The sequence below is a fragment of the Rhinopithecus roxellana genome, chromosome 11 (genome assembly GCF_007565055.1).
Source record: "Rhinopithecus roxellana isolate Shanxi Qingling chromosome 11, ASM756505v1, whole genome shotgun sequence".
Lineage (NCBI taxonomy): Eukaryota > Metazoa > Chordata > Mammalia > Primates > Cercopithecidae > Rhinopithecus > Rhinopithecus roxellana.
In genome coordinates, this window is record NC_044559.1 from 72,976,739 (window position 1) to 73,041,332 (window position 64,594).

The window sequence follows — 64,594 nt, forward strand, 5'->3', positions numbered from 1 at the left end:
AAAATCAGTTAAGGGCTAAGTTATAGCATCAGTCTGGGTCCATTCAGGAGACAGAAACTACACAGTACTACAGAAAAAAAGAGCATAGGGTAAAGACTATTATTTATATACTGAAAGTTGGACTCCTTAGTCTTCCAAGAACTTCTCCTGGCCAGGCACGGTGGCTCAAGCCTGTAATCCCAGCACTTTGGGAGGCCGAGACGGGTGGATCACGAGGTCAGGAGATCGAGACCATCCTGGCTAACTCGGTGAAACCCCGTCTCTACTAAAAAAAATACAAAAAAAAAAAAAAAAACTAGCTGGGCGATGTGGCGGGTGCCTGTAGTCCCAGTTACTCGGGAGGCTGAGGCAGGAGAATGGCGTAAACCTGGGAGGCGGAGCTTGCAGTGAGCTGAGATCCGGCCACTGCACTCCAGCCCGGGCTACACAGCGAGACTCCGTCTCAAAAAAAAAAAAAAAAAAAGAACTTCTCCTCTTTCAGCTTCTAGAATGCTGGTAACCAGGCCTGAACTCTCAGGCTGGAGATTGGAGGAAGCTTCTCTGCAGATTCTGACAACCTAAAAGAAAAAAACCTATGATACAGGCAGGACGCAGTTGCTCACACCTACAATCCTAGGGCGCTTTGGGAGGCCAAAGCAGGCAGATCACTTGAGGCCAGGAGTTCAAGACCAGCCTGGGCAACATGGTGAAACCCTACCTCTACTAAAAATACAAAAATTAGGCCAGCTGCGGTGGCTCACACCCGTAATCCCAGCACTTTGGGAGGCCGAGGTGGGCGGATCATGAGGTCAAGAGACGGAGACCATCCTGGCCAACATGGTGAAGCCCCGTCTCTAAAAATACAAAAATTAGCTGGGAGTGGTGGTGTGCACTTGTAGTCCCAGCTGCTTGAGAGGCTGAGGTAGGGGAATCACTTGAACCTGGGAGGCAGAGGTTGCAGTGAGCCAAGATTGCACCAGTGCACTCCAGCCTGGCAACAGTGTGAGACTCCATCTCAAAACAAACAAACAAACAAACAAACAAACTAGCCAGCATGGTGACACAGACCTGTAACCCCAGCTACTGGGGAGACTGAGGCACAAGAATCTCTTGAACCCGGGAGGTGGAGGTTGCAGTGAACTGTGATCACACCACTACACTCCAGCCTGGGGCCTGGGCAACAGAGCGAGATCCTGTCTCAAAACAAAAACAAAACAAACAAACAAAAAAACTATGATACTAGTATTGGGAATTACTCTAAGAAACTATCCAGTCAGAAAGACAGCGCTCTGCTCACACTGAATGTGGCCTACCACATGTGCAGAGCCTCCAGCTGGCTTTTTGGTGCCTCATTGTTATACGTAAACAGATAGCCAAGGATCATTCGTTATCTGCAGAAATAAATCTGCCAAAACGGAAAACAGAACAGAAAAAACTTGGAGGGCAAGAGACTTTGTAGGGAAAAGAAAAATATTCCCCCAACTAATCACTAATATTCTTAAAGGAATAAGAAAATACTGCAGGCTGGGCGTTTTGGCTCATACCCATAATCTCAGCACCTTGGGAGGCTGAGGCTAGATAGAGGATTGCTTGAAGCTAGGAATTCAATACAGCGGGTGCGGGGACCCACGACTGTAATCCCAGCAGTTTGGGAGGCAAAGGCGGCTGGATCACTTCAGGCCAGGAGCTTGAGACCAGCCTGGCCAACACCGTGGAACGCCGTCTCTACTAAAAATACAAAAATGGTAGCGCATGCCTGTAGTCCCAGCTACAGGTTGAGGCAAGAGAATCATTTGAACCTGGGAGATGGAGGTTACAGTGAGCCGAGATCATGCCAGCACACTTCAGCCTGGGCAATATAGTGAGACTCTGTCTCAAAAAAAAAAAAAAAAAAAAAAAAAAAAGAATGGGTTTATCCAAAGCAAGAGAGTAAACCAAGAAAGAGGAACACAAAGGATCCAGGAACAGGGGATCTAACACAGGAGAGAACAATGCTGAAGAGAATTCCTAGGACAAAAATTGTGTATGCAATACATTGAAAGAGTAAGCAGTCCAGATTGGAGCATGTGAGGGGGCTCCAGCAGATATTTCCTCAAGAAAATGAAATTGAAAAAGTATCTGGCCGGGCGCGGTGGCTCAAGCCTGTAATCCCAGCACTTTGGGAGGCCGAGACGGGCAGATCACGAGGTCAGAAGATCGAGACCATCCTGGCTAACACGGTGAAACCCCATCTCTACTAAAAATTACAAAAAACTAGCCGGGCGAGGTGGCGGGCGCCTGTAGTCCCAGCTACTCGGGAGGCTGAGGCAGGAGAATGGCGTAAACCCGGGAGGCGGAGCTGGCAGTGAGCTGAGATCCGGCCACTGCACTCCAGCCTGAACGCCAGAGCGAGACTCCGTCTCAAAAAAAAAAAAGAAAAAGAAAAAGTATCTGATGTGACCAGATATATTGAGGAGAGATGTAGACAACTGGGGCGGAGGTTGAGTTAAATTAATATAATAAGTACATAGAAAAATACAACTATTAGGTCCAAAAAAAACAAACAGTTATGCAAGAGAGAAACATTACTCGGCTTACTTGGGTACATTACTTGGCTTATTTGTGAACAATATTTGCATAGTCACAGCAGTATAAACACTGACTTTTTTTTTTTTTTTTTTTTGGAGACAGAATCTTGCTCTGACTCCCAGGTTGGAGTGCAGTGGCGTGATCTCGGCTCACTGCGACCTCCGCCCCCCGGGTTCAAGCAATTCTCTGCCTCAGCCTCCCTAGTAGCTGGGATTACAGGCACCGCCACCATGCCTAGCTAATTTTTGTATTTTTAGTAGAGATAGGGTTTCACCATCTTGGCCAGGCTGGTCTTCAGTTCTTGACCACTGTGATCCACCTGCCTCAGCCTCCGAAAGTGCTGGGATTACAGCTGTGAGCCACCGCGCCCGGCCAACACTATTTAATTAACCGAATTTTTTACAACACAAGTGTATTGAGAGGACAGAGAAAGTGAAGCATGCAGATACCAAGTGAATGAGTGAGGATGTGGTAGTGGTGGCACTGGTGATGGTGAAAAAGATAAAATTCTCATCTTTGGTGAGAAGTTCATAAATAATGTAATAATGCTTAAATTAATACGTAGTCATATAAGCCTTTAGAGATAAGTCATTTAGTGATACAGAGCTAAATGCCAGAAGGTTCCATTAAGAGGAGTTGAAAATGGTTACCTTTGAGGAGCTGAAAATGGTGGGGAGAGGAGGCTGGGACACTACTGTTTCAAAACAAGCCTTATGGCAGGGATGGGGAAGTTGGGCGGATGCGGACAAGCCTTATAAGGCCATTTAACTCTTTAAATCATGTACAAGTATAACTTAGATATAAAATAAGAACAAAATACAAAGAGACTATATGTTCACTTTTCAAGTGAACAGAGCCCATTGGAAGGCCCCCACCCCCAATCTATTTCTATGACATTGTCTTATGTGATACCTCACCAATCTTCCCCTAGCCTAGGACTCAAACAAGGGTGCTAACAAGAGTAGAAGGGAGACATTGGTTGAGTCTGGATCTGCCCTGTCAGGCTCTTGTTAGAAGCCCAAGTCAGCAGCCCCTTAACACTAGATTACTTCTCTCTAGGCAAGTTAAAGATTTTTCTGGCCGGGCGCGGTGGCTCAAGCCTGTAATCCCAGCACTTTGGGAGGCCGAGACGGGTGGATCACAAGGTCAGGAGATCGAGACCATCCTGGCTAACACGGTGAAACCCCGTCTCTACTAAAAAATATAAAACCGGGCGAGGTGGCGGGCGCTTGTAGTCCCAGCTACTGGGGAGGCTGAGGCAGGAGAATGGCGTAAACCCGGGAGGCGGAGCTTGCAGTGAGCTGAGATCCAGCCACTACACTCCAGCCTGGGCGACAGAGCGAGACTCCGTCTCAAAAAAAAAAAAAAAAAAAAGATTTTTCTGCTGAAATTACAAATATCAAAACCAGGCTGTCCCAGTCGCCGTCGCTCACGCTTGTAATCCCAGCACTTTGGGAGGTCAAGGCGGATGGATTACAAGGTCAGGAGTTCGAGACCAGCCTGGCCAATATGGTGAAACCCCATCTCTACTAAAATAAAAAAACAAAAAAAATTAGCCAGGCCTGGTGGCACATGCCTGTAATCCCAGCTACTCAGGAGGCTGAGGCAGGAGAATTGATTGACTCCAGGAGGCGGAGGTTACAGTGAGCTGAGACCGCACCACTGCACTCCAGCCTGGGTGACAGAGCGAGACTCCATCTCAAAAAAAAAAAAAAAGAAGAAAAAACAGACTGACTCAATCCTAACGTATTTCTTCTTCCTTACATTCCACGGAACATCTTGATTCCAAAACCCATGATTCTAAACACACCTTCTACTCCTTTCTCTAGGTTTTCCTCCGTTCATTGCTAGAATGGCCTTGGGGTCCATCTGCCTTTGGTAGCACTCACATTTGCCAAGTCTTTTAACACTTGGGTAATGAGCTATTTTTGTTACCCTTTCACCTCACTCTCTTGCCTTCACCGAGGATAAAAGGCAGGGGTACTAGTAGCTGTGCTTTTTTTTTTTTCCGTACAGAATATTACCTTTACCTAACAAATTCTACAATATTTTTCCTTTTTCTTCACTGACTATTCTACTGGCTCTGATTCTAAGGCTGGTCCATGACATAAATAAGGAACTGTTTGGGTAACAAAGCTAGAATGACCTTGGTAAACTGGGTGTGCTCATCCACTCACTGCATAGTACTCAAGGGAGAAGAATGTCTCATTTCAGATTGGTTCAAAACAAAACATTTCACTTTGTCCTTGTCTCTGACCTAGACAACCTGCTTATCTGTGATAAAGAAGGCATGCTTATGCTGTTTTCCACTAAATAAAGCTAGAAGGGATATTTAATATCTTGGAAGACTGAACTGGGATTCATAAAGCTCTCAATAAGTTCCAAAGTTAGAATTAACAAATAAATGAAATTTACCAGGGAGATACACACACACACACACACACACACATATATATATATATTTGTTTTTTTTTTTTTTTTTTGAGATGGAGTCTCACTCTGTCGCCCAGGCTGGAGTGTAGTGGCGCGATCTCAGCTCACTGCAATGTCCGCCTCCTGGGTTCACGCCATTCTCCTGCCTCAGCCTCCTGAGTAGCTGGGACTATAGGCGCATGCCACCCTGCCCAGTTAATTTTTTGTATTTTTAGTAGAGACGGGGTTTCACTTTGTTAGCTAGGATGGTCTTGATCTCCTGACCTCATGATCCACCCGCCTCGACCTCCCAACGTGCTGGGATTACAGGCATGAACCACCGCACCTGGCCAACCAGAGATATATTTAAAGTCCCACACTTATGTTCAAAATATTAATTTCACAAACATAGGATGAAGAAGACTTAGCTTAACAGTTCAAGTGGAAAAGGCTCTAAGTCTTGGTTGACTACAAACTTAACAAACTGTTTTTTAATTTTTTTATTATTATTATTAGTTTTTTAGGCTTAACAAGTTGAGAGTAGGAAGTAGCTAGGGCCGGGCGCGGTGGCTCAAGCCTGTAATCCCAGCACTTTGGGAGGCCGAGACGGGCGGATCACGAGGTCAGGAGATCGAGACCATCCTGGCTAACACGGTGAAACCCTGTCTCTACTAAAAATACAAAAACTAGCCGGGCGAGGTGGCGGGCGCCTGTAGTCCCAGCTACTCGGGAGGCTGAGGCAGAGAATGGCGTAAACCCGGGAGGCGGAGCTTGCAGTGAGCTAAGATCCGGCCACTGTACTCCAGCCCGGGCGACAGAGCGAGACTCGGCCTCAAAAAAAAAAAAAAAAAAAAAGGAAGTAGCTAGGGAGTGACTACCAAAATGTAAATACTAATACTTCTCTTTTCACTTCTGACAACACAGGCAAGATTGTTTGAGTGCCTCTATCAGTTCACAAGTAAATATTTACTAAGGATCTGCTGTATGTCTAGTATGAGGAAAGGGCTGTGGCAGTAGAATGAAAGGAAAAACCCAAGGATCTTTGAACAGGTTGGACAGACAACATATACATAAAAATGATAGCAGTAATGATCACTTACATTTTAATAGTGCTTTAATTTATTATGTCTTTCATTTATACCACCTCTTTGTACTTCATAGCTGCCCTATGAGGTGGTAAGTCAAATACAGTTATCATTTTATTTATTTATTTATTTTATTTTTTAATTTTTGAGACAGAATCTCACTCCGTCACACAGGCTGGAGTGCAGTGGCATGATCTTGGCTCACTGCAACCTCTGCCTCCTGGATTCAAGTGATTCTCCTGCCTCAGCCTCCCAAGTAGCTGGGACGACAGGTGCGTGCCACCCCGCCTGGCTAATTTCTGTATTTTTAGTAGAGACGGGGGTTTCATTGTGTTGGCCAGGCTGGTTGTGAACTCCTGGCCTCAAATGATCCGCCTGCCTCGGCCTCCCAAAGTGCTGGGATTACAGGCATAAGCCACCAAGCTCGACCAGTTATCATTTTAAAGATGAGAAAACTGAGGCTGGGAGAAGTTAAAGCAGTTATTCTCAAACGTTTAGCTCTCAACCCCTTTATACCCTTAAAATTATTTAGGTACCTCACACTACGCACAAAAATGAAATCAAAAGGGATCAAAGACCTAAATGTAAGAGCTGTAATTATAAAACTCTTAAAAGAAAACTAAGTGTAAATATTTGTGACCTGAAACAGACAATGGCATCTTTAATGTGACACCAAAAGCACAAGCAACAAAGTGAAAAACAGATAACTGGACTGCATCGAAATTAAGAAGTTTAATGCTTCAAAAGATACTAGCAGCCAGGTGTGGTGGCTCACACATGTAATCCCAGCACTTCAGAAGGCTGAGGTGGGAGGATCGCTTGAGCCCAGGAGTTCGAGACCAGCCTGGGCAACATAGTGAGATCTCATATCTACAAAAAAAATTTTAAAAATTAGCCAGGCATGGTGGCACACACCTGTGGTCCCAGCTACTTGGGAGGCTGAGGAGGGAGGATTGCTGGGGCCTGGAAAGTCGAGGCTTCAGTGAGTTGCGTTCAGGCCACTCCATTCAAGCCTGAGCAACAGAACGTGATGTTGCCTCCAAAAAAAAAAAAAAAAAAGATAAAATAATAACAATAAAAACCTATTACTATTACATTATAACAATTTTTTAAGGAAAATAACTATTTTCCAAAGCAAACAAATATTTAGTGAGATGAGAGTTATTTTACATTTTTACTAATCTCATTAATGTCTGACATAATAGAAGACAGCTGGATTCTCATATCTATTGCCATATGTTGTTTGAAGAAAATCTAATCTCATTCAAACACGTAGTTGGAAAAGGGAGGAGGATTTTTTTTTTTTTTTTTTTTGAGATGGGGTCTTACTCTGTCACCCAGGCTGGAGTGCAGTGGGCAAATCTCAGCTTACTGCAAGCTCTGCCTCCCGGGCTCAAGTGATCCTCCCACTTCTGCCTCCCAAGTAGCTGGGAATACATGCACTTGCCACCACGCTCAATTAATTTTTGTATTTTGGTAAAGACGAAGTTTCACCATGTTGTCCAGGCTGGTCTTGAATTCCTGGACTCAAGTGATCCGTCCACTTTGACCTCCCAAAGTGCTGGGATTATAGGCATGAGCCACCACAGGGAGGAGGATTTCAATAGATAATTGTGGATATTCTTCTTTGATACTACACTAAAACTCAATAAGTGTAGTGTCACATGCGTCCATGTGAAGAGACCACCAAACAGGCTTTGTGTGAGCAACAAGGCTGTGTATTTCACCTGGGTGCAGGTGGGCTGAGTCCAAAAAGAGAGTCAGCAAAGGGTGGTGGGATTATCATTAGTTCTTATAGGTTTGGGATAGGCATACAAAGTACATTCTCAAGGGTAGGGGAGAATATATATCAGAGTGCGGCAGGAAAAAATCACAATGGTGGAATGTCATCAGTTAAGGCTATTTTCACTTCTTTTGGGGATCTTCAATTGCTTCAGGCCATCTGGATGTATACATGCAGGTCACAGGGGATATGATGGCTTAGCTTGGGCTCAGAGGCCTGACACTCCTATCTTCTTATATTAATAAGAAAAACAAAACAAAATAGTGGTGAAGTGTTGAGGTGGCAAAAATTTTTGGGGGTGGTATGGAGAGATAATGGGTGATGTTTCTCAGGGTTGCTTCGAGCGGGATTAGGGGCGGTGTGGGAACCTAGAGTGGGGGAGATTAAACTGAAGAAAGATTGGGGGTAAGGGGTGATACTGTGGGCCTGTTAGAAGTATTTGTCATATAGAATGATTGGTGATGGACTGGATGCAGTTTTGTATGAATTGAGAAACTAATTCATACAAGGAAGGAAGGAAGACACAAAGTCCGACTGAATAAGAGGAGAAAAATAGGTATTAAAGGACTAAGAATTGGGAGGACCCGGGACATCCAATTAGGGAGTGCCCAAGGGGGATCAGCATGATTATTTGCTTGGTTGGTGAATTTTTGGGGTCTATCCTTGAGTTTTTTTAGTTGTCATATACCAGGCCAGATTGGTTTAGGTAAAAACAACACTTTTCATTTAAAAATATAGAGTCCTCTTTTTTTTTTTTTTTTTTTTTGAGACGGAGTCTTGCTGTGTCACCCAGGCTGGAGTGCAGTGGCGTGATCTCGGCTCACTGCAAGCTCCGCCTCTTGGGTTCACGCCATTCTCCTGCCTCAGCTTCCCCAGTAGCTGGGACTACAGGCACCCGCCACTATGCCCGGCTAATTTTTTGTATTTTTAATAGAGACGGGGTTTCACCATGTTAGCCAGGATGGTCTCAATCTCCTGACATTGTGATCTGCCCACCTCAGCCTCCCAGAGTGCTGGGATTACAGGCGTGAGCCGCCACACCTGACCCAGAGTCCTCTTTTTTTAGCAGTGAATAAGTTGAGGCCTCTGTGATTCTGGAGGAAAGAGAAATGCAAAGCCAGCAATTGTTTGTTAAAGAAGGATTAGAAATGGAGAAATGGCTAGGAGAGAGTGAGATTGATAGTGTGGTGGAGATAGCTGGGGAGAGGTAGAGGGTGGCATAAGAACAGGAACCAGAATAAGAGTGAGTATAAAAGTAAAGAATAGGACTTCATCAGGGTGAAAGTATTGGAGGGTACCTTGCCACTGAAGATCTATCCACTTCAAGAGAGACTTAAGGGTGGCAATTTGAGGTAAAACCAGGAGCCACTAAATACCAAGAACCTGAGAAACTGCTTGGGTGATTTGACTAATAAAGGCTGGTCCGTTATCAGGCTGTATAGAGGTGGGAAGGCCAAACCGAGGAATTATGTCTGACAGAAGGGAAGAAATGACCCCCGTGGCCGTCTCAGACCCTGTGGGAAAGACATCTACCCATCCAGTGAAATTGTCTACCCAGACGGAGAGGTATTTTAGTTTCCTGACGGGGCATGTGAGTAAAGTCACAGGGGCAAATCCCTGAGCTTGATGTATAGGGAAGGGAGGGGGCCTGAACAATCCCTGAGGGGTAGTAGAATAGTAGATGGAACACTGAGAAGTGATTTTCTTGAGGACAGATTTTCATGATGGAAAGGAAATAAGAGGTTCTAAGAGATGGGCTGGCAGCTTGTAACCTACATGGAAGAGGTTATGAAATGACGACAGAATAGAATGGGCCTGTGAGGCTAGAAGGAGATATTTTCCTTTGTCCAAGAACCATTTGCCTTTTGTGGGAAGAGATTGATAGGTGGAAGTTTCAGAGAGGGAGTAGGTGGGAGTGATAGATGAGAAGGAGAAAAACTCTCCCTGAGGGACAGAAGTTGGAACACTAGCTGCTTCTTTAGTTACCTTATCAGTATAAGCATTGCCCTGAGCAATGGGATCTGATGCCTTTTGATGGCCCTTGCAGTGAATGACTCCAGCTTCCTTTGGAAGTAAAGCGGCCTTGAGAAGAGTTTTTATTAAAGAGGTGTTAATGATGGAGGACCCTTGTGTGGTGAGGAAACCTCTTTCAGCCCGTATAACAGCATGGTGGTGCAGGATATAGAAGGCATATTTAGAGTCACTATAAATATTGACGTATAGTCCCTTTGCAAGAGTGAGGGCCCGAGTTAAGGCAATGAGTTTGGCTTCCTGAGAGGTAGTGGAGTGGGGCAGAGCGGTGGCCTCAAGGATAGATGTGGAAGATACTATAGCATAGCCTGCCTTTGCTGGTGAGTGGCAATTAGGCCTGGTGGAACTGCCATCAATAAACCAAGTGTGATCAGGGTGAGGAACAGGAAAGAAGGAAATATGGGGAAATGGAGTGAATGCCAGATGGATCAGAGAGATATAGTCATGGGGGTCACGTGTGGTATCAGGAATAATATGGGAGGACGGATTGAAGTCCGGACCAGGAACAATGGTAATTGTGGGAGACTCAAAAAAGAGTGAGTTTAGGCGGGCTCAGTAGCTCACGCCTGTAATCTCAGCACTTTGGGAGGCCAAGGTTGGCGGATCACTTCAGGTCAGGAGTTCAAGACCAGCCTGGCCAACATGGTGAAACCCCATCTCTACTAAAAATACAAAAAATTAGCCGGGCGTGGGGCACACACCTGTAATCCCAGCTACTCCAGAGGCTGAGGCGGGAGAATTGCTGGAACCTGGGAAGCGGAGGTTACAGCGAGCTGAGATTGCGCCACTGCACACTAGCCTGGGGGACAGAGTGAGACTCCATCTCAAAAAAGAGTGAGTATAGCTGAAGGAGCTGGGGAGTAGAAAGTATATGTGTCAGGTATGAAGAAGAAAATAGATTTTGGAAGTTATGAGAACTATAGTGAGTTGAGCATAATGTGATTTTGAGGGCCTCTAAAAGTATCAACGCAGTGGCAGCCACCACATGCAGACATGAGGACTAGGATAAAACAGTAAGGTCAAGGTGTTTGGACAGAAAGGCTACAGGGCATGCTCCTGGCTCTTGTGTAAGAATTCTGACGACACAGCCCTGCACTTTGGCTGTGTGTAATGAAAAAGTTGGGATGAGTTAGGGAGAGCTAGTGTGGGAGCAGTTTTTAGGGCTGTTTTTTAAAGAATGGAAAGTGGAGTGGGGAAAGGATTTAGGATTTATGGGGTCGGCTAGGTTTATCTAGAACAGAATAATGGGTTGTGGAGGGAGATATTGAGGATAGGAGAGTATATGGGTTTGGCACTATGGGGTGGATAGGCAAGACAATTTGGTTGATAAGGCACAGATCCTGAACTAACCTGTAAGACTTGTCTGGTTTTGGGACAGGTAAAATGCGGGAATTGTAAGGAGCGTTTATAGGCTTTAGAAGGCCATGCTATAGCAGGCGAGTGATAACAGGCTTTAATCCTTTTAAAGCGTGCTGTGGGATGGGGTATTGGCATTGAGTGGGGGTAAGGGTGATTAGGTTTTAATGGGATGGTAAGGGGTGCATGATCAGTTGCCAAGGAGGGAGTAGAGGTATCCCATACTTGTGGATTAAGGTGGGGAGATACAAGGGGAGAATGCGAAGGAGGCTTTGAACTGGGGAAAACAGCGGCAATGAGGTGTGGCTATAGCCCAGGAATAGTCAGGGAAGCAGATAATTTGGTTAAAATGTCTTGACCTAATAAGTGAGCTGGGCAGGTGGGGATAACTAAAATCAGTGCATAAAAGAATATTGTCCAAATTGTCACCAGAGTTGGGGAGTTTTAACAGGTTTAGAAGCCTGGCCATCAATACCCACAACAGTTATGGAAGCAAGGGAAACAGGCCCTTGAAAAGAAGGTAATGTGGAGTGGGTAGCCTCCATATTGATTAAGAAGGGGACGGACTTACCCTCCACTGTATGAGTTACCCAAGGTAATGTGGAGTGGGTAGCCTCCATATTGATTAAGAAGGGGACGGACTTACCCTCCACTGTATGAGTTACCCAAAGAGTCTGTGATGGTCCAGGAGGCTTTTGAGGCAATCTGGCAGCATCAGTCTTCAGCCACTAAGCCGAGAAGATCTGGGAAGGAGTCAGTCAGAGAGTCTTGGGCCAGAGTTCCAGTGGCTCTAGGAGTGGCTGCTGGGTGAGTTGGACAGTCCGATTTCCAGTGGGGTCCTGCACAAATGGGACATGACTTAGGAGGAATTTCGGGCTGTGGGCATTCCTTGGCCCAGTGACCAGATTTCCGACACTTGAAGAAAGATCCTTGGGGAGGTGGTCCTGGAGGAACACCTGGCCACTGCGATTCAGGCGTTTTGAAGTTCTTGTGTGCTGGAGATGTGGCTGGGGTTTCTCTCACAGTGTAGGCAAGTAATTGCAACTCAGAAATATGTTGCCTTTACTCTATTATTGTACACCTTGAAGGCGAGGTTAATTAAGTCCTGTTGTGGGGTTTGAAGGCCGCAATCTATTTTTTGGAGCTTTTTCTAATGTTGGGAGTGGGCTTGGTAATAAAATGCATATTGAGAATAAGACGACCTTCTGGCCCCTCTGAGTCTAGGGCAGCAAAACGTCTAAGGGTTGTTGCCAAACGGGCCATGAACTGGGCTGAGTTTTTATATTTGATGAAAAAGAGCCTAAATGCTAACTGAATTGGGAGAGGTCAGATGAAGAAAAAGGAGCATTAACCTTCACTATGCCTTCAGCTCCAGCTGCCTCTTTTTTTTTTTTTTTTTTTTTTTTTGCCTTGAAGTGTTTTGAATAGAATTGGTCTAGCAATCTTTCAGGATTTTGGTGATGGGCCCTCCCTGTCTGGACACTGTCAACCCACAGCTGGAGGGGCATTTAAGGCACGTCATTTGTGATTAGAATTACACAAAGTTTGATTAATATTACAGCTGCAAAATTAACATACATAATTTTCACTCATAATTTAAAATATTTTGTTTTGATGAAATTCTTTGCTTTCACAATAGCAGATCAATAGTACACAGTATATTTAATTCTGTAAATTATTTTTGAGAAAATACAGAAGTAAGAAATAGTGATTTACTCAATTTGTTTATGGTCTATCACAAAGTAGGCTAAAGTTCAGTATTAAATAAATAGACATCCTAAGAAAAGTTTGCACAAGTTTTCCTAAGGAAATACATTCATAAGACTGTTTACCTTCTGTTTGACAGCAGTGACAGGAACGTGGGGATTCCCACTCAAGACGAATCCCTAGCACTAGGCTCCTGGCACCCACAGCCCAGACACGCTGCATCACCTGGTGGGGTGCAGCCTGGGCTTCTGTGAGTGAGGTTTCCTCACCTGGAACTCTGGTTCCATGTTTGTGCTTAGCCTATACGGTTCTCGTAAACACAGAAAACCTGCCTGCCCACCTCCAGTGCTGAAGACAGACCGGTCAAGGAGGTGTTGGTTGAGAGTGTTGTGTTCACCATGTGGAGATCAGGTGGTGATTACCACATCTTCTTTGCTGACTTTGGTAACTGGGTGTCTAGGGAGGAGCGACTGGGAGTGGCCGAGCAGTTGCCTGGACTCAGCTTCTGATTCTGCAGCCAGGAGTCAGATGCAGGCCCAAGGGTCAAGGGGAGTTGTTCAGCACCTGGAATCGCCCAGCACTGCGCTGTGGGCCACACGACACTCCTGCTCTGTTTTCCCAGGCACGGACAGGCACTTGGAAGGCAGCTTTGCCCTTCTGGCCACCTGGAGACCTCTCGGTGGTGCAGATGGGACAAACTGAGGGCCTGTCAGAACACCCACTCGTGACGGGAATGCCAGGCCCCAGCCTGCTCTGATGAAGGTCAGGATGGTCAGCCACCTCTTTCAGAGGAAATTGCTGCGCAGGTGGGAGAGGGTTAGTCACGGAATGAAACTGTAAGCCGCACTGAGTGTGAGGAGGAGAGGTGATAAAAGGATTATAGAGTGGGGGAGAGGAGAGGGAGGAAGAATTGGGACCTGGCTCCGCCTGGTGAGGAGCAGCCTGGGGAGAAGGGGAGAGGTCAGATGAGTCCATAGAAAAGAAGGATTCAAAGGACTCAGAACCTGGGGTGGAGACTGAAGGAACAGACAGGAGAGAAAGAAGAAAGATGTGGGACGAGTCGCATTGGGAGCAGAGACTAGGGAGGGACCGACATGTAAAAGAATGCCTAGATGTCAGGCACCTCAGACCATTTGCCCATTTTATGACAAGAAATATCTAGATCTTGTAGGATGGAGAAGTCAAAAGTGCCTGGCTTTTTGGAATCATTTTCGAGTTTGTATTGGGGCCAAGCAGTGTTGCAGAAGAAAATAAGACACTTAGATTTTAGGTCAGGTGTGAGATGAAGAGGTTTTAAGTTTTTGAGAACACAGGCTAAGGGAGAAGGAGGAATGGAGGGTGGAAGGTTGCCCATAGTGAAGGAGGCAAGCCCAGAGAAAAGAGAGGGTAGAGACACGGAGAAGGCAGATGGGGCGGCAGGGGGCGTTGAACAGCCCTGGGCTGCAATGTGGGTGAGCAGCCAAAGCAGGCATCCCCGCAATTGACTTGCCACCAAGGGAATGTGGGTGAATGACCGAGGCAGGCATCCCCACGGTGATCAGACACCAATGGAGTATGGTGAATAATCAGGCAGGCATCCCCACAGTGATTAAACACCAAGGGAGGACTGTCTTCCCAAGTCCATGACTGGCACTGGAGTTTTGAGTCCACGGATAAAATAAGTCTCCTTGTCTCTACCAGAGAGGAAAAAGAACTGGAATTGGAAGAACAGGGAGATTGAAGGGTAGCGAGAGAGGAAGATTGAAGGGTAGCGAGAGAGGCTGGAGAAGAGTGAGTGAAAAGACTACTTATCCGATTTGAAATTGGTGAGATGTTCCTTGGGCTGGTTGGTCTGAGGACCTGAGGTTGTAGGTGGATCTCCTCATGAGTGAGGGCAAGGACAGGGGACTGGTCTCCCGAAGGAGTCCTCCTGTCCTGGGTCTTTGGCACCAAATGTCAGATGCATCCTTGTGTAGAAACCACCAAACAGGATTTGTGTGAGCAACAAGGCTGTGTATTTCACCTGGGTGCAGGCAGTCTGAGTCAGAAAACGTGTGGGGAAAAGAAAGAGATCAGACGGTTACTGTGTCTATGTAGAAAGAAGTAGACATAAGAGACTCCATTTTGCTCTGTACTAAGAAAAATTATTCTGCCTTGAGATGCTGTTAATCTGTAACCCTACCCCCAACCCTGTGCTTGCAGAGACACGTGCTGTGTTTACTCAAGGCTTAATGGATTTAGGGCTATGCAGGATGTGCTTTGTTAAACAAGTGCTTGAAGACAGTATGCTTGTTAAAAGTCATCACCACTCTCTAATCTCAAGTACCCAACCGTATATTTCACGTGGGTGCAGGCGGGCTGAGTCCGAAAACGGAGTCAGCAAAGGGTGGAGGGATTATCATTAGTTCTTATAGGTTTGGGATAGGTGCACAAAGTACATTCTCAAAGGGCAGAGGAGAATATTGCAAAATACCTTCTCAAGGGCAGGGGAGAATATATCACATTGGTTAGGGTGGGGCAGGAACAAATCACAATGGTGGAATGTCATCAGTTTTGGCTAGTTTCACTTCTTTTGTGGATTTTCAGTTGCTTCAGGCCATCTAGATGTATACATTCAGGTCACAGGGGATGTGATGGCTTAGCTTGGGCTCAGAGGCCTGACAAGTAGTATCCTAAAGGTTAATTGCACTGGGAATTTGAAACCATATCAATGACTTTTTTGTATTCCATTACATTATAGTTCATTGGTCTAACTTGCATTTCTTTTTTTTTTTTATTTGTTTTTGAAACATGGTCTTACTTCATCACCCAGGCTGGAGGGCAGTGGTGCAATCATAGCTTCCTATAACCTTGAACTCCTAAGCTCCAGCCATCCTCCCACTTTAGCCTCCCAAGTAGATAAGACTTCACGCGCATGCCACCATGCCTGGCTAATTTTTTTACTCTTATTATTTTTGGAGATAGGATCTTGCTATGTTGGCCAGGCTGGTCTCAAACACCTGGCCTCAAGTGATCCTCCAGCCTCTGCCTCCCAGAATGCTGGGATTCGAGGCATGAGCCACCACACCTGGCTTCATTTGCATTTTCAATACATCTTTTATCCATGCATGATTTTGTAACATTATGTTTCGGTCATTTGAAAAGTATCGGTTCACTGAGTTATGCAAATCTTCTAAAATGTTGACATATTTTATTCTATAATATTTAAAAATTCACATTTGTTAACATCACCACTGATATCATCAGATGAGTCTTTAATTATTGGGAAGCTGTCAAGCTTAGTACCACATGCAAGATTTCCAAAATTCTGAGTTTTGCTTGAAAGCTATCTTTCCCCTCCCCTCCCCTCCCCTCCCCTGCCCTCTCCTCTCCTCTCCTCTCCTCTCCTCTCCTCTCCTCTCCCTTTCTTTTTTGATAAGGTCTTGCTCTGTTGTCTGGGCTGGAGTGCAGTGGCACAATCATGGCTCACTGCAGCCTTGGCCTCCCAGGCTCAAGTGCTCCTTCCACTTCAGCTGGTGCATGCCATCATGCCTAATTTTTTTTTTTTTTTTCTTTTTGGAGAGACTGCCCAGGCTGGTCTCAAACTCCTGAGCTCAAGTGCTCCTCCCACCTCAGCCTCCCTAAGTGCTGGGATTATAGGAATGAGCCACTGCCAAAACCTCAAATTTATTATCGGAACAAATATTGCAAGGTAACAATTTTACTTTACTAATGTTCTTGAAACTGCAAAATACCAAAGTCTGAACAACCAGTTTGTCAGTCATTCTTTCAAACAAAAATGATATTACATGAATAAAGGGGTTAATTCAGCTCACAACTACAATGATCACACTGATGTTTTTCCTCAAGACAACCACTGTTCTTTGACATGTAGCAGACGTACTTTATAAGTACTTCCTGCTTCCCATTTCATGCCACGGAATTTTTAAAAGATGTTCTTAAGGATCAAAATTTAATAAATTAATAATTTTTATTTTATCAAGAACATCTTGGCTGGGTGTGGTGGCTCACACCCGTAATCCCAGCACTTCGGAAGGCTGAGGTAGGTGGATCACCTGAGGTCAGGAGTTCGAGACCAGCCTGGCCAACATGGTGAAACTACTAAAAATACAAAAATTGGCCGGGCGCGGTGGCTCACGCCTGTAATCCCAGCACTTCGGGAGGCCGAGGCGGGCAGATCACGAGGTCAGGAGATCGAGACCATCCTGGCTAGCACAGTGAAACCCCGTCTCTACTAAAAATACAAAAAAATTAGCCAGGCGTGGTGGCAGGCACCTGTAATCCTAATTACTTGGGAAGCTGAGGCAGGAGAATCATTTGAACCCAGGAGGCAGAGGTTGCAGTGAGCCAAGATAATTGCATTCCAGCCTGGGCGACTGAATTCCCCTCCAAGTGCAGGGCAGTGAGGAATGTAATGCCCACTGGTATAGTTTGGTGCTACTACCGTGATTGCTATCAAGGTGCAAAGAATTTCCCACCATCAGAAGAAATGTCAATGTGATGGTGAAAAAAGACAAATAAAGGCTTAATATCACGATGGACATCATTTTAGCCTTATGGATACCCTGAAAATTATTTGGGGTACCCTCAGGGGTCCATGGACTACACATTGAAAACCTCTGCATAACTAGAAACCATCATTCTTAGCAAACTATCACAAGAAGAGAAAACCAAACACCGCATGTTCTCACTCATAGGTGGGAACTGAACAATGAGATCACTTGGACTCGGGAAGGGGAACATCACACACTGGGGCTTATCATGGGGAGGGGGGACGGGGGAAGGATTGCATTGGGGAGTTATACATGATATAAATGATGAATTGATGGGTGCTGACGAGTTGATGGGTGCAGCACACCAACATGGCACAAGTATACATATGTAACAAACCTGCACGTTATGCACATGTACCCTAGAACTTAAAGTATAATAAAAATAAATAAATAAATAAATAAATAAATAAGTATCTATCTTAATTTTAAAATACTGTATTGCTAAAAAATGCTAAGGATAATCTGAGCTTTCAAAGAGTTGTAATCTTTTTTTTTTTTTTTTGCTGGTGCAAGGTTTTATTTCAATGTTGATGACTGCTGACCAGGGTGGGACTTGCTAAAGGTTAAGGTAGCTAAGGCAATGTCTTAAAATAAGACAACAAATAAGTTTGCTGTATTGATTAACTCTTTCTTTTAAGGGAGGAGACCACCCCTCATATTGTCTTGTGCCCAATTTCTGCCTCCAAATAAAGAAGAAGTAAAAACTAAAAGGCAGAAATGAAATCCACGGGCAGACAGCCCGGCACTGTGCCCTGGGCCTGGTAGTTAAAGATCGACCCCTGACATAACTGGTTATGTTATCTGTAGATTCCAGACATTGTATGGAAAAGCACTGTGAAAATCCCTGTCCTGGGCCGGGCGCGGTGGCTCACGCCTGTAATCCCAGCACTTTGGGAGGCCGAGAAGGGCGGATCACAAGGTCAGGAGATCGAGACCATCCTGGCGAACACAGTGAAACCCCGTCTCTACTAAAAATACAAAAAAAAACTAGCCGGGCGAGGTGGCGGGCGCCTGTAGTCCCAGCTACTTGGGAGGCTGAGGCAGGAGAATGGCATGAACCCAGGAGGTGGAGCTTGCAGTGAGCGGAGATTGTGCCACTGCACTCCAGCCTGGGCGACAGAGCAAGACTCCGCCTCAAAAAAAAAAAAAAAAATCTGATTACCGGTGCATGCAGCCCCCAGTCACACATCCCCTGCTTGCTCAATCGATCACGACCCTCTCATGCAGACCCCCTTAGAGTTGTGAGCCCTTAAAAGGGACAGGAATTGCTCACTTGGGGAGCTCGGCTCTTGAGACAGGAGTCTTGCCGATGTTCCTGGTCGAATAAACCCCTTCCTTCTTTAAAAAAAAAAAAAAAAGAAAACCTCTGCATAAATGCCTTTCCCCAAAGCCACACATCTATTAAGTAGTAGAACCAGTACTTGAAACTGGGTCATATTGACTCCTAGCCTAATGGTTTCTCTGTTGCACCATAGTACGCAAAATGAATGATACAGATATGAAGTATAATAAGAACTCACATTAAGGGCCAGGCATGGTGGCTCACGCCTAAAATTCCAGCACTTTGGGAGGCCAAGGTGGGCAGATCATGAGGTCAGGAGATCAAGACTATCCTGGTCAACATGGTGAAACCCTATCTCTACTAAAAAAAAAAAAAAAAAAAATTAGCCGGGTGCGGTGAGCACACATGTAGTCCCAGCTACTAAGGAGGCTGAGGCAGGAGAATTGCTTGAACCCAGGAGGCAGAGGTTGCAGTTAGCCAAGATCATGCCACTGCACTCCAGCCTGGCAACAAAGCGAGACTCTGTCTCAAAAAACAAAACAAAACAAAAAAACTCACATTAAAACCAAATAATCAAATTTCTACCAGAGGCCTACTTAGAAATGCAATTAGTGTTTATCAGCCAGGTATGATCACTTTAAGCTCACCTAGTCCAGATCATAAAGACAGCTTAAACAGATTTGGTCAAAACCATGAAGAAATGGGAACTAGCTTGACAATCAAAAGAGATGAGATTGACATCCATTCCATAGACTGAAAATAACATAACTCTTATTACCTTATGTTTGGTTGAAGAGCTTAGATGTGCTTTATATCATAGTCTTAAAACTAGGTGGGGCTAGGAGCGGGTGGCTCACGCCTGTAATCCCAGCACTTTGGGAGGCCAAGGCAGGTGGATCACGAGGTCAGGAGATCAAGACCATCCTGGCTAACATGGTGAAACCCCATCTCTACTAAAAAAAATACAAAAAAACTAGCTGGGTGAGGTGGCGGGCGCCTGTAGTTCCAGCTACTCAGGAGGCTGAGGCAGGAGAATGGCGAAAACCCGGGAGGCGGAGCTTGCAGTGAGCTGAGATCCAACCACTGCACTCCAGCCTGGGCGACAGAGCGAGACTCCGTCTCAGAAAAAAAAAAAAAAAAAAATTAAGGTATTCAGCCGGGTGCAGTGGCTCATGCCTGTAATCCCAGCACTTTGGGAGGCCGAGGCGAGCGAATCACCTGAGGTCAGGAGTTCGAGACCAGCCTGGCCAAAATGATGAAACCCCATCTCTACTGAAAATACAAAAATTAGTAGGGCATGGTGCTGCATACCTGTAATCCCAGCTACTCCAGGGGCTGAGGCAGGAAAATCCCTTGAACCTGGGAGGTGGAGGTTGCAGTGAGCCGAGATTATGAGATCATGCCACTGCACTCCAGCCTGGATGACAGAGTGAGACTCTGTCTCTTAAAAAAAAAAAAACAAAAAAGTTAAGGAAGGAATTCTAGTTTGAGTATAGCAGGATGAGCCGCAGACAAAACCCCACAGACACCAAGTTAAAGAAGGAAGGGCTGGGCCGGGCGCGGTGGCTCAAGCCTGTAATCCCAGCACTTTGGGAGGCCGAGATGGGCGGATCACGAGGTCAGGAGATCGAGACCATCCTGGCTAACACGGTGAAACCCCGTCTCTACTAAAAAATACAAAAAACTAGCCGGGCGAGGTGGCGGGCGCCTGTAGTCCCAGCTACTCGGGAGGCTGAGGCAGGAGAATGGCGTAAACCCGGGAGGCGGAGCTTGCAGTGAGCTGAGATCCGGCCACTGCACTCCAGCCCGGGCGACAGAGCGAGACTCCGTCTCAAAAAAAAAAAAAAAAAAAAAAAGAAGGAAGGGCTGGCCGGACACGGTGGCTCACGCCCGTAATCCCAGCACTTTGGGAGACCGAGGCGGGCGGATCACGAGGTCAAGAGATTGAGACCATCCTGGCTAACACAGTGAAACCCCGTCTCTACTAAAAACACAAAAAATTTAGCTGGGCGTGGTGGCGGGCGCCTGTAGTCCCGGCTACTCCAGAAGCTGAAGCAGGAGAATGGCGTGAATCCCAGAGGCGGAGCTTGCAGTGAGCCAAGATCGCACCACTGCACTCCAGCCTGGGCGACAGAGCAAGACTCCGTCTCAAAAAAAATATAAGAAGGAAGGGCTTTATTCGGCCAGGAGCATCGGCAAGACTCACGTCTCAAAAAACCGAGCTCCCCAAGTGAGCAATTCCTGTCTGTCTTAAGGGTTTACAACTCTAAGGGGGTCGGCATCCTAGGACTCTAAGGTGGTCTGCGTGAGAGGGCCGTGATCGATTGAGCAAGCAAGGGGTACGTGACTGGGGCTGCATGCACTGGTAATTAGAACAGAAGAGAACAGGACAGGGATTTTCAGAGTACTTTTCCATACAATGTCTGTAATTTATAGATAACATAACCAATTAGGTCGGGGTTGATCTTTTAACTACGAGGCCCAGGGTGTGGCGCTGGGCTGTCTGCCTGTGGATTTCATTTCTGTCTTTTAGTTTTCACTTCTTCTTTCTTTGGAGGCAGAAATTGGGCATAAGACAATATGAGGGGTGGTCTCCTCCTCCCTTATGAGGAGTTTGGATAATTGTACAGAGCTGTGTAAACATTACTTCAATGAAGATATAGAACAGCTCTGGCTAGGCTGGTTTCAAACTCCTGACCTCAGGTGATCTGCCTGCCTTGGCCTCCCAAAGTGCTGGGATTACAGGCATGAGCCACCCATCCTTCTCATGCCTTTTTGCAGTCACATATGTAATTTAAAAAACTGGGACAATTATATATATATACTTTTTTTTTTGAGATGGAGTCTCACATTGTCACTGGGGCTGGAGTGCAGCGGCACGATCTCTGCTCACTGCAACCTCTGCCTCCCAGGTTCAAGTGATTCTCCTGCCTCAGCTTCCGGAGTAGCTGGGATTACAGGCACCCGCCTCCACACTGAGCTAATTTTATGTTTTTGGTACAGACAGGGTTTCACTATGTTGGCTAGGCTGGTCTCAAACTCCTGACCTTGTGATCCACCCACCTCAGCCTCCCAAAGTGCTGGGATTATAGACGTGAGCCACCATGCCCAGCATATATACTATTTTTTAACCTGCGTGTTTCTAAGATGCATTGGAGGAAAAAAGATGCATTGAATATCTCTTTATATAGTTTTACAACATAATTTTAATGGCTCTATTCTATCAAATGAATGCTTTATAATTTATTTAATCGATGTCCTATTGTTATGTATATATATAAACAATGTCTGGCTTCCTCTTCCTGGAATTGTTTTCTTATTTCTATGATAGTACTGTAGTTTGCTTTTTTTAAAAATTTTTCATGTCTTTCTGATACTTCTTTGTCTGTTTTGCTAGCTCTGTGTCCTGTTTTTTTTTTCTCACTACAACCTCTGCCTCCTATGTTCAAGCCATTCTCCTACCTTAGCCTCTCCAGAAGCTGGGATTACGGGCGCCCGCCACCACGCCTGGCTAATTTTTAATAGAGACAGAGTTTCACCATGTTGACTAGGCTGGTCTTGAACTCCTGACCTCAGGTGATCAACCCACCTCGGCCTCCAAAGTGCTGGGATTACAGGCATGAGCCACCACACCTGGCCTCTGTGTCCTCTTTCTACCTTCCCAAGATTCTGTACTTGAATCTTCTTTGTTTTTTCTTTTGAGACAGGGTTTTGCTCTTGCTCTGTTGCCCATGCTGGAGTGCAGTGGTGCTATCTCGGCTCACTGCAGCCTAGACCTCCCCAGGCTCAGGTGATCCTCCCACCTCAGCCTCCCACGTAGCTGGGATTACAGGCACATGTCACCACACCCGGCTAATTTTTGCATTTTTTTGTAGAGTCAGTATGCCCAGGCTGGTCTCGAACTCCTGGGCTCAAGCAATCCTCTTACCTTGGTCTCCCAAAATGCTGGGATTACAGGCATGAGCCACTGTGCCCTGCCCGAATCTTCTTATTCTATAATTTCTCTTTAGGTCATCAATTTCTCTCCAGCTCCACTATAAACCCTTTGGATCTCATCTCTACTTTTCTTCTCGACACCAGATCCAAATTCCCAAATGTCTACTGGGTATTATATCCACAGGAATATACTTCTTGCAATTCAGACTCCACATGTCAACAACTGAACTCCTATTCCCTTTGCAAAATCTCTCGGCTTCTCTCTTTCTCATTTTTGCTACCTATTTCAGGTAGGGGAAGTGCTGTCCTCCCAACCACTCAGGCTAGAAACCTCAAAGTCCTCTTCTGATTGCTGCCCTCACTCATCTCACACATCCAGTCAATAAAGTGCTATTGATTCTCCTCCCAAATGCCTCTCAGCTTGTGCCCTTTCCATTCCCACCGTGACTATCCCAGCTTGTGAGGTCCCATGACTCCTCACCGGAGTGGTGACAATAGCCTCCCAACTTCTCCCAGTTCCCAGCCCCCGCTACTCTGCCCTGTTGCCATGAGAGTTAACTTTGCGAAACAGAGAGATTATTTTCCTCTTCTGCTTGAAAATATCTGATGACTGCTTATCACTTACAGAAGCAAGTCTAAACTTTCCACTGTCCCCTCCCACTCTCCCACCACACACCACCTTCCTGCGCCGGTTGCGTCAGCCTCGAAAGTTCCTGAACGCTTTGTTGTTCCTGTGCTTTTACTCACGTTCTCCCCAGTGACTGCCCAATCTTTAGTGTGTTTTGCTGACTCCTGGCGCTCTGCCTCTTCCATGAGAGGCGTTTTTGCACGATTGCAGACAGGAATAAAAATGAGCTCTGCCTACTGGGCCATCCTGGTTAGCAAGGTCTACACCACCTCAAAGGCAGCTATGGACTAAGAGCCCACAAGGAATCTCGGGTTATGAGGGAGGGGCTGGCCATGAAGACGGCTAAAGTGCCTCATTTGTCTTCCCAGCAGGAAAGCGATGGGACCTCGGCGGGCAGGAAACGCGATCTCCACCCGTCTGGAAAACTCTCTGAGTTCTGGAGCACTGTTCGCGGCCGGACTGAGTGGCATGTCCGCATTTTCCCCATTCCAGGGTAGGGCAGACTGAGGTAGGCGAGCAGAGCCCCAAGGCCGACTCCCCGGGGAAAAAAAAAAAAGGAAAAAAGGCTCCCGCCGACCTGTGATTCACAGGAGCAAGAGCCTGGAAGGACCGCGCCTCCTGATTGGAGCAGACAGAATCAGACAAGCTTGGGGGCCGCTGATTGGCTCCGGCGTGGTCAGGCGCTGGTGGGCTGTTGTAAATGTAAATAGCTCTTGAAGGCCCGGGTCTGTGACCGGCAGTAACCCCGGCGAGAGTGGGTGGAGAGGGAGGCCCTTCCTCTCCATTCCTGTCAGCTGCCAGCCAGGCCCAGGCAAGCCGGCCCTTTAGCGTAGGGGACTGGGCAGGACGAGGCAATGGGTGTCTTCGGAGATCTTAAGCTTGGGCTGAGAGTTAAACAGTCACCTGCAGGGCTGAGCCAGAGCTGGCACCTTCCACACCGAGCCCCTTCCTATCTGCGCTCAGCTTTGACTGTTTAAAAGTTTAATGTGATGTTCTGGGCGAGGACCGAGGCGTTGGAGGTCGCTAGGAGGGTAGGTTTATGGAGTCGCGTTAACGGCTGTAGTGGGTGTACCTTAGTGACCACAGGGAGGTGGCAGCCTGTCCTCGCCTCCTCCTGGTCACCGTATTCTATTTGCGGATAAAGGTAAGAATGGAGGCTTAGGAGTAGTCTTTCTACTAGCGATACAACTTCTCCCACCCTCTACTCCAGGGAAAAGAGAAGTCTGTGGGGAACTGGCTTTCTAAAAAGTAGGGAAGAGGAAAGGGACAAATGGGTACACGTTAAGAAGAGGGTGACTCATACATTGCTGGAGAAAATGTAAAATGGTGCAACCACTGGGGAAACAGTTTGATGGTGCCACAAAAAGTTAAATATAAAATTAGCATGTGACCCAGCAACCCCACTCCTAGATATAAACCCTAATAAATTATAAACGGGTACTCTTATTTGCACCCAAATGTTCATGGCAGTGCTATTCACAATAACCAAAAGGTGGAAGCAACTCCAGTGTTCATCAATTGATAAATCCGTAAACCAACTGTGATATATTCATACAATGGACTATGAATAGGTAATAAACAGGAATGAAGTACTGATATAGGCTCCATTGGGGATAAACGTTGCAAGATTATGCCAAGAGAAGGAAGCCAGACACAGAAGGTCACATATTGTATGATTCCATATATATGAAATATCCTGAATTGGCAAATCCATAGAGACAGAAAGCAGACTGATGGTCACCAGGGGCCAAGTGTGGGTGGGAAGATGGGGAATCACTGTTGAATGGGTTCGAGTTTTCTTTTGGGGTGAAAATGTTTTAGAACCAAAGGTAGTGTTTGCACAATATTGTGAATGCCCTAAGTGCCACAGAGCTGGTCAATTTAAAATGGTTAGTTCGGCCTGGCACGGTGGCTCACACCTGTAATCCCAGCACTTTGGGAGGCTGGGGCAGGTGGATCACCTGAGGTCAGGAGTTTGAGACCAGCCTGGCCAACATGGTGAAACCCCGTCTCTACTTTAAAAAAAAAAAAAAAAAAAAAAAAAAAAAAAAAGCTGGGCATGGTGGCAGGTGCCTGTAATCCCAGCTACTCAGGAGGCTGAGGCAGGAGAATCGTTTGAACCTGGGAGGCGAAGGTTGCAGTGATCCGAGATCATCCCATTGCACTCCAGCCTGGGCGACAAGAGCAAAACTGTCTCAAAATAAATAAATAAAATGAAATGAAATAAAATAAAATAAAATAGTTTAGCTGGGCGCGGTGGCTCACGCCTGTAATCCCAGCACTTTGGGAGGCCAAGTGAGGAGGATCACTTGAGCCCAGGAGTTTGAGACCACCCTGGGCAATATAGTGAGACCGCCATCTCAATAAATAAAGTGGTTAGTTTTATGTTATGTGAATTGTCTCTCAATTAAAATGTATCTCTTTGTCTCTCTCTCAAACAAACTGACAGACTAAAAGGTGAGTCCTTCCTGCTGTCTATAATTCTCTAAGAAAGAAATAAGAAACAGCAATTCTGAGTCCTCTGCTGCCTTTCACTTCCACTTTCCTTTCTGTTTTTTGAAGTCTGGCGTGGTCCTGGTTACTGAGTGCTCCCCATGGAAAATGGCCAGGAGAGAGAGGGCCCCTTTGGCCCCTCTGAGAAGGTCCTCGCCTGGGCCCAGAACCACTGTGAGTCAACCGGGCATACACACACTGAGCCTTTGTGAGCGCTCTGTGGCCAGGGTGTAGCTGGCTGGGCGGGGCTGGGTGGGGGAAGGGCAGGTCTGGGTCCTGAAAGTGGGAAGGCTTCTTGCCTCCAGCAACCCCAGTATGGAATCTCAGCTCCTTGGAGTCTGCAATTAGGGCCTGTGGCATTTGTTCCAAAGTCAGTGTACAAGAATCGGCGCTTTGCCTGCTGCACAGAAAGTTAACTATAGGTCACAAAATATGACTCCTACTTCCTGTGACATTTCACACAGTTTGTAGCAGTGACAGAATTTAGAGTAAGACCTGAGCTCATTCTGTTGTTTCCAGTGCTGTTTAGGGGCAGGGAGACATTTCTGAAAGAGGAAGATGCTTTTGAGGAGCTCAAAACCTTATAGGAGGGTGAAGTGTGGTTTGGGAAAAGTAGACAGGAAATGTTGGGTACATATCTATGATTTGAGAGGAAAGCTTAAAACCCAAGTGTGACTGAATGTTAAGATGGGTCAGGAGGTGGAGTGAGTTGGGTTCTTCTGGAACAGTGGATGCATCTGCTGTTTGTGCAAAAGTTAAGCTCCCTGCCACTGCCACCTAGGGAGGAGGGCCACATCACCAGGCTTTGCCTCTGAGTATAACTGAATATTGCCAGGCATACAGTTGGACATATGACAGATTACGACATATTTAGTTTGTCATCTACTCCACACTCAGTAGAGCCAGTAGTTAAGACCATAGGTCCTGAACCAGATTATAGCACCATTACACATTTTATCACAGCTTTTTCTCCAAGTGAACTCAGTTACTTCATCAGTAAAAGCCAGGTAATAATAACACCTGTTTCTGATGCAGTGCGATAACACACAGCCAGGAATTCAGTGCAGTGCCCAGCTCTAGTAAATATTGTTATTGTTATTATGATTGTATCCACAAGTCTGATGGACTCAGAACTTTAATTTCCCACTCAAAAGGAAGTTAAGTCTGTGTTTATGCCATTACCTAAACCCCTTTAACTAAATGTAGAACATGGTATCTGGATTTTTCCAAGTAACTTGGTACAGCCGAATTGTCATATTATACTCTAGTTTATAGCAGCTTGCCTTTTTTCATGTGGCTAGTCTTTGTCTCCTTGAAGTTTGAGACTAGAGACCACATCACTGCATAATTAAGAGAACATAGACTGGGGGTGGTGTCTCACGCCTGTAATCCCAGCACTTTGGGAGGCCCAGGCGGGCAGATCACTTGAGGTCAGGAGCTCGAGACCACCCTGGCCAACATGGTGAAACCCCCATCTCTACTAAAAATACAAAAATTAGCCAAGCAGGTGCCTGTAATCTCAGCTACTTGGGAGGCTGAGGCAGGAGACTCGCTTGAACCCTGGAGGCAGAGGTTGCAGTGAGCAGAGAATGTGCCACTGCACTCCAGCCTGGGCAACAGAGTGAGACTCCATCTCAAAAAAAAAAAAAAAAAAAAAAAGAGAAAGAGAGAATATGGAGCACTTCTTTTAATCAAAAAATTTATTTTAATCAGTGCTTCCTTAATATATTTGGGTCAGCTACAACTAGTGGTAAAACATTAAAATAGAGGGCTTTGTTCTCATATAATTTTTATCAAGATATAATTTATATACCATAAAATTACTCTTTTAGTGTATGATTCAGACATTTTTAGTATATTCACAGAAACATGCAACCCTTACCAAAATCTAACTTTAGAACATTTTCGTTACTCCCCACAGAACCCGTGTGCATTGGCAACCCTCCCCCAGTCTCTAACATCAGCTTGTCAATTTCTTTAAAAAAAAAATAAAAGGAGCTGGAATTTGATAAGGATTGCCTTGAATCTGTAGATGAATTTGGGGAGTATGAACATCTTAACAATATTGTCTTTGAATCCATGAACATGGGATTTCTTTTTATTTATTTAGCAGGTCTTCTTTAATTTCTTTCAACAGCATTTTGTAGTTTTCAAAGTACCACACTTAAGTACTTTTTTTGTTAAATGTATTCCTATTTGTTTTATTCTTTTTGGTGTTGTTATAAGTGGAATTCTTTAATTTCATTTTCAAATTATTCATTGCTAGTTTAGAAATACACTTGATTTTTGCATATTGATATTAATATATCCTGCAACCTTGCTGAGCTCATTTATTAGCTTTAATATGTGTATACATGTGTATTCTTTAGGATTTTCTGTATACAAAGTCATGTCATCTGCAAATAGAGATAGTTCTTCCTTTCCAATCTAGACACCTCTTCCTTTTCTATCCTGGTAGACGTCTTTAGAAACTATCGTGGTTCTTCTAGGGAAACGTGAAACATCTGGTGGCCATTTGGGCATTGGGAATTTCATTTCTATGCTCTTCTCCATTATTATCTTAATCTATTTTTTTGTCCTTTTGCCCCATGGTTAATCTTGATTCCTAAACAGAACCTTAACGTCCTTATACCTTTCCACGTGAAACATATCAAAATCAGGGTTCAGAAAGCAGCAAAGAGAACAGTGAGGATAAATTGTATAAATTGAGGCTGGGTGCAGTGGCTCACGCCTATAATGCCAGCACTTTGGGAGGCTGAGGTGGGTGGATCACAGTTCCAGACCAGCCTGGCCAACATGGCGAAACTCTGTCTCTACTAAAAATACAAAAATTAGCTGGGTATGGTGGTGGGCACCTGTAATCCCAGCTACTTGGGAGGCTGAGGCACAAGACTCGCTTGAACACGGGAGGCAAAGTTTGCAGTGAGGTGAGATCGCACCACTGCACTCCAGGCTGGGTGACAGAGGGCGACTCCAAAATAAATAAATAAATAAATATATTGGATCCCAGTTAATAGGAAACAAAATAGAGACTTGGAAGAAACTGTGCAGTTACAGAATGGCTGAAAAAATATTCTGGCTTGAACACGTTAAGAAAAATAAAGAGGGAAAAGGACTCATGGTAGAAAACCAGATATTGATGAAAATGTCACCATTAAGGTCTAGCAAGGCCTCCATGTACATAGACTTTTGAGTTTGCATACTCTGAATTACTCAGAGACTCGTGCTTCTTGTCCAAGGTGAAGGCAACCTTAGATTAGAAAGCAAGGTGAGCTGGAGAACTGGCTCTGAGGAGCTCTTAAAAACCCAGGTATTGCTCAAGGTGGCTCCTGATGGAATATGGAGATTCTTCAAACCGTTAAGAGTCTGTCTTTCTTTTTTCCATAAGAGGATTATCAGATAAAATATAGTAAAAGCTAGGCTGGGTGTGGTGGCTCACGCCTGTAATTCCAGCACTTTGGATGGCTTGAGCCCAGGAGTTTGAGACCACCCTGACCAACATAGTGAGACCTGCCTCTTCAAAAATAAAACTTAAAAAAAAAATTAGCCAGGCGTGGTGATACACACCTGTAGTCTCAGTTACTGGGGAGGCTGAGACAGAAGGATCACTTGTGCCCAGGAGTTTGAGGCTACAGTGAGCTACGATTACACCACTGTACTCCAACCTGGGCAACAGTGCAAGACCCTGTCTCAAGAAAAATAATTTTAAAAGTATTAAAAGCTAGCCGGGCGCGGTGGCTCACGCCTGTAATCCCAGCACTTTGGGAGGCTGAGGCGGGCGGATCACCTGAGGTTAGGAGTTCGAGACCAGCCTGACAAACATGGTGAAACCCTGTCTTTAATAAAAATACAAAAATTAGCCATGCATGGTGGCCAGCACCTGTAGTCCCAGCTACATGGGAGGCTGAGGCAGGAGAATTGCTTGAACCTGGGAGGCGGAGGTTGCAGTGAGCCGAGATCACACCACTACACTCCAACCTGGGAGACAGAGCGAGACTCCGTCTCAAAAAATAAATAAATAAATGAATAAATTAATAAAAGTATTAAAAGCTAAAAGGAAAAACCAAAAACCAAAACCGTTTCCACTTTGTGCACCTGTGAGCCTGAAGTCCTCTGCTTCAGGAACATACAAGCCTTCCCTTGGACTGGTTTTCCTTTCTTCCTGCTGCTGTGCATATCAGCATTCTCAAGAAGCCATTTTATTCCCTAGAGGTGACTACATTTCAGAAACAGGAAAGAGCTGTACTGCCCAGCCGGGGTTGCAAGGTAAAGAACTGCTTTCAGCTGGGCGCAGTGGTGCACAACTGTAATCCCAGCACTTTGGGAGGCCAAGGCAGGTGGATCACCTGAGGTCAGGAGTTCGAGACCAGCCTGACCAAAATGGTGAAACCCTGTCTCTACTAAAAATACAAAATTAACTGGGCATGGTGACATGTGCCTGTAATCCCAGCTACTTGGAAGGCTGAGTCAGGAGAATGCTCGAATCTAAGAGGTAGAGTCTGCAGTGAGCCCAGATCATGTCATTGCACTCCAGCCTGGGCAACAAGAGCCAAAAACTGCTTTCCCAGGGAGTGCTTCTCTTGCTGGTCTCTTCCTCTCCCAGTATCTTTATCTTAGGTCTATGTGACTGACCACGTGACATACCTGAGAACCCTGGCACTTCCCCAGGGCCAAGTTGCCAGCTGGTGTTAATGTGTTTGATTTAATGGCAGCAGACTCCCGGCTTCCTGCTTCCCAGAGTTTAACCTAAAGTTACCTTTAGGACAGCAGGCCAGGTTACTGGAGTATGAGTCAACCATTGTAACTTCTACTTCTTTTATACTCTTAAAGGTACAGACATAGATATGAGCCAGAGATAAATCCCAAGACTTTGAATCACAGCCAAAAAAAACTCCCAGACCCAGTGCAATCAGATTCACTTCACTTTTATTATGAACAAACACAATCTCAGATTAGTACAATTAGCTTCAGAGTTGATATTAATAGAAATTATTCCAAAATTATTCTTGTCACAAGTAACTATCCCACATAAAAAGGGAAAAATCCCACCCAATCAAAGAAAAGGTATCCTCTGTATGTTTCCATGGCAATGAGTTGTTTATGCATTCTCAATTTTTTTCTGGCTAGTTATCCACCACTTCTCCCATAGAGCCATTCAATCTCTTGGAGAACCATATAGACTAACGACAGCATCTGGGACACATGGACATACCAAGTTCATGGTGGACATTGCTATTATACAAACCACTCAGGTCTTGAGAATTCCTGTGCCGAAGGATCCCAAAATGCTTTATAAAAAGCATTAGTCATGCCTCAAAACTGCCCTTTGAGGTAGGTCAGTATTATTATCCCCATTTTAGCAGAAGGAAAACTGAGGCACATTATAGTTCAGTGACTTGCCCAGGGTCACATAGCAAGTCAGTGGCACAGTGGTAGGAAAGGCCCTGGCCTTAACCACCAGCAAACAGGGCCACCTTGCTTTTTTAACCTTTCATGATGACCCATTTGAACTACGCTTACAGAGAATACACTTAAGATACTAGCAAACCAAGGAGAAAATTTTCCATTTTAAATGCTACAACCATCTTTTAACCTAAAACAAAAACAAAAAATAAAATAAAATTATATCAAATACATTCAAATTACTTCCACCCTCCGTCAAATGTGGGCACTTAAGAAAAGCAGCCCTAACAAAAGTTTCCAGAATAAAGCCCAGAAGGGAATCCTGCAAATCGCAATACTGATAATCCTCCACTCAGGCCCCTTTTTCTACCAGTCACTTCAGTAGGCTCTCAGGTGCAAAGGGATTCCGCAGAGGGAGTAAGGGCAGGCTCATATGCAACACTGTGATTAGAAAAGATGTAAGGCACCCGGGTTAAGTTGTCAGCACACCCCCAAAGCAAGGACTGTTAGAAATCCAGACTCTTGATCAGATCTGAGTTTATCATTAATGTGTCACTTGACTGAGCTTTAGAATCTTGAAAATAGTGTTCCTTACTCAGCAGACACACCCCCACCCACACCCACACCCACACCCACATATACATTGGGGCCCTCAGCCTGAGGTGCCATCTAGCCTTATGTAGGGTCATGGTACAGATCAGATCCATGGCACACGATTACAATAGGAAGAAGTGAAAGTTGTTTTTATTGTTCATATATTATCAAGCAGGCATCTGATGACCTGTGGAATTAGAAATACCAGCAGACATTTCCAAGGGGTAGGCGCACAGGTCAGCAGAACTAAACTACAGTGATCTTCCCTTAGATTCTTTTCTACTGAAGTGAATAGCTCAAAAGACAGGGATGCCTTTAGTCCAGGCTAACCCCTGTAGCCTCTATGTAATTAACACAGGAAGAAAGGCCCTCATCCCTTCCAGCACTGGGGTTCAACAGTGGACTGAGTGTTTGGTAGTGCACATTTCCAATCTGAATAGAGCAAAGCCAGGCTTCTGCTTTGATGACTGAGTTACAGGGACAGGAGTGGTCCAAAGTTCTCAAAACACTGATGTTCTGTTTTTGTTTTTCCAGACTTCTATACTATTGTCTGCCCTAGGCTGTAGGGAATGCTGGTTAGTTTGCTGAACAGACACTCTGTTCAGCAGGGCTTGTGGTATCTCAAATCCCAGGTCTCAGCCAAAGCTTTGCAGTTCACCCTGACTCCAGGGAACAGGACCTCCTTTCGAGGTGAGGCACTTGGGTTCTTGCCCTTGCTTCTTCCCAGTGAGAACTGTTTCCTCCTACTTTTACAAGCATTGCACTGCCAGCTGAGAGCACTGACTCAGGTGGGGCACCCTTACCGAGCAAGCAGGGGGCATTCAGCATACTCTCTGGTTCTGACCCAGACAGAGGGGACTGAAAATAAACGCTCTTTTGCTCTGTGGCTGGCCCACTGGCTCAACATGAGCATTTGGCTTGGCTGTGCCTTGTGATAGAGGGAGAGAGAGAGGCTCTCTGGGCCAGAGATGTTTCTGGGAGGGTTTGCCAGCCTTGCCTTGAGCCATCAGTGTGGCAGGGGAGCACAGGGGTGTAGGTGGAGACACTCCAAAGGCCATGTGAAAGTGGCAGCTAGCTCTATTTTCAAAAAAGAAGCAGTGGTTCAGTGACCCTGAGCATTCTGTCTACAGGAGGGAGCTGCCTGGACAGCAAGTCATCACTGCCTCTGAATACACACAAAGGAGGCTGCCTGTCCAGGGAAAGAAGAAAACGTTCAGGGAAGAGAAAGATCTGGTAAAAGAAAAGAAAACGGACAGAAGGGTAGACCCAGGAATCAAGAATCAGGGTAGTGAAGAGATTCCTAACCCTGCCCCCCAGGCAGTTCTATAGGCTAGATGTTAACAGAGCCAAAAAAAATAAAAATAAAAAAAAGAGTGAAGGGGCACAACACTGTGGGAGAAGTCTTCTAGTTTTTACTCATTTCAAGGAGAAACTGGAACTAATTAATGAATGGATCTAATATCTAGCTTATTTTATTAAGACTCCCAATAACTCACTCAGTAACCTTCTCAAGCCCCAGGCAACGTGTTCTCAGATCCCTTCCTATGTGAAGTTCGCTCTTAGAAGCTGCCTATAGATCCTGTCCCTCAACCTCTCCATCTCATGTCCAGTAGTGGAGAGGAAATTGGCAACCCAACTAATTCCTCCTCTCCTTCAGAGGTTTTTCAAACATCCCTCTTTGGGAGGGAAATACTTTAATAGTTTAATGTTCTAACCAATGTATATTTGTGTATATATATTACGTTTGACCCAACTCTACCTCCTAAAATCCTTCCCTTTTTTGGATGTTTGGAAATGCCACAGCCATCTTATTACTATGAGGGGAGCAACCAATATCCTGAAGATGGCAGAGCAGAAAGAGGAAAGAACTGTGATGAGCAGCTCATGGAATCCTCAAAATTCTATGAGCTGCTGTTTTTACCAATTCTGGAAACACCCAACTTCAAGACTTCTTGACACATGAACTAAGAAATCTTGTTATTAAAAAAAAAAAAAGAAAAGAAAACCCTTTCCCAGCAGGGACCACTTTTACTACAAACTTAAAACGTCTCTTCTTTATCCTCAGCCTAAACTATATGTTGTGACATTGAATTAGCATTGCCAAACACCACAGCCACTTCTTACCCCGAGCCAGGAGAGAAAGGAAGCATGCTGTGTGGCGGGGCTTGAAGTCCTCACTAAGTAGGCAGCTGCATGTGTGATTATGGCAAGAGGTTCCTCTTGCTTCGCTTCCCTCATCCTTACATTCATACATGCTGACTCTCTCCCCTGACAATTTACCTGCTTTAGAAGCTTTGTGTCAAGTGAAGTTGCTTTTCCATTCCATCTAGCAAAAGCCTGGGCTGAAGACAATTAACAGAGGACTGCCCAGAAGATTCTGTTTTATCTCTAGCTCAAGCCACCTACTTCAAAGCTCACAATAGCTCAAGGAAAGAGAGTTATCTGGAGAAAAGACCATTCGTTTTAGGCTACAGAAAGGTTGTCTAGGCTTTGGAAGCTGGACATTGAACAAAGACTGACCAGCTGCTTGCCTGGGAGGCAGTAAGAGAAAGGAGGGCGATAGCAACAAAGTGAAAAGGAGGACAATGGGCCTAGAAGAGAGAGAGGCTAAAAGAAGAAATAATATCAGCTTAGCATCATAAAGGCAGAGTTGTTGACTTTCAATACTTTTGTGTTTTAAAATACTGGACTGGAATGGGTTAACATCATCATCTTTAGCATCCTGGTAGCATTATTCAGTAGTTAATAAACAGACATTAAAACCTCTGCCTGGCTGGCTTTTGAAAAAGAAACAGAGGGACCCCAAACTCAGCCACTCTTGTAGCTTCCGTCTCCGGTTCTTTTAATCCTGGCCAAGACGGCGGCCTTGGAGACTTTCTTCCGGTCATAGGCCAGACCAAGGGCGGCCATGCAATCAATGAAGAATGTGGTGAAGTTGATGTGCCAGCGGTACTCACTGGCAGAGTAGTCATAGGGAAAGGAGTGGTGGTAGTTGTGGAAGCCCTCACCTGAAACAAAAGCAGGAAGAGAAGTCATGGAGTGACGGTGCACTGAGGTCTTCTTGATTTGTGCATACCAGTTAGCTAGCAGGGTACCTCATACCTGGGAGAAACTCACTATTGTTGAATGAATGGATGAATTCAGTCTCTTTTAATATGAACCAAATAGATCCCCTCAGAAGCATCTTTACTTTTAGTATTTTACTTTTTTTGTAGAGATGGGGTCTTGCCATGTTGCAAGCAACCCTCCCACCTTGACCACCCAAAGTACTGGGATTATAGTCATGAGTCACTGCACCTGGCCAGTCAAAGGCATCTTAAGGAGTGATTGTAGACCCTGGTCACCCATGGCTGTCTGGGAGCCTTGTGGGAAGAGAACTGAGTTTCTCAGAGGATAAAATGACTAGAGAGAAGCTCCTACTTTTGGGAATGGTATCAGATTGGAAAATTCCAAATTCATTCTTGGCCCTGCCCTCAAGGCTCTGTGTATAGTATGTGCACGTGCTTGCAGAATGAAGCACTCTGGCTATGACTCTTAAAAAAATGAGTAAAGCCAGGCGCGGTGGCTCACGCCTGTAATCCCAGCACTTTGGGAGGCCGAGGCGGGTGGATCACGAGGTCAGGATATCGAGACCATCCTGGCTAACACGGTGTAACCCCGTCTCTACTAAAAAATACAAAAAACTAGCCGGGTGAGGTGGCGGGCGCCTGTAGTCCCAGCTACTCGGGAGGCTGAGGCAGGAGAATGGCGTGAACCTGGGAGGCGGAGCTTGCAGTGAGCTGAGATCCGGCCACTGCACTCCAGCCTGGGCTACAGAGCGAGACTCCGTCTCAAAAAAAAAAAAAAAAAAATACAAAAAATTAGCCGGATGTGGTGGCGGGCATCTTTAGTTCCAGCTACTCTGGAGGCTGAGGCAGGAGAGTGGTGTGAACCCGGGAGGCGGAGCTTGCAGTGAGCCGAGATTGCGCCACTGCACTCCAGCCTGCGCGACTGAGTGAGGCTCTGTCTCAAAAAAAAAAAAAAAAGAGTAAAAAAGCACACCTTTCCCCACCACACTGGAACTACCTCTAGGGGTGGGAGGTTCCTACAGAGTGGTCCCTACAGCCAAAGATCAGAAGAAAGGCCAGCCCACAGGCTGGAATGTCCTCAGTCACTGCAGTTGCCAGGGGTGCTCCAACTTTTTTGAGCTTTGACCCTGGTGTGGGGGAGGTGCTGATAAAACAGAAGCTCTCTGAGGGAAGAAAAATGGAAATGCTTAGATACCCTCTAACCTCTGAGATTTTGAGGACTCTTGGGATGAGCATTTCACTTTGCTGGAGGGAGGAAAACAAACAAATTCTGGATTCAGGGGAATTTATCTAACGTGTAAAGCTTGGAAACTCAACAGATAGAGAGTTTGCCAACTCTTGGCAGGACTCTTCTTTCTGAACCACAGCCAAAAATAATACTGACCCTAATCAGGCATGGGTAAAGGATAGCTACTAAGAGCTAATATTTGGCTCTTTGTAGATAAAAATACCCTCAGACAGACCAGTCATGACATTAATCAGAAGCAAGGCAATAAGTCCTGCAAAGTAAATGACGTCATCTAGGGCATTTCAAGGTATGTCCTCCCTCTGTGACACCTGATGATCTGCAGTGTGAACTGGGGAGGACGGGGGTAGAATGCCAGGAATAAAGGTACTGAGGATTATTAATGTCCATTAATGGTTTTGCAGCTGGGCTCTGTGTAAGCACTAGCCAGGCCTTTAGTTATCAGAATGGAATCAGATGCACACAGACAAGGGAGAAAAAAAAAAAAGAGGAAGAGCGTCAACGGGTAGAAAGAAGACAGGACTCTGCAACTGGGGCAGCAAGAGACAGCCCAAGAAAGACTCAAGGGAGAAGGTTAATTTGGCAGAGAAGATGAGCATGTGACAGTCGGGGAGGTAATTCAAGAAACAAAAAGATTAGGGTGGCAGGAAACAGAGCTGGAGGAGAACAAAGGGTGAGGTGATAAGGGAGGCAAGCAGCAGGCAAGGAGGGGTGAATGGTAACAAACACAGGTCAGATATTGGCAGCCACTTTGAACTGATGGCCACCCAGAGGCTGGAGGCGGGGAAGATCATTATAGATCCATTTGTAATAGGGAACACATCTCAAGCCAGAAACTCCATTCCTGTGATAATCTCAGATTTATACAGTGTATGTGATTTATTTTAATCATGGTTAAAGTAAGAATAGGCACAATGGCAAGAAAGTGTCTGAAAGGAGATACGTGAAAGTTAAAAAGAGAGAGAAAAAAAAGCTTTTATTTTTATCATATATTTTTGAGATGGAGTCTCACTCTGTCACCGAGGCTGGAGTGCAGTGGCACACAATCTCGGCTCACTGCAACCTCCGCCTCCTGGGTTCAAGCAATTCTTCTGCCTCAGCCTCCTGAGTAGCTGGGACTACAGGCACGTGCCACCATGCCTGGCTAACTTTTTTATACTTTCCTTTTTTTCTTTCTTTCTTTTTTTTTTAGTAGAGACAGAGGTTCACCATATTGGCCTGGCTGATCTCTAACTCCTGACCTCAAATGATCCACCCACTTAGGCTGGGATTACAGGTGTGAGCCACCACGCCTAGACAAATAAATCCTTTTAATAAATATAGTAGGCCGGCTGGGCGCGGTGGCTCAAGCCTGTAATCCCAGCACTTTGGGAGGCCGAGATGGAGGGATCACGAGGTCAGGAGATGGAGACCATTCTGGCTAACACGGTGAAACCCGTTTCTACTAAAAAATACAAAAAACTAGCTGGGTGAGGTGGCGGGCGCCTGTAGTCCCAGCTACTCAGGAGGCTGAGGCAGGAGAATGGCGTGAACTCGGGAGGCGGAGCTTGCAGTGAGCCGAGATCGCGCCACTGTACTCTAGCCTGGGTGACAGAGCCACTGTACTCCAGCCTGGGTGACACAGCGAGACTCCATCTCAAAAAAAAAAAAAAAAAAAAAAGTAGGCCAGGCACAATGGCTCATGCCTATTACAATTCCAGCACTTTGGGAGGCCAAGGCAGACAGATCACCTCAGCTCAGGAGTTTGAGACTAGCCTGTACAACATGACAAAACCCTGTCTCTACAAAAAATAGAAAAATTAGCCAAGCATGGTGGCATGCACCTGTAGTACCAGTTACTTGGGAGGCTGAGCCCAGAGGATCGCTTGAGCCCAGGAGGTCATAGCTGCAGTGAGCTGTGATCACACCACTGCACTGAAACCTGGGCAACAGAGTGAGATTCTGTCTCAACAACAACCATTTAAAAGATAATAAAGATGGTTTTGAGAATATAAAGGAAGATTTTAAAGAGAAAAAGAAAACGAGTGTTAGGCAATGACCTGCACAAATGTGTGGAGTAGTGTGGTTGTCTAGATATTACTGAATGCCCAATAGCACCAATTACTGGAGAGAAGAGGTCACCAGATCTATTTAAGGAAAACTCATCCAGGGCCTTGGTCAAAGTCTATATTCAGTTAGAAAGAGGGACAGAGAAAAAAATGTAGATACGCTGGGAGGCTGAGGCAGGAGGATCACTTGAGCCCAGAGTTCAAGACCAGCCTGGGCACCATGGTGAGACCCCGTCTCATTAGAAAATAAAGGAAAAGATCAATGTTAGAGAATTGAGCAGGAACTTGTGATCACACTGCTTTACTGGGAGATTCATGAAGGCATGTTAGGGGAAGGGATGTTCCTAGCCCAGAATAGAAGAGAGAAAAACAGAGGATGAGAGGAGACAAGATGGTAGGTGGTAGTAAAGGCCCACCAGCAGTTATTTTGATGCTGTTCATAATGGCATCACCAAACAGTAAGGCATGGCACACACTTAAAGCAAGGCATATCTGAGTAGAGTGGATAAGATAAAAAATATTTTGTGTGGCGTACTTGAAGTTCATAAAACACCACGCTTACTGGCCACTCAGATGACCCCATTGTTCTATTTATGCACTCCTTGCCTCAAGCAAGACTGCAGTCTGGCCCAGAGTTGATAAAAGAAAGGAAAACTCCAAGGTGCTCATCGTGCATGGCATTTGGTTTCTGTTTTTTTGTTTGTTTGGTTGGGTTTTTAGTAGAAACAGGGTTTCACCATGTTGGCCGGACTGATCTCAAACTCCTGACCTCAGGTGACCTGCCCGCCTCGGCCTCCCAAAGTGCCGGGATTAGAGGCGTGAGCCACCGCGCCTGGAGCATACACGGCATTTGGAAATTGTTTTAGAACCTGGAATCAAGATCAGTGTTTTTTTGTGTTTTCCTTCTTATCCTTTCATTTTTACATAAAACATGTTGCCTGACTCTCAAAAGGGTTTTCCAGTATACTGCCCCCCAGTTTTATAGTGGACAAACGGAGATACAAAGTAGCCATCAAAAACAGGTTTATCTAGTTTTTCTGGCCCCTAGCCTAATCCCCTAATCAGCAGACCACTGGATGTAGTCTTGCTTGGACAGCTGACTTACCCACAGCTCCAAGTGAAACCAGGATATTCTCCCGGGGGCTGATGTTCTTGTCATAAGGACGATATCCGAAGAGGTGGGCAGCACTGTTCACCAGCCAGGTGACATTAAGCACTATAGCATATCGCAAGAAAGTGGCAACAAACAAACTGTGTTGAAAAGTTTCACCCCAGAAACACCAGGGCACAAGCGTGGGCAGGATGAAGCACATCAGCAGCAAGCCAGGTTTGTAGTATCTACAGTGACAGACCAGACACCAGGTCAATGGAGGGGCACTCCACACCTACATGGATCTTCTACACAAATTGGGATGGGCTGTCTCTTTCTTCCGTGTTGAATTTGCTTGTCTGACTCTAAGTTCATTGTTTTACTTTTGTTTGTTTGTTTGTTTTGTTTGTTTTTGACAGGGTCTCACACTGTTGCCAAGGCTGGAGTGCAGTGGCATGACCATAGTTCACCGCAGTCTTAACTCCTGGGCTCAAGAGATCCTCCCACCTCAGCCTCCTGAGTAGCTGGGACCACAGGCATGAACCATCATGCCCATTTAGTTTTTAAATTTTTTGTAGAGATGAGGGCTCACTATGTTTCCCAGGCTGGTCTCTAATGCCTGAACTTTCAAGCAGTCCTCCTGCCTCAGCCTCCCAAAGTGCTGGGATTACAGGCATGAGCCACCACGCCCAGCCATCGCTGATTTTTACTCGAGCATAATACCACGTTGGTAAAATAGGTGAGGTCCAAATTACAAACTAATGAACAGATGTCTCTCCATCCTTGGCTGGTTTTCCCATCTGCCTTTGGGCTCCTTTCTCTTTTTCATCGGCACTCTTTTTCAGTCTGTTTAGTGTCATGCCTCCATTTTCTGCTAGCTACCCCCTAGTTCTTTGGTCTTCTTTTCCCTCAGAGGCCCATTGAATGTCCTTGATCACCTGCAGCTATCTGTCCCTCTGGAAGCCCTTTCTCAATCTTCATTCTCAATGTAGACCAGGTCACTGACATTCCAAGGGCACTGATCCCCTACATTCCTTCAGCAGTCAAGTCTTTGACTTTTACATCACTGACATTCCCTGCACCCAACTCTTTTTTCCATTTCTGCCACTGCTTCGCTAGCAGGGGTCCTCATTTCCTAACTTATGTCCCTACCTCTCACTTTGGCTCAATGGTTTCTTACACTTGTTCTAAAAGCAGTCTTCCTAAAGCACATCTCTAACTATGCCACATTACAGTTCAAAAGATGTAATGCCTTCCTATTGCTTATTGAATTAAATCCTAAGTCTGCTTTTAGAACTCGACAAGGATGGCATTAGTCTCTCCAGTCTTACTTCTTCCCACACCCTATACTTCAAGCAAAAGGACTCTATTGCTAGAACATGCTTCATGCTTTAGCTCATTCTGTTTCTTCTGTTTGCACTGTCTCTCCCCACACATAGTTGTAAAAATTTCTATCCGTTGGTGGATTCCAACACGACTTATTTCGTAAACACTTCCTTGGCGTTGCCCGTTGAGCACTCTCCCTCCCCTTTATACCTCTCATAGTACAGAAAATATTCTGCCTTATACCATGGTTATCTGGATACTTGGCTTATCTCTCCACCCCCTGATAGGCTACAAACTTTTTGAAGGTAAGAACTAAGCTACCGGCTTGGGCAATATACTGAGGGAGACCTTGTCTTTACAAAAAATTAGCTGGGCATGGTGGTGTGTGCCTGTAGTCCCAGATACTCAGGAGGCTGAGGTGGAAGGATTGCTTGAGCCTAGGAAGTCAAGGGTGCAGGGAGCCAAGATTGTGCCACTGCACTCCAGCCTGGGCAAGAAAGACTGTTGAAAAACAAACAAAAACAAACCAACCAACCAACCTAGGCAAGTAGGCTATAAACATCTTTGAATCTATGACTGTCCTAGGACAATACACATCTGTTGAATGTAATGGGTTTAATTAAGATAGCTCAGAGAGAAAGAAATGGAGCAATAGTCTATGGCTATGGGCCTGTGGGATGTTAAAAACTGGGATTTTAAATTATGATTGTGAATACGCAAACGCAGTAAATTTCTCAGCTTATATTTTATAAGTCTTAGGAGAAAAAATGGGGTCCCTAATGACCAGATGTCAGGGCCATATCCCCACCTCCATCAGGGCTTCACTCACCTCCTCTGGAACATCACCAGTTTCTCGGCTTCTAGGTCAGACAAGTCTAGCGTAGCGCCCTTCTCTTTGACAGCTGGGTGTTTGCGCACAAGCAGCCAACCCACGTGAGAGAAGAAAAAGCCACGTCGGGAATTATGAGGATCTGCATGTGTTTCCGAAAACTTGTGGTGGGCACGGTGGTCACGAGCCCATTCATAGACATCATTCTGGGGAGAGAGAGAAGAGGAATGTAAGGCTTGAGGATAGACACCCTCTTAGGAGACTCCCAATGGAAAGGTATCAAGAGCCCAAGGCGCTCGGCCCAGCCTCACAAAATATCCAGGAATCTGGGCTCCAAAGGAGTCATGGAGTTGCCTCCCCTCTTCTCCCAACTTGTCACTGAAGCTTATGTAGAAAAAGCAACTTGAAGTCCCAGGACCATAGCAATGGGACTGCTGTTTCTGGAAAGTTATATGGTGGGTGGAATGGAGGTAAATCATACAGAGCTCAGAGAGTTTCAAGAAGTGAGAACATTGCAATTCTTTTTTTTTTTTTTTTTTTTTTTTTTTTTTGAGACGGAGTCTTGCTCTGTCGCCCAGGCTGGAGTGCAGTGGCGTGATCTCAGCTCACTGCAAGCTCCGCCTCCCGGGTTCACGCCATTCTCCTGCCTCAGCCTCTCGAGTAGCTGGGACTACAGGCGCCCGCCACCTCACCCGGCTAATTTTTTGTATTTTTAGTAGAGAGGGGGTTTCACCATGTTAGCCAGGATGGTCTCGATCTCCTGACCTCGTGATCCGCCCGCCTCGGCCTCCCAAAGTGTGGGATTACAGGCGTGAGCCACCGTGCCCTGCCTGCTCTAAACTTTTTGCCTCAACAAACCTCAATGTTTTACTTAGCCACCATGGCAGCCCAAGAAAGGGCCACAATGTTGGGTTGGTCTATCTAATCTCCCTGTAAATTGGTTTCCTCATCTGTAAAATGGGGATAATAGTATCTACTTCCTAAGATTGTTGTGAGGACTTTATATCAAATGCTTATAATAGTGCCAGGCCCATAAAGTGTTTGCTCTCATTATCTGAAAATAAGAGTTTATGAGTCTGGGAACATCAGCTTCAATCCCACTGTGGTGGAGTCCTAAGTTATTCACTTTTTAAATTTTTTTTCTTTTTTTTTAAGTTGGGGTCTTGTCACCCAGGCTGGAGTGCAGTGGTGGTATCTGGCTCACTGCAGCTTCAAACTCCTGGGCTCCAATGAGCCTCCCAGCTCTGCCTCCCTAAGATATTTACCTTAAACAGTGAATTTATTGTCCAGTGTCTGCCCAGGAATCTAAGGTCAGTCTCTGGCTTATGTGCCAAAGCCCCTTATGATGAAGAGCCACAACAGCCAGAATGTGTGACAACAGAGGGACCTTAGGATCAAAAATATTCCTACACATCAAGAATATTTTCCATTTATTTTCCTTTTCCAAGGCTCAGAAGTCTCTTCATTCTTCATGGACTTAAGGACTGAACTGGCGCTTGAGGTGACCACAGGAAAGAGGAAAGTGAAATGGCTGTCCAGGTGTGGCTCCTCTCTGGCGCTGATCACTCCTTTCTGTCCCCGGACCATTGATAGGGTGGAGGACAAACAGCTGAGCAGAGACAGCTTCTTACCTGGAATGCCATTGTGTTGGCAATGATCAGAAAGAGCCGCAGGGGCAGCCGAGCTTTGTAAGATCGGTGGCTCCACAGACGATGAGCTCCTGCTGTTATGCCCAGGGCACTGATAACATAGTAGAATAACCCTGCCAGGAGAAGACAGCGGGGGGAGTCACCCATCAGTGTGAGTTCCATCTGGGAAAGGATGCCAGAAACTGTCTTCTTCAGGGTTTGAGTGAGAATCGGCTTTACCATGAACTCTAGGGATAACCACATCCCTTAGATTTTACCACTTGAAAAATATCATCACCCCACAGCCTCTCAACCCAGGAAAAAAAGATAAGCTAAGGAATCCCAGAAACTAAGGAGTCAGAAAGGCAGGAGAGAGAATAGTGCTCTTACCACTCATTCTTCATCTTAAAGGCAATCTCTCAGGGGCTAGCTATCTCCTTTCACCTCTATCTAGGCCTTCTCTAAGGTATTAAGGGCCACAAACTACTCCTGTAGAGCCCAGGACCCATAAGCAAGGGTGTTATTAAAATAACAGCAGAGGGCCAGGTGCAGTGTGAACCATGTTGTCATCCCAACATTTTGGGAGGCCAAAGCAGGAAGATCCCCTTGAGCCCAGGAGTTCGAGACCAGCCTGGGTAACATAGGGAGACATTGTCTCTACAGATAATCTACTCAAGAGGCTGAGGTGGGAGGATCTCTTGGGCCCAGGAGGTCGAGGCTGCGGTGAGCCACCATCCCGTCACTGCACTCAAGCCCTGATCAACAGAGAAAGACCTTATCTCAAAAAATAAAATAACAGCCAGTACAATCTGGGCACTGACCAATTTGAGAAGCACTTAGTTGTAGGGGACTTTTAGGGGATTCAGACCGTGGCCATTTATCAACTGGCACAAAAAAGCATTTAAATATTCTAGCAGGCAGTGTGGACATATCAGGGAAAAATTAGCCCTAATCCAATTTGTGCATAAATCCAATTTGCACAGTATCTTAAGATTTACCAGAGATTTCACGTTCCGGTTATACCATCCACCTCCCCCAAGATACATGCACAGTTCCTCTGTCTCGCCTTTGCTACATCCCTGTCAGCCCATACTCTCACCGGGCAATGCTCATTCTAAACAATGGTAGGATATTCTTCAAGCTGTCAGTGGAGCACCCCACCATTGTCTTCCCTCACCTTCCTGGAGACCTGCATGCTCAAGAGGTGCCAGATATAATCTCTAACTGGGAAGGCAGGAGAGAGAATAGTGCTCTTACCACTCATTCTTCATCTTAAAGGCATTCTCCCAGGGTCTAGCTATTTCCTTTCACCTCTATCTAGGCCTTCACTAAGGTTTTAAGGGCCACAAACTACTCCTGCAGAGCTCAGGACCCATATGCAAGGGTGCTATTAAAATAACAGCAGAGGGCCAGGTGCAGTGTGAACCATTTTGTCATCCCAGCATTTTGGGAGGCCAAGGCAGGAAGTGGGCTGCTGGCTGTACCCATCTCTTTCTCTGTTCCATAGCTCTAGCAGGCAGAAGCTGTGGCCTTGGTAGAAACTGTTAACAATGTTTCATTCCTAGGAATGAATGTTAACAATGTTTCATTCCTAGGGAAACAGCTAGAAACAATAGAGCCTCAGTGGCCACAGAACTTAGTTGCAGTTGGAGACACCACACATTGTAACAAATTGTCCCATGTTCTTTTGCAGCCATTGATAGCTGTTTCCTAAACAACCTCATTTTCCCCCCAACCCTACCTCCTTTCTTCTCTCTTATTCCTCCTATAAGGTCTCCAGGAGAGCCATAGAGCCAGAGTCAGCCCTAAGAAGAGCTCTCTCCACATTCCCTCAGAGTGGGGATTGAGGCCCCAGGTGATCTGCCCTCAAGCCAAGTGGCGATTGACATCTCCCCAGATACAGTATCTAACCTGCACCTTACTGGGAAAACCATCAGTTGAGCCAGAGCCCTTTCTAATGAGCAAGGGAGCTTCTGGGCTTGTTACTTGCTGCAAAAGACCCTGGGGCAAGTTGACTCAGAACATATATAAGATCCTATATTAACAGGCAAATTGGGGAAAGAACTCAGGCACTCTGGTGCCTTTTCTAGAAACACCTCTAAGTCTATCAAACAGAAGGGCTTAAATCAGTTGGAGATTTATTCCCTCTCTCCTCCCCAGGGGAAGAAAATGTCCAAATTGATGGTTAAGCAACATCTCATTGCTCTGGCCTTAAGAAAGAGACTTGAATGGTTTTGCCTCTGGCTCAGTGTTGCCAGAGGCATTCTCCTTAGTCCTACCCTAAGGGCTCCTTTGGGAGACTCCAAAATGAAAGAGATTTAAGGCTCTCAAAATTGCTCGGTCATAAGAAATGCTGGAATCACGACCAGTTGCTAATTTAACATTGTCCATAGGGATTAAAACAAGAAAGGTGAAGCTCCTAAATTCTGAAGGTGGGAAGAGAAGATGTCCAGGTTGAGACTTCTGACCCTCCTCCGCTTATCCTCCTTGTTTCTTAAGACAGAGTTCTGATATCCCCTTATCAAGATGGTCATTCTTTCAGCTAAGCCATCCACCAAAGAGCCCAGTACAATAAGTTTACCATCCAGTCTCTGTGAGCCACATTTTTCTGCCCAAAGGCACAGCACACACCCATGGGCAGGTCACCAAAAAAATGTAGCAGGCACAGCCTTGACTTTGGGATGGAATTCTGCTCCCTGCACTAGCAACTGAGGGTAACCAAGCAGAGGCAATTGGGTCAAACTGGGCTTCAGAAAACCTACAGGGAGTGCTGAGGCTAGAAGGAGCTTGCAGGTGAGAAAACTACTGGTGAAGACTATCCTCTTGGGGAGAAAGGGTGGAGAGAGGCATCCACTGACTCTTTGGGGAATGCTATCCCTGCTCTTCATCCCTCATGTTGCAACTGAAGTTCTGCTGGATCCTCAGAGGGGCCAGACAACAGATGTTGCCCTCCCCTCACAAATACAAGAGCCCTTCCTGGTATGCAGATGAACTGATCTGCACCTGGCCTGTTCTGTCCGTGTCACAGCTGTGACACATATGTAACCCAAGGAATGCTACCTTCCCAATCCTAAAAAAGTACTGTTGCCCACAGGTGGTACCTAGAAAAACTGAGATTCTGACAAAGGGGCTCTTCTCAGTTGCATTTCACTGTAGCATCTGGAGGATTTCTGGAAACAAAGCTCAATGAACCAGATCTCACTATCTTCGGAAGACCTAAGAGGGGTCCTGAGGGAAACAGCTAAAACTTGGCCTCCCAGCTCTTCTACATAATTACCCTTCAAGAGAAAGAGCGAGCTGTCAGAAAGTATCCCACACCTGAGGCTGCTCTGAAAAACCTCAAGTTGTTTTCTGGAGGAGAAGTCCTGGCTCACCACCCCTTAGAGAGTAGCAATGCAGGGGCTCTACCTCTGCAGAGCTCCCTGCTCTCCATTCCCAACTTAGGCTCATAGTGGCAGAGATGAAAAAACCTGCAAAGCGCATGTGCATATCCAGGGGGCAGAACCATGCCATCAGGCCATACCAATGGGTCCCTGAAAGAGCTGAGCTAAGGGCAGGTCGGGGACAAACTAGGAACTGTCTCCCTCATTACAGCAGCCTCAAGACCAGGCTCTCTTTTCTCAAGGCTCTTTTCTGGCCTGGCCTCGATGTCCCTGGCAAGGAGGAATGGGTAGGACTGGCGTTGGAAGGTGCAGAATTCTTGGCACTTCATGGCATCAAGAGGGGGGCCTGAAGCAGGCTGGAGGGATGGAACATGAAACATATCTTCAACCTGATTTCATTCTACGAGCATTTTGTGGACTGGTATATGCAGCACCCTGGAATGTAGAGTAACAGAGCAACACACATCTCTGTGACTCGGGTTACACGGGAGCTTCATCTTCCTCTGTAACGAAGATGCCTGGTCTGGCCAAGGGGTCAGGTCAAAATAGTTTCGTGGATAACCTCTTTGTTCCTGCTTTTCCAATAAACTCTCTCCCTGAGTAGTTTCCCGTTGCGCTAGCCCATGACTGCTCAACACAGACCCTAGAAAGCCAATGGTTTAGTACCATGTTCCCATGCCTCCCAGGTAGAGGGCTTTGATTCTTTTGTGGTTGGCAGGGGTGGGACAGGCAGCCAAGCAAATGACTCAAACAGAAAAGCTCTTTCAGGGAAAGCTGACTTTCCAGCACAGGTCTACACTTCAAAGCCCACAAGCACAAGGTCCCAGAGCTCTCAACCCCCAGCATTGACATTCCTGCATCTCAGTACCCCCAGGCTCTTCCCAGCCCACTAGGCCTGAAGCAACCAAAGAAAATGCCTGAGAAAAACCCCAGCTGGGAGGCTGGGAGGGGCTGGTGTCCTGTGTAAGATCCCACCTTATTAAAAGAGCAGTGAGTACCTGGAGGACTAGGTCAGGAGGACAGGGAGGCTGCTTACCCCAAAGACAGGTGTACAACTTGCAAGTAGGAATCAAAATGATCCCATACAGGGCTCCCAAGTGTAGTAGAGACATAAGGATGATGTTTCTCCAGACATATTCAACCTTGGGGCTTGGGCCTTCCTTATCCTTGTAGGAGGGGTCATATATATCATCTTTGATATCAGGGCGAATGTCTTCTTCCAAGTAGAGGGGCGTCGTCTCTAACTTATCTCTTCCATTCTGCAGGACCCTGGAGGGAGGCGCTGTGATGGTGGTGGTGGTGGTATAGGAGCTAGAGATCTGGAAGGGGGAGGAAGAGGAGAGTCAGGAGAAGAGACACGTGGAGGCAGCTGGGGCCGCTCCGCTCTCTAATCACGCTGGGGGAAGGGTGGACAGCAAAGACCCTTCCCCAGCGCCGGAGTTCACTGAGGGTAGGGTGTATCCGAGATGCAACGGTGAGAAGTTCCCAGAAACTGTACAGACACATTAGGGGCGGGGGACGAGGGGGGCGAAACCTACGGGGAGGCGGCAGTAGGAAGGAGAAGCAAAGCACTTACATCCCCACGAACACAAAGGAAAACCCGCATAATTCATAAAAGCACCAGCACGACCGGATTTTTCTTTAAAGCTTAAGAAACAAAAGTTGGAGACTCAAGTCACCAAATTACAATCCACATTCCCAACTCACTGAAGGCAGCACAACTCGAAAAACATGGCCAAGTCCTCCGCGGAGCTCTCCCCTCTCTTCTGCCACCAACCCGTCCCCTGGAAGCCCAGCCCGCGCCGGCGACTCTGCAGTACGGGGCCAGGCTGGGAAACTCACATCCTCCTGCAGCAAATGGGCCGGCATCTTGGCTCTCGGATGCCGGGATCACTTTCCAGGGGCTGAGGCCGCGGAGCGGAGTTCGGGGGCGCCGGAGGACTGCGGTTTCGAAGGCCGCCGGTGCGCGCTGAGCCGCGGCGCCGTGCACGCTAGCTGGGTGTCTAGGCCCTAGCCGCGGTGCGTGGAGGTCCCTGAGCCGGGAATTTAAAGGCTAGAGCTGGCAATGGGTGACCGTGTCCGGTATTTCCTCAGCTCCCTTTTATCCGCTGCCAAGCAGGGGCAAAGTGCGCGGAGTTGACTGGCGCGGGCGGCCCCGCACGGAGGTGAGGGCGGGAGAGGGAGGAGACAGAGGCCAAGGCTCGCAACGACCGCAGCAGGGCGCCGGGATGCTGCCAACACCGACACCACACCACCCGGCCCCTGCCCCTGCCCCTGCCCCTGGGGAAATGCTAATGAGGCTTCTGTAAACTCCGGCTCGTCATTGGCCGAAGGGAATTTGGTGCCACCTCGTCCTGCAGTTGCCATTGGCTCGGCGCAATCTGCTGTTCCCTCTGCCGCCAGCTCCTCGCTCCCCCTCCCCTCCCTTTCTCCTTCTCAGCTTCTCTTCTACCCGCCGCTGGGCCTCTGCCCGGCACCCCGCGTTAGGAGCTTTCTCTCTGGAAGGGACTGGGGACCCGGTTTGGGGCTGGGGCGCGGAGTCTAGCCCAGGACCGGCCCGCGGGCACACGGCGAACGGCTGGGTGGGCACTGGGGAAGTTTCTCAGGAAACAGTGGGGAAGCCTCGGGGGACGCCCACTACTCACAACTCCGTCCCGTCTTCCCGTCCCCCCAGGCGCGTGGCAGGGAGACGAGGCCGCCACCCCGGGATCGGGAGCTCCGGGGACGCGGGAAGCCCCGCCTCCCTCCCGGGCGAGCGTTGGGGGCTCAGTCCGCCTGCGAACAATGGCTCTGCCCCGCCCACCAGCCACGCGCTGCTCACCCGGGACCGCACCGGACTCTGGCCGCACGCAGTCTGGCTGGTGTGTGTGCCTACGCGCACGAATCCTGTTCAGGCCCCGGGCAAACAGTCCCATCCCCATGCCCGCGCCTCCAGGATGCGTGCGGGAGGTTTTGGAGATTCTTCAGACTGGCAGGTTGTAATTTTGGAGTCTTTGTGGAAACGGTCAGGAAACACTGACGTGCTTTCACCCAGCAGCAGGCGAAAGGACTTCGATGTGGAATAAGAATAGCTGGCAGGTATTGAGTTAATACTGCCAGCCAATTCACAAGAATCGTTTTCTGTAATCCTCACTGTGACCCTGGGAGGTGGGTACCCCATTATTCCATTTTAAAAGTGTGGAAAGATATATGGAGAGATGGAATAACTTGCCCATGATCACAGCAACCAGTAAGTGATGGAGCTGGCAATTGAGCCCAGAAACGCCATATGAGAGCCCAAGCTCTTAATCCCTGTTCAGGACCATACTGCCCTCGGTCCCTGAGATGCTCTGACCCTACTGATCTGTCCCTGTGCCCCCATCTTTTCCGGGTCTGTAGGAGTCTTACCATGAGAGCTCAGAAACAGGCAGGCTATGCATTCACCCCGTCTCCTTCCATGCCCATGTCTCCCCCAAATTCTGCCCTAGGATCATTCCTCTGGGAAGAGGAGAAAATACGGAGTGCTGCGCTAATGATTCGCTTCCCAGTAAGAGAAACACCTGGGATTTCCTGGAAGGAGGACTAATCAGCTCCCTTGTTGGCCACTGGTCTCAGGGTCAGGCCAACTCTCTGGCCGGTGACCAGGAGCCTGCATACCAGTCCTGGCTCCCTGTCCAGTGTGAGAGTTCTGAACACGATTGGATGATTTCAGATGTGGACAGCTCATCCAGTCATGCCTCAGAAGTACTTGGCATGTGGCAGAGAAATCTGTACGTGGTCTGCCCCCCTTCAGGTTCTCTTTGCAATGTCTAATTTGCTGAATTATTTTGTTTTTTTGAGAGGGAGTCTCGCTCTGTCCCCCAGGCTGGAGTGCAGTGGTGTGATCTCGCCTCACTGCAACCTCTGCCTCCCGGTTCAAGCAATTCTCCTGCCTCAGCCTCCCAAGTAGCTGGGATTACAGGCATGTGCCACCACACTCAGCTAATTTTTTGTATTTTTAGTACAGACGGAGTTTCACCCTATTGGTCAGGCTGGTCTTGCATTCCTGACCTCATGATCCGCCCTCCTTAGCCTCCCAAAGTGCTGGGATTACAGGCATGAGCCACCGTGCCCAGCTTTAAATGCATATTATTTTATTAAATGGAAGAAGCAAATCTGAAAAATCCACATTCTGTATGATTCCAACTGTATTCTGGAAAAAGCAAAAGTATGGAGACAGTAAAGAGATTAGTGGTTGCAAGGGGTTTGTGGGGAGGAAGAGAGGAATAGGTGGATTTTTAGGGCAGTGAAACTATGCTGTTTGATATTATAGGGGTAGATACCTGTCATTACACATTTGTCCAAAACTACAGAATGTCCAACACCTATAGAGAGTTGTACCCTGGCCGGGCGCGGTGGCTCAAGCCTGTAATCCCAGCACTTTGGGAGGCCGAGACGGGCGGATCACGAGGTCAGGAGATCGAGACCATCCTGGCTAACATGGTGAAACCCCGTCTCTACTAAAAAATACAAAAAACTAGCCGGGCGTGGTGGCCGGCGCCTGTAGTCCCAGGTACTCGGGAGGCTGAGGCAGGAGAATGGCGTGAACCTGGGAGGCGGAGCTTGCAGTGAGCTGAGATCCGGCCACTGCACTCCAGCCTGGGTGACAGCAAGACTCCATCTCAAAAAAAAAAAAAAGAGAGTTGTACCCTAATGTAAATAATGGACTTTGGGTGATAATGATGTGCCAATGTAGGTTCATCATTGTAACAAATTTGCCACTTTGGTAGGTGATGCTGATAAAAGGGGAGGCTATGCATGTGTTGGGGAGAGTGTATGGGCTCTCTCTGTACCTTTCACTTTTTGCTCAATTTTGTTGTGAATGTAAAATTGCTCTGAAAATTTTGTGTTCTAAAAAAGAAGAAGATGGCCGGACGCGGTGGCTCACGCCTGTAATTCCAGCACTTTGGGATGCCGAGGCGGGAGGATCACCTGAGGTCAGGAGTTCGAGACCAGCCTGACCAACATGGAGAAATCCCGTCTCTACTAAAAATACAAAATTAGCCGGGCATGGTGGCAGGCGCCCGTAATCCCAGCTACTCGGGAGGCTGAGGCAGGAGAATCGCTTGAATCAGAGAGGCAGAAGTTGCGGTGAGCCGAGATCGCGCCACTGCACTCCAGCCTGGGCAACAAGAGTGAAACTCCATCTTGAAAAAAAAGAAAAAAAGAAGAAGACTACAAATACATGCTGCAACATGAATGGTTCCGAAAAGCATGCTCACCAAAGAAGGCAGACACAGAAAATAGATGCTGAATGATTCCCTTATATGAAATCCAGTAACAGGAAAGTCTAGTCCATAGTGATAGAACAAAATATGGTTGCTTGGGATAGGGAAATTGATTTGGAAAGGGGCCTGAGTTAAGTTTCTCATGAAGGAAATGTTTTGTGTCTTGATTTGGGTGGTAGTTGCCTGAGAATGTACAATTTGTCAAGATTCATCAAACTGAGCGCTTGTGATCTGCACATTTTTTTGTGTAGTAATTACATGTCAACTGAAAAAAGCTAGCAAGGTTGGAAACCAGAGTATGAGCCCAGAAAAGGGTGTCCTAAATTTACCTCATTCATTCATTCATTTATTCAAAATGCAATAGATATTTATTGAGCCCTTGTTATGGACAAGGCACTGTTGTTGGAGCTAGGAACACTGGTGGCCAAGTTCCATGTGGGACAGACAATCAATAAAATAAATAGATAAATGCCAGGGGCAGAAAAAATGATAAGGGAATTTAGAGTAAGTTCTACAAAATACATGAACTTTCAAGATTCTGGGCATCATTTTTGCTCAAGGGGAACCCAAGCAAAGCTCTTTTTTTTTTTTTTTTTTTGAGACAGAGTTTCACTCTGGCTCCCAGGCTGGCGTGCAGTGGTGCAATCTCAGCTCACTGCAACCTCTTCCAGCTCAAGCAGTTCTCCCACCTCAGCCCTCCGAGTAGCCGAGACTAGCCACCATGCCCTGCTAATTTTTTTTTTTTTTTTTTTTTTTTTTTTTTTTTTTTTTTTTTTTAGAAACGGGGTTTTGCCATGTTGCTCACGCTGGTCTCAAACTCCTGGGCTTAAGTGACCTGCCTACCTCGGCCTCCCACAGTGCTGGAATTACAAGTGTGAGCTGCTGTGTCTGGCCTGGTTTTGTTTCTTAACTCACTGTCCACTTGCCCTTTACACCTAGTGTTCCAGGCTTTGTGTCTAATAATTTTCCTAGCTGAATTCACACTTGGCTGTGACTTTCCTGGCTCCCATTTAGGGTACAAATACAGTAATCAGGACATGCCATCATGGATGTTTCCAGACCTGGCCATCTGGAAGACAGAGAATCACAGATTCTCCATCAGATGAGGCTGTTTCCAAGAGCATAGATAGCTCCAGGAAAGAGCCCCAGGGCAGCGCTGGCCAGCAGAGCCCAAGTCTCTTAATCTAGGCTGTCATCCTTGCCTGACCGCTACCAGGACAGGAATCTTTCTGAGTAATTCTGCGCCCTCACTCTTGCTGGATTTTTGCTTCCCATCAGAGTCCTGGAAGCTGAACCATCCCTACACCTGAGCTGTTGCATTTACCTGACCTTTTTCTTATAGGAACACCTGGTGTGAAGGAGGATAATTCAGAGGATTTTCTCCTCCTCTCACTGCTAAGAGGGCAAAGATGTCGATTGTCCTGTCAAAATTTCCCTCCACCCACGAAGAAAGGACATGACCCTGAGCAGGTCACTGTCCAGAGAGATGAGACAGTGCTATGCCTCTTGCACGGTGGAGGTGCTTGTCAGAGTGGCATTGGCTCCTCCTATGCAGGCCTCTGTGGAATCACCTCACCACTTGGAGCACGGCTTCAGCTTTCCCAGTCGAAGTAGCCCAATAACAATGCTGTAGAATTCCTTGGGAAATCATGACCTCCCTGGAAGGGGAGTCCTCTGGGGGGCGGCAAGGGGAGGGTGGCCCACTCCCAGAGCTTTCCAGAGTTTTCGGGGCAGGAGCAGACGTGTGGGGAATTGTTATTTCTCCCTTTCTCACCTCTGGTGACTATGAGTCACTCTTGGCTACAAAGTCGATTGCCACGTCTGTGAAGACAGTCCTCCTTGTTGACCCTGATGTGGCCTGGGCAAAGGTTTTTTTGTTTTGTTTTGTTTTTGAGATGAAGTCTCACTGTCACCTAGGCTGGAGTGCAGTGATGTGATCTCAGCTCACTGCAACCTCCACCTTCTGGGTTCAAGTGATTCTTCTGCCTCAGCATCCCAAGTAGCTGGGATTACAGGCACATGCCACCATGCCCAGCTAATTTTTTGCATTTTTGGTAGATATAGGGTTTCACCATGTTGGTCAGGCTGGTCTCAAACTCCTGGCCTCAAGTGATTAACACACCTTGGCCTCCCAAAGTGGTGGGACTACAGGGGTGAACCACCTTGCCCCGGTCTTGGGCAAGGGTTTTGAAATCTATGGGCACACTCTGCATGGTGGTCTTTCTGAGAGTTTATTGGTGTTTCTCTGCTCTATGCACTCACATTGAAGACTCCAGCATCCTGGGCATCCTTTTTTCTTTCCTTTTTTTTTTTTTTTTTTTGAGACGGAGTCTTGCTTTGTCACCCAGACTGGAGTGCAGTGGCGCAATCTCACCTCACTGCAAGCTCCACATCCCAGGTTCAAACAATTCTCGTGCCTCAACCTCCCAAGTAGCTGGGATTACAGGCGCCCACCACCACGACTGGCTAATTTTTGTATTTTCAGTAGAGACAGGGCTTCACCATGTTGGCTAGGTTGGTCTCGAACTCCTGACCTGAAATGGTTCATCTGCCTCGGCCTCCCAAAGTGCTGGGACTACAGGCACATGCCACCACGCCTGGCTAATTTTTGTATTTTTAGCAGAGATGGGGTTTCACCACACAGTGGTCTTTCTGATAGTTTGTTGGTGTCTCTCTGCTCCCTGGATTGATGTTGAAGACTCTGGAGTCCTGGACATTCTTATACTGACTCTGAATTGTTCTGTGACTGACCAGACTACACCTTTGCATGTTTCCGTTTCTTCCCCTATTTCACAGTGGGTGACGGGGTGACACAGGAGTCAACCATTCTCAGGAAATAAGCTGAGCCTTGGAGAGATTTCAAAGAACAGGATTCCAGAGCCTGTTTCTTCTTCTTCCAACTCCAGTCTGAGCTTCATCTCTGACTTGCTCTTTCTTTTTCTATTATACATTTTATAAAAAATATAATGGAGATAGAGTCTCATTATGTTGTCCAGGCTGGTCTCGAACTTGTGGGCTCAAGCGATCCACCTGCCTCAGCCTCCCAAAGCGTTGATTACAGGGGTAAGACACTGGCCATGGCTGGCTCTTTTAATGTGAGCAGGGGTCAGGGGAGAGGAAGCAGTTTTAAACTCTCATGTCTTTCCTTGGAGGTGAGAATTGGTACATCTGGCTCTGGCCTCCCCGAGGTTTGGGGAAAGGGTGAAGGCGCTTGTGAAAGGCTTTCTGCACATGTGTGGACTTTATCCCTGGAACTCGTGTGATTCCCACGCATGCCCGTTTATGACATGGACAGCCCCAGCCCTGGGGACAGCGTTGACTTCCCCTTTCTCTATTATTGACATGTTAGGAGAGGAGGCTTAGGGATACATGTCTGGAATTGTGGTAAACTTGTCAGTAGAAAGAAAAGAAATAAGAGTTGTAGCTCAGGGAGGGGGCTGGAGGATCTGTGGCTGTCCTGTCCCCAGCCAGCTGCCAACCAGAGAGAGAGGGATCTTCATGTAACCTGGACAGCCCATTAACATTCCCTTCCTTTCGTCTTTCTGAGCTCCTTGCAAGGAAAGGCTAGAAACAGCGATAAGGGCTCTGAACCTGGAGAGGTGAGGTTTATACGTGGACTGACTGTGAGCCCCACAAGTGCTCAGACACCTCAGGGCTGACCCCGGTCTCAGTTCCTTTCCTTCTCTGCCTTGTCCTTTTACATTTTTTTATTTTTTTAAACACAAATTTAAGCCAAACTTTGGGTGTCCATAAGTAAACATAATCCATTCCCTTGACCTAAGACCCTAGCCCTTAAGTGTCTGAAACTAGGCATGTTCTGTTCCCCATGACTGGCTTGGTGCTGAACCCAAGTCTTCTCCCAGCCACTGTCACTTCAGCCATTCCAGATCCTGAGATTAAAGTGTCAGCTTGCTCAAATAAACAAGTATGCTGAGACACATTGTCATCCAGCCAGGCTCACGTATCTGACCATCCACACTGCCCGTGGCATCATAACACTGGGCAAGAGGCCAGAGCTGCAGAAAGTTCCCTCCTAACACTGGTCCTCTCAGCCTTTCCCATGACAGAGGGCGATGTGGGGAAGGGATGGAAGCAAGCTCCTGTCCCAGAGGTTGTCTGAGTCAGTCCTCTGTGCCAAGAGAATGGGGCAGGGCCCTTCCCAGATGTGGGCTCTTTCCTGTCCAGTTGCCCAAGATGGATAGCCAGGGGGGATGGGGAGAGAAGACTCCTCCTCCTCCTGCCCAGGCTCAGGCTAGTTTGCCTTTATGGAGCCTGTCTGGCCATCACTGGCTTCTGGAGGAGACTGCGTAAAACAAGAGATGGGGCCCCCACACTTCCATGAGCATATTAATTCACTCATTCAGTGACTTTTTGTGGAATACTCACATGGTCCCAGACACAGTGGTAAAAGCTGAGGTCGCAGGAGATCATAGGTGACCTTGGGCAGCTCACCACAGTGAGACGATCTTATTTATTTATGTATTTATTTATTTATGACAGAGTTTGCTCTGTTGCCCAAGCTGGAGTGCGGTGGCGTGATCTCAGCTCACTGCAACCTCCACCTCTGGGGTTCAAGCAATTCTCCTACCTCAGCCTCCCAAGTAGCTGGGATTACAGGCATGCACCACCACACCCAGCTAATTTTTGTATTTTTAGTAGAGATGAGATTTTGCCATATTGGCCAGGCTGGTCCCCTGACCTCAAGTGATCCACCTGCCTCGTCCTCCCAAAGTGCTGCGATTACAGGCATGAACCACTGCGCCTGGCTGGAGATCTTTATAACTCTAGATGATTGCGCTATAGGCTCCAGAGGAAAGGTACACTCCAGACCAGCTCCGGAGAATGAGAGAAGACTTCCTGGAGGAGATGGTGGTGCTGAATCCCAAGGGACCATTAAGGGTAAGTGTGGAGAATCGCAGTTGGCAAGTTCAGAGACCTGGAGGAGGAAAAGATGGAACTGATATTCTATGAATGAGGACCCTGGAATATGGCTCCTCCTGGGCCCCAGGCTAGAGAGATGGTGCAGCATGTCTTTCCCCGGTAGAGAAGAGGCCAGTGCACTAGCCCTGCACCTCCCTCTGTTGGCAGACATCTGTCTCTCCACACTAGCCACAGAGCCATGGCCTTCCTCTCACTCCAGCCATTTCTGTGTGTTCTCACACACGGCAATGTCTGCACACACAGGTATGCGTACTGGGGGAGAGGCCTCCACCAACTTATTATTACCTATCCCTGGGGCCCCGGGGTAGGTCCTCAGATCAGATAGTGCGTGTGACTGGAAGCAGTTTATGTCTCGGGCAGAAGTGTGACATGGCAACTGACAGTCCCAGCAGATGAGGCCTGGGGACAAAGGTCTTAGGACCAGGACCAGGGCCAGAGATTTGGGTGGTGGTCTGACCTTACGGAGATGCCTTTCCCAGGCCACAGACTATCCCTCCCTCCTCTGGAGGGCCATAGGGGATCTCTCCCCAGTCTGGAAGGCTACCCCATTCCGAGCAAGCCATCTAGGATGAACACATGGAGAGGAAAAGCAAACACAGGCCCAGTGCCTCCAACAACAAATAAACAAGCTGAAGGGAAAGTCTCTCTTGCCCTGACTCAGCTTCAGAGCCAAAGTAAAGAGAGAAGAGGAGCTTGGCCCCGCATCGCCTTCTGTCCCTTCCTTCCTTCCTTCCTTCCTTCCTTCCTTCCTTCCTTCCTTCCTTCCTTCCTTCCTTCCTTCCTTCCTTCCTTCCTTCCTTCCTCCCTCCCTCCCTCCCTCCCTCCCTCCCTCCCTCTCTCTTTCTTTCTTTTTTTCTTTCTTGAGACGGAGTCTTGCTCTGTCACCCAGGCTGGAGTACAATGGCACGGTCTCAGCTCACTGCAACCTCTGCCTCCCAGATTCAAGCAATTCTCCTGCCTCAGCCTCCCAAGTAGCTGGGATTACAGGTGCATGCCACCCCACCTGGCTAAGTTTTGTATTTTTAGTAGAGATGGGGTTTCACCATGTTGGCCAGGCTGGTCTCAAACTCCTGACCTCATGATCTACCCAAAGTGTTGACCTCAGCCTCCCAAAGTGTTGGGATTACAGGCGTGAGTCACCGTGCCCAGCTCCCGTGTTGCCTTCCTGGTCGTAGAGCGGTATACCCCCATTTGCTTCCTGCGATTGCTAAGAATGCTCCCAGAAAGGTCACACTCTCTTCCAGAGTTCTGAACCCATGCCTCTCTCCCTGCTGTAGGTGAAAGGAACAGGCAGGCCCTGGCCATTCCTGGCCCTTCACCCCTTTTGCTTCTCTCCTCCCAACAGCCCCTCCCAAGCTGCTGCTTCCCCTACAAGGGAACCATTTCCTGAGTCCATCTAGCCTCATGCCCCAGCCAGCCAGCTCTCCCTCGACCTTCCCTTTGCCTGACAGTAACCTCTCCCACAGCTGATGTCACCCTGGCTTTGCACTGACACAGCAGCTAAGCTGGGCACAGCAGGGCTGTGAGGTCCAGAGGGCAGCTGGCTGTGTCTGAGGCCAAGCTTCCCTCAGTGCTCGCCCAGGGCTTTTCCTCAGCCAAGAGCCTGCTTCTCTCCCATTCTGTGCCTCTAAGCCAGCGTAGCCACATGGGGATAGAGTGTTGACGGAGCCTCCCATGTGCCCAGCGGAAAGTCAATTCTCTGCTCTGTGTGGGGGAGAATGGAGCCAAAGTTCTGCTCCCACCCCTGGGGAGCTCACATATTTCTAAGAGAAACAGGACAAAGCACAATAGCAAACTGGGCATGCTAGCACCTCATGAAGGCAGAGGGTAAACATACTATATTAAACAGGATTGGAGTTCAGGGAAGAGAGAGGGGCACCCTTCTTAACAGGTGCCCCTAGAATCGGGTAAGGGAAGAGAATGGGCTGGTGACAGAGTCATTTAGTGGTTTTTTTTAAATTTATTTTTTTAAAGCATCTATTTATGTGCACTGTGCGAGGTGCTTTGACAATCTACTAATATTTGCCCACATATTTACCTGTATTTTGCAAGGCTCAGAAAAGTTGTACCAGCCTGGGGGCACTGAGGTGGGGGATGTGCCGAACCTAACATCTGCTAGGTGTGTACTAGGTACTTCATATGATTTTGTCTAGTAACTCGTTCTTTCCAGCGACAGAACAAACACGCTAAGCAGAAAGTCAGAAGGACACTTGCTGGGTGCTGCTTCTCCCCTGCTCTGCCACCACTCAGCACTTCCCTGTGATCACATTCCCTGCTGCATAAGCCCTGGTACCTACGAGGCCTGACCCCTGGGCAAGTTACAGTCTGGAAGGCTCCCCAGGTCAGCTAAAAGCTTCATCTTTCTCCTCCAGCCCCCAACTCCACCTTTCTTCCCCATCTCTCCCTACCCAGGAGAGAAAGGGAAAATCTCATGCTAGCCCTCAGCTTTACCTTCAACATCTAAGGTGCAAATTAATGTCATCAAGGTGAATTTCCATGCTGTTTTTCTGCTGCTCCCACGCCTGGGGTTCGCTGGATTCCCTTTTAAAGGCCAGAGTTATTCCCTTTACACGTCCTAAGGGACTCTGGATTTGCAATGTCATCTGGCCCAGATACATTCTTGCAGAATATTTGGTGTCCCCATGTCCTCCTTTCAGGCAGCAGCCCAGAAAGCCAACTACCTTTATATCCCATCCTTCCCAAGCCTGCAGTTGAGGACCAGCCAGGGAGATGGAGGAGCCAAGCCTGGAGCCCATGCACCACAGGCCCCTCAGCCCTGCCTCAGATCCTATAGCCTCAACAGCACTCACAGAGCCCCAAAGGGGGCTGTGGACCCTGTTGTTCCCCAGGACACGCCAAGAACCCATCATTCTTTCCCCCTAACATTCACTTTACCAAACCTCTGCTTTCCCCAGACAAGTGTCAATGTCTTTTTTTCTGATTCCCAAGAGCTACCTGGCTCTCTGAGCCACCTGGCAAAGCTATGGTTGCCTGTTGCATAGTTCAGGGAGGTCTATGAGGCTCAGCTGAGTCTGGGACCTCACCGCCAACTCTGGCACCAGAGGATAGATGGTCACTTGAGAAACAGGGACCCCAGGAAAGGGATGGGGCCTGGTGCTGGTCAGCTAGCTTCCAGCCAGGGCAGGCTGACACCTGGAATCCGGGCTGAAGCCAAAACCCAGGTAATCCCATTACCTCCTTCATGTTTTAGGGCTTCTAGCAAGAAGCTGCCAAAGGCGGAGGCATGGAAATGTAGGGCTTGCCTGGGAGGGTGAGTGTGCCTGAACTCATCCAGGAGCAGGCACAGAGTCTCATCCAGGGCATGGGAGGAACCATGATGGAGGGTGTGGTGTGGGGAGAGGGAAATGAAATCGGGGAGTGAAATCAGCACATGAGGTGAGAGGTGAGGGTTGAGTTGTCTCCCTGAGAGGTAGGAAGCAGATGTGGCACTTGGTAGAGACCCCGGAGGGCTGAAGCTGTCCCTTCTCCAAAGGAAGGCATGGAGGCAGTGCGAATGGGCCTCAGAGACCGCAGACTACAGGTAGGGCAGCTGACCAAGACGTTTACCTGTGCCACACTGCCCCAGGCCTGCTCCCACCTGGAGCAGCCTCCCCAGTAGTTGAGTGTGGCAGGGATGCAAAAGCAAGCCCATTCCTGGGGTACACAGAACTCCCCAGTGGCCTATTGTGGCGCCCAGAGGTTTCACTGGACCTCTCTTCGACTATACCATGGCTGCTCTCCCAATCTTCCTACCCTATCACCTTCACTCAGGCAGGACTTTCCTCACTCTCTGACAGCGCTCTCAGCCTCACTCAGCTCCTTGCTTTCTTTCACAGATGTTTCCCCCGCAAAAAACCCACACACAGTTGCTCAGCCTTGGTGTCTGTTTCTCAGAGGAGCCAGTTTAATAGGGGCCATTACTAGGCCTCTAGAATGATAAAGGCCTATGGGTTTAGGACCTGTTCGCAGGCCCAGATCTGAATCTGCAGAGTTACCCGGGGGGGAGGGGGAAGGTAAGGTATAGAAAGAAGCTGGGGGAGAGAAGTGGTCTCTAGATTGGGGCCCCTCTGAGGGCTCAGCCCTCCAAACTGGATTATCCGCTCTTTTATATCCAGAAAAAGAGCAGCCTCCCCATATTGACAGACATGGGGCCAGGGTCCTGCTGCCACCCAGTGGCCATGGTAGGTAAAGCACCTATGTGGCCTCCCACTGGGTCCTGTGATTCTGCCGGTGAGGGTAGGAGTGGAGAATTTGTTCTGCTGGTTGGGGTCCTCTTCCTCTCTCATTTACAGCATAAATTACAAAAATCCTGACTTCCAAACTTAATTCCCAAACTTTCCTCCTTCAAAATTAGGACCATAATCGGCTGAGTGCACTGGCTCACGCCTGTAATCCTAGCACTTTGGGAAGCCAAGGCAGGTGGATCACCTGAGGTCCAGGAGTTCGAGACCAGCCTGGCCAACATAGTGAAACCCCTTCTCTACTAAAATTACAAAAATTAGCCAGGCATGGTGGCGCGCGCCTGTAATCCCAGCTACTCGGGAGGCTGAGGCAGGAGAATTGCTCAAACCCGGGAGGCGAAGGTTGCAGTGAGCCGAGATTGTGCCACTTCCCCACAGCCCAGGTAAAAAAGCAAAACTCCATCTTAAAAAAAAAAAAAAAAATTAGCACCATAGTCACACACATCTGTGAATGTACTACAACCATTGAATTGTCTGTTTTAAGTGGGTGAATTTTATGGCATGTGATTCTATCTCAACAAAGCTGTTTTAAAATCAGCACCATAAGAATTGGGTGAGGCTTTTAGTATGTGAAGATGAGGATGGTTGTTTCCGTTTCTTGGGATATCCTCAAGCCGATATGAACGATGGTCACACAGTAGGTACTCAACAAATCTTTAATAAATTACCAGTGTTGTTAAAAGGAGCCAGTTTTTTTTTGTAATTTTTTTTCTTGAGCCACTTTTTTCATTGCCTCACTACTTACCTTTGAAGCTGTACACCTTCATTCCCCCAAATCTGTAGGCATCTAAAGCCTTCTTACTTTCCAAGGTCACCTGAGATCTTCTAGTCTAAACATCCAAAAGCTTTTCATTGATCAAAACCCTCCTTGAACTTTTTTATTTTTTTGAGACAGAGTTTCACTCTTGTTGCCCAGGCTGGAGTGCAATGGCGGGATCTCGGCTCACTGCAACCTCCGCCTCCCGGGTTCAAGCTATTCTCCTCCCTCAGCCTCCCGAGTAGCTGGGATTACAGGCGTGTGCCACCACGCCTGGCTAATTTAGTATTTATAGTAGAGACGGGATTACTCCATGTTGGTCAGGCTGGTCTTGAATTCCCGAAGGTGATCCGCCCACCTCGGCCTCCCAAAGTGCTGGGATTACAGGGGTGAGCCACCACACCCGGCCCCAAAATGGATCTCTTTAGAGACATGGGGCTGGGTGCGGTGGCTCATGCCTGTAATCCAAGCACTTTGGGAGACTGAGGCGGGAGGATCACTTGAGGCCAGGAGTTTGAGACCATCCTGGGCAACATGGTGAAACCCTGTCTCTACAAAAAATACAAAAATTAGCCGGGTGTGGTGGTATGCCCTGTAGTCGTAGCTATTTGGGAGGCTGAGATGGGAGGATTTCTTAAGCCTGGGATGTTGAGGTTGCAGTGAGCTGCGATTGAAACTCTACACTCCAGCCTGGGTAACAGAGTGAGACTCTGTCTCAAAAAACAAACAAAAAACAAATTTTACTATTTTTCCCACACAGATGACTAGTGGGATATTGATGAAGCTTAAGGTCTTATGTCCAGGATGCTTTCTTATAAGTAAGTGATTCCCAATGTTTGCATTAAGAATCATTGTCATAGTCAGCCACGGTTATTTATGGACTGTGTCCTGTGGTTTACACTTATTGAGGTGGAAACGGTTAAGAATCAGTATATAGTATACAGAAGGTGGTTTGAAGCTTGCCTCTCCCTGTAGAACTTGGAATGTGAATCACCCCAAGATTCTTTTGTCTGGAATATGGAAGGTGACTTTCCCCAGGGGTTCCTTCCGGAGAACTTACAAGGTCCTAGGCCACAAGTTTTCTTCCTATAGACTTTGCTATTTCCGACTCTTAATTGGAGTCCAGTAGATCTGGGGGTCACTGAAGAAGCTTGTTGGGATGGGCATACTGTGAAAAGGGAGTGCACTGGTGGCAGAAATGGGGTAATCCCCACCCTGGTGTCTACACTTGGATGGCATATTACCAAAAACCACATCCCAGTGAAGCCAGCCATGGGACCAATTCACCAAGTGGGTTAAAAAGTCTCCTGATGAAGAGGTGCTTCTGGCTTTGATGGGCCACAAGGCTTGTCATGTGGTTATAAAACTCCTCTAATAGGTGCTGTCACTCAAAGATTACCTTTGGAATTCTCTCTAGGCCAAATGGTATCACTCCATTCTACTGGTGTCAGCTGCTTGAAATAGTGTAGACACAGAGAGTTCTGGGACCCATGTCACTCAGAAACAATGTCAAAGTCCTGGCTGAAGGTATCTACATTACCCACGATTTGCTGTATATGAGTGGAATGTACAAGCATGGACGCAATGGCAAGATAACTAAATTTGTTTTGTGCTTCAAAGTACACAGTTTATAAAGACTTCTATATTCTACTATCTAAATCCTAAAACAGTCCTTAAGGTGAGCAGGGCAGGCATTGCTATCAACACTTTGGAGATTTGTAGATAGGTAAACTGAGTCTCAAAAGCGACTTGTTCAGAACCATATACTAGTAAGTTGCTGAGCCAACTGCTAAACACAGGGACTTTATTCACATTTTTTGTTTTTTGAGACAGAATTAGTCTGTTGCCCAGACTGGAGTGCAGTGGCATGATCTCGGCTCACTGCAACCTCCGCCTCCTAGGTACAAGTGATTCTCCTGCCTCAGCCTCCCAAGTAGCTGGAATTACAGGTGCATGCCACCATTCCTGGCTAATTTTTGTATTTTTAGTAGAGACAGTGTTTCACCATGTTGGCCAGGCTGGTCTTGAACTCCTGACTTCAGGTGATCTGCCCACCTCGGTCTCCCAAAGTGTTGGCATGAGCCACTGCACCCGGCTGACACTGGTTTGTCAATGGCATCAACAACAGGAAAAGTCAAGTGCCAGTAGGAGCTTAAGGACATGGAGAGAGGTACTGGACACAAGATAATCAGGAGATGTCACTTGATTACCACATTTGCAATTTCTTGAGCAAGTTTAAACATCAGTAAGAATGCAGAAAACTTTTTGAGTAAATTTCTCAAGCCATGTTGCATAAGCTGTGATCCTGGGGCCAATACTGGTTGATCCACACACATGGGGAATGCTTAACACTAAGCAGGAGAAAGCAATTGGATTTTGCACAGGTAGGTGACCAAAGGGGAATAAAGCAGTCCACTGGTGGCCTTGAACAATCAGAGACGTGAGACTTGTCACATGATGACCCTCCTGTAGCACATTCAAACCCCTGCTGATCACAAGCCTCCTCCAGAATTCAAAATTACCCAATGGGAATCAGATACCATCTCCCATTGCTTTTCCTGCTTCTCTGGACCATACTGCCAGCTTCCTGTTCATCACCCCTATCCTAAGGTCCAGTTATGCAAGGCAGGGGTCATTTTGCAATTATTTAAAAGGCTCATGGGTGAGAGGCAGTGGCTCCCTTTTCCTTCGTCATCAGCTTATCTAACATAAGATGGTTGATTCTGGCACAGTTCCTCCTCCTTTTTCTTTTTTTTCTGGGGAGTTTCCAAATTTATTGCTTATCAATGGACTCATCTTGGAAATTGAGCTGTAAAACACCACAATAGAGGATAGTCTTGGTTGCCAAATCTGTTCCCCTACCAGGGCAGTGTTGTTTACTTCCAAAACTTTTTAGGTCTCCTCCAAAGGACTCAAGGGATGGGAATTTCACCATCTCTCATGGGAGGTTGTTTTATAGCCTCTTACATCTTACCCATTATGAAAGTTCTTCTGATGAAACA

At 47.0% G+C, this 64,594-nt stretch overlaps 1 protein-coding gene, 1 long non-coding RNA gene and 1 pseudogene across 7 annotated transcripts; 1 reads left to right on the forward strand and 2 right to left on the reverse strand.

Annotated features, from left to right (window-relative positions):
- The first annotated feature begins 13,469 nt into the window (after window positions 1-13,469).
- Window positions 13,470-43,031, forward strand: LOC115900281. 4 transcript variants are annotated; one of them, XR_004059939.1, is made up of 4 exons: window positions 13,470-13,683; window positions 23,671-23,807; window positions 25,862-25,966; window positions 27,714-27,741. It is a non-coding gene; the product is annotated as an uncharacterized LOC115900281 (long non-coding RNA). The 4 variants fall into 4 exon arrangements; XR_004059938.1 differs by lacking the exon at window positions 13,470-13,683 and adding an exon at window positions 21,011-21,074; XR_004059937.1 differs by lacking the exons at window positions 13,470-13,683; window positions 27,714-27,741 and adding an exon at window positions 42,845-43,031 and having other exon boundaries at window positions 23,445-23,807.
- On the reverse strand, window positions 30,702-32,946 carry LOC115900280 (annotated as a pseudogene). The gene has a single exon (XR_004059935.1). The product of XR_004059935.1 is annotated as an uncharacterized LOC115900280 (transcript).
- Window positions 30,702-49,159, reverse strand: SCD (stearoyl-CoA desaturase). Of its 2 annotated transcripts, none has more exons than XM_010356094.2 (6): window positions 48,250-49,159; window positions 47,444-47,726; window positions 43,028-43,158; window positions 41,397-41,602; window positions 39,257-39,489; window positions 30,702-34,797 (listed from the first exon to the last, which is right to left on the reverse strand). In XM_010356094.2, exons 1-6 carry the CDS (start codon window positions 48,274-48,276, stop codon window positions 34,598-34,600), a joined length of 1,080 nt encoding a protein of 359 aa, XP_010354396.1. In that variant the 5' UTR covers window positions 48,277-49,159; the 3' UTR covers window positions 30,702-34,597. The 2 variants fall into 2 exon arrangements, with proteins under 2 accessions (XP_010354396.1, XP_010354395.1); XM_010356093.2 differs by having other exon boundaries at window positions 48,115-49,159.
- Between the last annotated feature and the right edge of the window lie 15,435 nt (window positions 49,160-64,594).

What these genes read in the sequence shown, in the direction of transcription:
- SCD (XM_010356093.2), bottom strand. Translation starts at nt 48,276, where the DNA reads ATGCCGGCCCATTTGCTGCAGGAGGATGTGAGTTTCCCAGCCTGGCCC. An exon ending in GTTGTACACCTGTCTTTGGG is followed by an intron (nt 43,159 to 47,443) that starts GTAAGCAGCCTC and finishes TTCTCCTGGCAG; the next exon opens with GGTTATTCTACTATGTTATC. An exon ending in CTGGTGATGTTCCAGAGGAG is followed by an intron (nt 39,490 to 41,396) that starts GTGAGTGAAGCC and finishes CTGTCACTGTAG; the next exon opens with ATACTACAAACCTGGCTTGC.